The sequence below is a fragment of the Dasypus novemcinctus genome, chromosome 25, assembly GCF_030445035.2.
Source record: "Dasypus novemcinctus isolate mDasNov1 chromosome 25, mDasNov1.1.hap2, whole genome shotgun sequence".
Lineage (NCBI taxonomy): Eukaryota > Metazoa > Chordata > Mammalia > Cingulata > Dasypodidae > Dasypus > Dasypus novemcinctus.
The window spans coordinates 8,121,618-8,193,706 of record NC_080697.1 but is presented as its reverse complement, the minus strand read 5'-3'; the positions used below and the strand labels follow the sequence as shown (position 1 = coordinate 8,193,706).

General features: G+C 41.9%; 1 protein-coding gene and 1 non-coding gene across 2 annotated transcripts; one reads left to right on the top strand and one right to left on the bottom strand.

Moving 5' to 3' along the window:
- Nucleotides 1-18,707: 18,707 nt before the first annotated feature.
- On the bottom strand, nt 18,708-18,780 carry TRNAD-GUC (transfer RNA aspartic acid (anticodon GUC)). The gene has a single exon. It is a non-coding gene; the product is annotated as a tRNA-Asp (tRNA).
- Nucleotides 18,781-62,164: 43,384 nt separating this feature from the next.
- On the top strand, nt 62,165-63,626 carry LOC101443652 (F-actin-capping protein subunit alpha-1-like). The gene is given in 1 exon segment (XM_012525398.3): nt 62,165-63,626. A coding segment is annotated over 1 exon segment (861 nt). The 5' UTR covers nt 62,165-62,169; the 3' UTR covers nt 63,031-63,626.
- Nucleotides 63,627-72,089: the final 8,463 nt, after the last annotated feature.

The window sequence follows — 72,089 nt, the reverse complement described above, 5'->3', positions numbered from 1 at the left end:
GGCCTCAAAGAGGTTCACATTAGGGAGACCACAGAATGCCCTGTGCTGTGCAATGAAGGACAAGGCCATTCCCATGCCGTTTACTTACGTAATGACTTCATTACACAGGTAATATATCTCACTTTTAAAGTAGAATCGAAATTCAAAATTAAGTATTTATTTCAGAGAGAACAAATCCTCCATGACGTTTCCAACATAATCACCATACTGAAGCAGGTTAGATAGGGAATCAGTAGATGGATCTGGAACCTGGCAGAACAACTGCCGCCATTAATACGTGTCCTATGGTTCTCCCAAGATGGCTGCTGGAAAGACCTCAGAAAAACACCCATTCTGGATGAGATGTCCTCCAGAAGCCAGGAGAAGCCCCAGATAGTCTCCATTCCCTTATCATTGGGCCCTCCAGGGGACGTGATGGGTGGGGTAATCAACCAAAGCAGGAAACAGCTGTGACTCCCCCCTGCCCTTAGCAAAGGGGCAGAACAATTAATGGTTTAAAGGCAAGCAGCAGGAAAGCAACCAGGAAAGTCCCTGGGCTTGCTCCTGCCCTGTTCCTGCCCTCTGCACCCTGTTCTTGCTGTTTTTCCCCTGCCATGATGGCCACACAAGTAAAACCTGGGCATTTATCATCTATCATGTGGGATTGCAATCTGTAAATCGGCCTTCTTTATCACTTTACAGCCCCTTCCTCACTCTGGGACCCAGGATCTGTTATTTTCTCTTCCCTCCCTACCTTAATAATTCACTGGCCCTATCAGCATGGCTTGCTCTTGAAAATCACTTCTTGCAGTTTAGCCAAGAACCAAGAAAAACATCCGGTAGCGTATTTTAGCGCTGCCCTCTGGGAGGATATTGGCGAGTGAAACCAAGGCCGACAGCCTGTCCGAGGCTCTCTTCTGGTTCTCCATTTTAAAAAGGTTTGCTTACGAGCCCCCACAGGATGTTATCCCAGGAGGGGGGCCCTGGGCACAATCTCTCTCTGCATCCGTGCCACCTGCCCAGGCTTGTTAGGAGGTTGGTGGCACAGGGCAGGGGTCCAAAGCAGGGCCCTGCCAAGGCAGGGGTTCCCAGGCAGAGCTCCAGGGCTGTGAATCTGGTTTTTCGAGACTTTTCAGCAGCTGTCAGCTTTGCCCTGGGGCCTGGCAGCCATTTTCTTCTCCCACCCTCTACCCTGGGTGGCAGCAGCAAAGACGGAGAGCAGGGGGCCTGCGCCTCCCCACGGGTCCACGCCTGGGCCCCCTTCCCAAGGGCCATACCCGGCTACCCGGTCAGGGCCAGGGTGGATGGCAGTGGCTGGCAAGGCCAAAGCAGGTGCCATGGGGGTTCCCTTCCCCAGAGGGGGTCACACATCGGGACACCCATAACCTTTGCCCACGATTCACCTTCCTACTTCCTACTACTGAATTTCTCATTGCAAGTTTGTGTTAAATGCTTGGGAAGAGGTGACATTGGATTGGGAAAAGTGGACATGGTGGACGATGGGTATGGGGAAAGGCAGGAAGAGATGAGAGGTGGAGGCGTCTTTGGGACATGGAGCTGCCCTGGATGGTGCTTCAGAGGTAATCACCGGACATTGTAAATCCTCACAGGGCCCACTGGATGGAATGGAGGAGAGTATGGGCCATGATGTGGACCATTGTCTATGAGGTACAGAGGTGCCCAAAGATGTACTTACCAAATCCAATGGATGTGTCATGATGATGGGAACGAGTGTTGTTGGGGGGGGGAGAGAGGGGGTGGGGGGGTGGGGTTGAATGGGACCTCACATATATATTTTTAATGTAATATTATTACAAAGTCAATAAAAAAAATAATAGCACCTACCATAAAAAAAAAGAAAAAGAATAAAAAGGAAAAAAATAAAAAAAAAATGCTTGGGAATACTTAAAAATTGTAAAACCAAAAATGCCTTTGCCAGTGAGGAAGTGATTGGCTCAGGGCCCCAAGAGCTGTCAGCTAGAACAATTGATCTGTTCTCGCTTGATGACCTTTAATGGCTGGTCCAACCAGGAAACCCCTGGATGGTGAAATCATAAAACCAGGACTGCTTTCTAAACCTCTGGAAGAATAGGAGAAGAGGGTTTTTGCCCCTTCTCCAAGAAGGAGCAATCTCCAGCTTGGCAGCTTCAGAAAGCTATTCGACCCCAGAATCTGTTTGGTCTGTCTCCCAAGTCCAGAACAACCCAGAAAAGCCCAACGGCAAGGGCTCTATGATTCCCAGGGTGGCGGGAATCCGAGAAAACCAAACATCCCCTGTTATAATAAAACCATTTTGCTCTAATAAAATTATAATTTTAAATCAATGCTTTCCTGGATTTCATGAGTCATTCCAGTGAATTCTCTAACCTGAATTTGTAGGCAATTGGTCAAAAGTGTGAGTGGCCTGGGGAGCTTAAGATTCTGACATTTTCATTTTGAAAATAACACTTAATTCCCTGCTTCATATAGGTCCTTTTGAGGAAATCCTGGTTATATCACTGCCTGGGGACACACAGGGGGGGGTGGTCAAGAGGCCAGAATTTGCACGGACACTTAGCCAGTGCTTTCTGCTGCACCGATGTGTCTCCAAGAGTGGGCTGAGGACCATCATCATCAGAAACACTTGGGAAACTGGTTAAACACACACATGTCCAAACCCATGCAAGATTCTCAAAACTGGAGCTTCTGATGGTGGAACCAGGAATCTTTTTAAACAATTTCAGCATGCGATTCTGATTCACAGTTACCTATGAGGGCTGCTGCTCTTCAGCATGGCTCGTAAATAACATCTGAAAAGCAAGGACACGTGTGCCAGTGCATGGATGGAGCCATCCACAAGAAACATTTACCAAAATTTGTATGTACCATTGGCTTGATGCTAGCCAGAATCATGCAATCCACACTGCCTTTTGCTTGGACCAGGAAAACTGCCGGCTGCCTCTCGGTCCCAATGCTCAGTAGGTCCTGCAGAGCTAGAGTTTTCTTGCGAGAGGCTGCTTCTCCATTCATTCTGGAACAGAATCAGTGCCTGGGGGTGATGAGCCCTGCCTGGTTCTTTGTACTTATTGAAGCCCCTTTGCCAAACCAGCACTCAGGAATAGAGCAGCATGTGACTTCTCTGGGAGAAGTAAACTCCTCCAAGACTGCCACCCCACCACATGGCTCTGCCTCTCATCCCCAGCCCAGCCCACCCAACATGTCACACGCCCCCTTCTCAGACATACCTGAAGTGGCTGCAGGGTGAGTGATGGGCTGGGGAGGGCAGGTAAGAGTCAGTGTGAGGTCCCCAGCAATGACACCTGATGGAGATCCACATAAGTTTACGTTGCCTTGGGTGAGGACGTGAGTAGTGGGAAGAAAGAGAAGTGGCCAGACTTGAGATGGGCCGGAAATGTGCTGTTTTCCTGGGGAACATCAGTGTTTCCCACGACTAAAAGTGGAACATACAGGAGAGAAAGATGGAAAGGATGCTTCTTGAATCCTGCCATTCAGGCCCAGTAGAGGGATGAAGGAACCTCAGCAGCAAGAAGCTGGAGGTGAATGTTGACATTTTTATGGGCTGGGGAAGGAGTCACCATTGATGGAAACACATGCAATTGCCAAGTAAAGAAGCTTCAGAGAGATGGTCAGTAAAGTGTCCTCCAAAAAGTTCACAAAAACTTGCTGAGAATGCTTTCTCTTGTGAAAGTGAGAAACATCTTGAAACCTGAGAGCTCACAATCTTCTTTTGCCTCACCACTCCTCCCTATACGCTACCCCTCTGAAAGAGGTTCTGAAGCTGTTAAGATGGAACGGTGGAAAAGTAGAGAAGCACAAGGTAGAGAACTTGAGAAAGACAAAGCCTCACTTTCGTCATGCAAGTTGTAGACTTGAAGCAAGTCTTAAAAGAGAGAATGAGAGAGGAGTGAGCATGAAGTCCTATTCAGGGTTTTCATTGTTGCACAGGCTCAGGCATCCTCATTTCTGAATTAAGACTTGAGGATAACTGGAGTGACTTGAACCAAGAGTAAGGAGGAAGCCATGGGACCTGCAGAGGCTACACCCAAGGTCAGGAAATGGTTACCAGCTCCTATTGTGTGAAATGTAAAGGAATTTTCAGAGACAAAATTAAGGGATTTAGATTTTTATTCACACTATAAAAGGAATCTTTTTGAAGGTGTAAAATAAGAGAGTTATATGAAAAAATATTTTAAAAAGATGGTGTATGGAGAATATACCATGGGAGGTGATGATGGAAGCTCAACCAGGCTGCTGGTACACTAACCTAGTTAAATAATTTGGCACCTCTAAAAAGGAGTTATGGCTGTGGAGATGGTAAGAATTTATCAAGTTTGATAGACGTATTTGATTACTGATGGCTGGAATATGGAATAGGAAAGAAAGAGAAGAACCATGGATGAATCCAGATACAGAACCTGATCAATTGAGTAGCTGCTGGGGCTGTTTGTTTTGATGAAGATAAAGGTGAGCAGCACAGGAAAGAAGGAGCGGATCAAGAGCTCAGATTGAAACTCATTAAGTTTATGATGTCTTGTTAGACATCTAAGTGAAGAAGCCAAATGTGAAGTTGGGTATGAGTCAGAGGTCAAAACTAGAGCAAAAGATTGGGTTACTTTACCTTACAGATATTACTTAAAGTCACAGAACTCGATGACAGTAGACAGGATATAGAAGGAAAAGAGTTAGGCAAGGAGTAGAAGCAAAGAACAGAGGCCAGCGAGGTAGGGGAAGAACCAAGGAAATCTGTCATCACAGAAGCCTGGAGAAGGAAGGGATCTGCTCCATCAGCTGCTACTGAGAGTCAGAGTAGGAAGAGAACAATATATCTTCCACTACGGGCTATGGCTTTGGCAAGACACAGGTCATCCATGACCTTGAAAAATAAATTTTAGGGCAAGGGGGGGACCAGATGGCATCTGAGTGAGTGCACCTTATAATCTCTCTTGCAAAGAAGCAGCTGAGTAGGGTTGGAATCCTGCTGGACCAGGCTGTTTCAGGTGTTTGCAGGGCAGATATCTGGACATCGATTTAGTGGGATGGTGACAGAGAAGATTCTTGTAAAAGGTAGAATTTGGGGTCTCTTTCACGGAGATCGGGGCTGCGCATGCGACACTTCCCCCTGGGTTTGGCAGCCTGGCAGCGGCAATTCCTGAGGCTTTGCTGCACTGGGGAGTTCCCAAGCCCTGAGCGGGCTATTCAGGGACTTGTAAGGTGGGAGGTGTCTGGAAGTCAATTTGGTGAGACAGTGACGGAGGAGATTCTTGCGAGATGTGGGATTTTGGGTTTCTGACACAGATCAGAGAGTCCAGATAGAGTCCCTCCCCCTAGGGTGGCGGCCCATCTGCGGTGGTCCCTGACTGCTTGTAGTAGAGCAGCACCCCCAGCAGGCTGGTTCGGGGGCTTGCAGGGCGGGAGGTGTCTGGAAGTTGATTTGGTGAGACCGTGACAGAGGAGATCCTTGCAAGACGTGGAATTTTGGATTTCTGACACAGAGGTCAGATCTTCTGGCTAGAGTCCCGCCCCCTGGGGCTGGTGGCCCATCTATGGTGGTCGGGAATTGTTTGTAGTACAGCAGAGAAACCAGCAGCCTGTTTTGGGGGCTTGCAGGGTGGGAGGTGTCCTGAAGTCGATTTGGTGAGACAGTGACAGAAGAGACTCTTGTGCAAGGTGAAATTGTGGGTTTCTGACACAGAGGTCAGACTTTGTGTGTGTGACCCCTCCCCCTAGGGTGGGCACCCAGCTGCGGGGATCCCTGAAGGCCGTGTTGCACTGTGGTGCTCCCAGGCTCCCTGTAAACCTGATGCGTGGTACCCAGGTCTGTGTCCCCTAAACCCTGGTGGCCCACACTCCAGAGACTCACACCTCTTGAGTCTACAAAATCACAGACTTTCCATCCCTGAATCTACCACACCCTGAGGTCCATCTGAAGTCCTTGATTGTCCTAGCCCTCGGAGTTTGTGGGGTTTTTTTTTTCTTTTTCTCTTTTCTCTTTTTTTTTTATTGTCTTGGTTGCTAATATTGCATTAGCTCCTGGTCTTTTATCCCAGTGTATCCCACAAGGTCCTTTTTCATTTATTGAGGCTTTTTTTTTCCTTCTTTTCTTTTTCTTGCTTGTTTCCCTCCCTTTTCTTTGCCCACCCCCTTTTTTTCTCTTTTTTTTTCTTCTCTCTCCTTTTCTTCTTATTTTATTTTATTTTATTTAAACAATAGGTGCTGCAGGGAACACCTCACATTTGCTGTGTTTCCTCATCCTCCATCTCCTCGTTTCTGTGTAAAATGACTTTGGCCACTTACACTATTCCCTTTCCCCCACATCTTGCTATCCTCCATCATCTACTGTCTCTCTTACATTCCACCTCCCTTTCTTTGGTCCCCAAATTGTCTAACTTTTAATTTCTAATACCTTTGTTCTGTTTTCTGTCTTTTATCCACTCTTGATATTATTGTATTTCTTTTCTCTTTACCTCTCTCATGAAAACATTGACTTTTAATTCATACTATATTCCTCCCCATATTCAGCTGACTATCTCATTATAGGTACTCTACTTACTGCTATAACTCTACACAATTTATATGAGTCTAATATCCATTCTCCCAGATCACACATTGTTTCTCTTTAACATTTATTACCGATACTACTTTAGGCATTTTCTATTCTTACACAATTTCCTTTTCCTGGACCTAATATTTTCCTTCAAAGTGAACTTAGCCAGCAACAAGAAATTAGAGTGAGAAGAACAAAGTGAAAAAGAGAAAACATAACACTTACACAAGAACAACAACTAATTAATCCCCAAAACTAGACAAAAAAGCTAAGGAACTGATTAAACCCATCAAGATAAAAGGATGACCAGACAGCAACAAAAACTACAAACCAAACCAATAATCAGGAAAACATGGCTGAATCCAATGAACAAACTAAAAACCAGGAAGGGGAGCAGAACATCGGACAAGTAATTAAAGATCTCAGAACATATATTAGAGACCAACTTAATGAAGTAAAGGAAGAGTTTAACAGTATGAAGAAAAGAATTGGAGAAGAAATTGCAGACATATTCAAAAAGATAACAGATATGATGAAAATGAAAACCACAGTTCAAGAAATCAAAAAAACACTCTCACCAAATAACAGCAGATTAGAAGAAGCAGAGGAGAGAATTAGCAACGTGGAAGACAGTACATCTGAAATCAAACAGATAGTAGAATTGATCGATAAAAAGATAGAAAAAATCCAGCTAGGACTTAGGGACCTGAATGACAATGCAAAATGCACAAACATACATATTATAGGCATCCCAAAAGGAAAAGAGAAGGGAAAGGGGACAGAAAGGGTGTTGCAGGAAATTATGGCTGAAAACTTCCCAAATCTACTGAGAGAGATGGATGTACATGTCCAGGAAGCACAACACACTCCAAACATCATAAACCCCAACAGGTCCACCCCAAGACATATACTTGTCAAATTATCCAATGCTCAAGACAAAGAGAAAATTCCAAAAGCAGCAAGAGAAAAGAAAACCATCACATACAAGGTAGGCTCCATAACATTAAGTGCTGATTTCTCATCTGAAACCATGGAGGAAAAAAGGCAGTGGTATGATATAGTCAAGGTACTAAAAGAAAAATATTTCCAACCAAGAATACTCTACCCAGCTAAACTAGCATTCAAAAATGATGAAGAGGTCAAAATATTCATAGATAAACAGAAATTGAAAGAGTATACCAACAAGAACCCTGCCCTTCAAGAAATACTAAAGGGAATCCTGCAGGAAGAAAGGAGAAAACAGGAGAAGGCAGAGTTGGAGGAGAGTGTAAGAGCAACAAAAAAGACAAAAAGAGATGGAAAAAAAACAAACAAAATATGACAAACACAAGTCCAATCAAAATATGGCTAACATAAAGAATTCCTTGAATTCTTGACTGAATGTCAATGGATTAAACTCACCTATCAAAAGATTCAGACTGGGACATTGGATAAGGAAATATGACCCATCTACATGCTGTCTACAAGAAACACATCCTAGAACCAGGGATTCATGGAGGCTGAAAGTGAATGGTTGGAAAACAATCTTAAAAGCAAACAGTAATCAAAAAAAGGCAGGAGTAGCTATATTAATATCAGACAAAAAAGACTTTAAATGTGAAAAAATTGTAAGACAGAAAGAAGGATACTGCATATTAGTGAAAGAGACAATCTCTCAAGAAGAACAAACAATCATAAATATTTATGCACCTAACAAGGGTGCCTCGAAGTATGTGAGGCAAACACTGGAAAAACTAAGTGAAAGAATAGATGCCTCTACAATTAAAGTGGGAGATTTTAATACACCACTATCAACTTTGGACAGAACATCTCAAAAAAGAATCACTAAAGAAACAAAATATTTGAACAGTGTATTAGAGGAGCTGGATATAATACACAAATAGAGATCATTACACTTGAATACAGCAGGATATACATTTTTCTCAAGTGCACATGGATCATTCTCCAAGATAGACCATATGCTAGGCCACAAAGAAAGGCTCATGAATTCAGAAAGATAGAAATCATACAAAATAATATATCTGACCACAGTGGAGTGAAGCTGGAAATCCAAGGGCCAAACGCCCAGATTTCACACCAAGATATGGAAATAAACAGCACACTCTTAGAAAAAAAGTGGGTCAAAGAGGAAATCTCAAAAGAAATTAATAACTACCTTTAACTAACAATAATGATGACACAACATACCAAAACTTATGGGATGCAGCAAAAGCAGTACTGAGAGGGAAATTTATATGCATAAGTTCATACATCAAAAAAAAAGAAAGAGCAAAAATTGAAGAACTAACTGTATATTTGGAGGAATTAGTAAAAAAACAACAAAGTAACCCCACAGGGAGAAGAAAGAAAGAAAGAACAAAGATAAGAGCAGGTCTAAATGAAATAGAAAATAAGAAAGCACTTGAAAAGATAAACAAGACCAAGAGCTGGTTCTTGGAGAAGATCAATAAAATTCACAAAACCTCAGTGAGACTAACAAAGAAAAAAAGAGAGAAGAGGCAAATACACAAAATAAGAAATGAGAAAGGAGATACCACCATTGACACCACAGAAATAAAGATTACCATAAGAGGGTACTTTGAAAAACTATATTCCAACAAAAATGACAATTCAGAGGAAATGGACAAATTCCTACAAACACATAAGCAGCCTACATTGACAAAAGAAGAAATTGATGTTATCAACAAACCAATCACAAGTAAAGAGATAGAATCAGTCATCAAAAACATCCCAAATAAGAAGAGCCCAGGGTCACAACTTCACAGGTAAATTCTACAAAACATTCCAAAAAGAACTAACACCATTCCTGCTGAAACTCTTCCAAATAATCAAAACAGAAGGAACATTACCGAACTCATCTATGATACCAACATTACCCTAGTAACAAAGCCAAATAAAGACACCACAAGAAAGGAAAATTACAGAACAATTTCTCTAATGAACCTAGACACAAAATTCCTCAACAAAATACTTGCTAACCATATTCAACAATACATTAAACGAATTATACACCATGACCATGTGGGATTAATTCCGGATATGCAAGGATGATTCAACATAGGAAAATCAATCAATGTAATACACCATATGAACAGATTGAAGGAAAAAAATCACATGATTATATCTATAATGCAGAAAAACTATTTGACAAAATACAGCACCCTTTCTTGATAAAAACACTCCAAAAGATTGGAATACAAGGAAATTTTCTGAACATGATAAAGGGTATATATGAAAAATCCCAACCAACATTGTTTACAATGGTGAAGTCCTAAAATCTTTCCCTCTAAGGTCAAGAACAAGACAAGGAGGCCCACTCTCTCCCCTTCTATTTAACATTGTCTTAGAAGGACTTGCTCGAGCACTGAGGCAAGAACCCAGATATAAAAGGCATTCAAATTGGAAAGGAAGAAGGCAAAATTTCACTATTTGCAGATGACATGATCCTATACATAGAAAACCCTGAGTGGTCTACAAAAAACCTTCTAGAACTCATAAATGAGTTTAGTAAAGTCTCAGGTTATGAGATCAATGTGCAAAAATCAGTAGCATTTCTGTACACCAATAATGAGCAAGCTCAGGAGGAAATCAAGAAACAAATACCATTTACAATAGGCAATAAAAAATCAAACACCCAGGAATAAATTTAACTAAAGATGTAAAAAACTAATACACAGAGAACTACACAATATTGTTCAAGGAAATCAAAGAAGACCTAAATAAGTGGAAGAATATTCCCTGTTCATGGATAGGAAGACAAATATTATTAAGATGTCTATCCTACCAAAACTGATCTACACATTCAATGCAATCCCAATAAAAATCAACACAGTATTCTTTAAGGAATTAGAAAAACTAACTATGAAATTTATTTGGAATGGAAAGAAGCTCCGAATAGCCAGAGACATATTGAAAAAGAAAAATGAAATTGGAGGAATCACACTACCTGACTTCAAAACATACTACAAAGCTACAGTAGTGAAAACAGCATGGTATTGGCATAAGGAGAGACACACAGACCAATGGAACTCTCAGAGAATTGAGAGTTCTGATGTAGATCCTCATATATGTACAGTCATATAATATTCGATAAAGCCACCAAACCCTCTCAACGGGGAGAGAATGGCCTATTCAACAAATGGTGTCTGGAAAATTTGATACCCATATGTAAAAGAATGAAAGAAGATTACCATCTCACACCTTATACAAAAATCAACTCAAGATGGATCAAAGACCTAAATATAAGAGCCAAGACCATAAAGACTTTGGAAAGCAGTATAGGGAGGCATACACAGGACCTTGTAGTAGGAAATGTCTTCATGAACTTCACACCAAAAGCACGAGCAGCAAAGAACAAATAGATAAGTGGAACTTCCTCAAAATTAAAGCCTTCTGCACCTCAAAGGAGTTTGTCAAAAAAGTGAAAAGGGAGCCTACACAACGGGAGAAAATAGTTAGTAACCATATTTAGGATAGGAGACTTATAACTTGCACATATAAAGAACTCCTTTATCGTGAAAATAAAAAGATAAACAACCCATTTAAAAAATGGGAAAAAGATTTAAACAGACACTTCTCCAAAGAAGAAATACAAATGGCTATAAAGCACATGGAAAAATGCACCAAATCTCTAGCTATCAGGGAAAGGCAAATCAAAACTATAATGAGATACCATCTTACTCCCATAACATTGACAGCTATGAAAAAAACAGAAGACTACACATCCTGGAGAGATGTGGAGGAATGGGAATACTCATCCACTGCTAGTGGGAATGCAGAAGGATCCAACCATTCTGGAGGACAGTTTGGCAGTTTCTCAAAAAACTACCCATAGATTTGCCATATGACCCAGCAATTCTACTGCTGGGTATATACCCAGCAGAACTGAAAACAAGGACACAAACCGATATATGCACACCAATGTTCATAGTAGCATTGTTCACTATCGCCAAAAGTTGGAATCAACCCAAATGCCCATCAGCCGATGAATGGATAAATAAAATGTGGTATATACATACAATGGAATACTACTCGGCTTTAAGAACAAATACACTACAAACACACGTGATAACATGGATGAATCTTGAGAACCTTATGTTGAGTGAAGCAACACAGGCATTGAAGGACAAATACTACATGACCTCAATGATATGAAATAAGCAAGCTGCCTCAGAGAGCTAGAGACTGGATGATAGACTTACAGGAAGTCAGGGGGTAGAGGAAGGATGTAAGCTGACATCTACATGGGTGAAATCTATGATAAGCTGGAGGTAAGTATGTGTACAAGGAAGGGATAAAATGGGGGGAATAGGGTAACCTTTGGGTGGGGCTTTGTGGGCTTGAGGGGGGCTAGGGATGGGAGGATGGGTAATATTGCCCAAGAAATAGGGGGTAGGGTGGGGCAACATACGAACATAGGAGATTGTCAGGTGTTCGTTGAGACTATAATGCTGAGAAAAACTTTTCAAAAATATAATAAGAAAAATTACCTGTTTAAAATACTCGAAGGGGATAATCTGATGCAGGACAGACTACTAGGGAATATGTGAATGCTCATTTTGCCAGAGTAGGTTATATCATTGGGTAGAGACCCATATAAAGAGAGTGAAGGTATACCCACATCCTGGGGAGGACTGATGCCATCAAATAGAGGGAACTGTATCTCTCAAGAGAAACAGTGGCTCCCAGGGCATTAGGGCAGTGAGTATGTAAAGCCCTCAACACTGTTGCAAGTATCTCTGAACATAGCTCTTCAAGAAAGGAAGATTGACTGTCACTGTGGGCCCTAAAGGAAGGGGGACATAGGTATTGAATCCATGGAACCAATGTAACTGTGTGGGCAATAGAAGTGTTTCACAAGACTATGTAAGGATGGATATAAGACATGTAAAATTACATCAAAAAGATATACGGGCTGATAGGCTAAAATGTAAATCATAATGTAAAATGTAAGATAATTAAAAATTTAGAAAATTGTATAGTCTAAAATATAAACCACAATTTAAACACAAATATTACCTTGTTTGAAAGCTATTGTCTCAATATCTGTACATGAGTTTCAGTAAATATTGTATGAATATGTTAAAAGATTATGGCTGTGGAAGGGAAAAGGTTTTATGTTGGATAAGTGGGAGTACTGCATATTGTATATATGAAATACTGTGATCTAAACTCTTGTAAAGATAAACTTAATAATTAGAAAAAAGGAAAGAAAAAGATAGGATGTAGAATTTTTCCAAATTAATTTGTATTCTATATCTAACCTTTAAACTCATCGCTATATTCCATTTTACTATTAAGGGAACTTGGCAATATATTGGGCTTCACTGTTCAGAAAGTTTTGAATCACAGAGAGGTTCATCAATGGGAGCAGAGGAATACTGGTGTGGGATGTTATTGACAGGGGACACATGGTTGGCAGGGACTTCTACAGGGCATATATGCAGGGTACATAAAAATGTTTCAATATTTTCATAGTGGAAACAATTAAAAACAACAACTGAGGGAGTACTGAGTTCCTAGCTAGGGGAGCTCTATCACAGTCCCTAAAGGAACAGCAACAATCCCCCAAGTGCAACAGCAAAGACCAAAGAAGAATGAAAATCCAACAATGAGCCCCTGATATTAATGACTATGCTTGTGAGCCTGTACACCTGAAATAAGAACAAGGCCTAGAGCAGCAGTGTGCCTAAGAGTTACCTCCTGAGAGCCTCCGTGTTGCTCAAATGTGGCCAGTCTCGAAGCCAAACTCAGCATGTAAATGCATTGCCATCCCCCCAGTGTGGGACATGACTCCCAGGGATGAGCCTCCCTGGTGCCGAGGGATTACTACCAAGTACCAGCTGATGATGTAACTAGAAAATGACCTTGAATAGAAGGCTCAACTCGGACCAGCAGAATATCTCTGTATACATATAATAAAAGGAGTTAAAAATGGTGTTTGACCTAAATCAAGGGGGAAATGGAAAGGACAAATGAGTTTATATGGCTATGAGTCTCTAAAAAAGAGTCTGGAGGTTGTCAGAAGGATTGCCCTTATGCACACCTGAACAGAGTCCCAGAGACATATAAAGTAGATACAACCACAGGTGTTGGTTCTTCTGAGGGCTACAGAGACCCACAGGTTTTATGGTCATGGCAGATGGAGTGCAGTGCCATGTCTGTTGGCCCTTCTTTGGAGTTGATGTTTATGTGTGATGGAGCTGGACTCAGATGTGATCTCTTTTCATAAGCCTTTCCTGTTACTTTACCAGAATTGTAGTTGGTGCTGGGATTAATATATTCCCAGGGAATCTGAATCTATGGACTGACCATATGAGAACCAGGTCCTGAGCCTCAACAGACTTCAGCTCCCACACTCTGGTTTATTGGACTTACCCCACTCAGCTAACATGGAGTTGGAGAAGGTCAACCACCACACCATGGAGCCAAGAGTGCCTACAACTGAAAGCAGGAGGATTGCATCCAACATCCATGTGTAATCTAAGATATAGATAGAGATGTGGAATGGACACAACCAATCTAAGGTCCACAGGATGGAGGGATAGAATATGGATTAGAGTGGACCTACTAATATTCTATTAATGAACTATTGTGATTAGTAATCGAAGAAAATGTGGCATTGGTGTGGAGAAAGTGGCCATGGTGGCTGCTGGGTGTGGGGAATGGGAGAAAGAAATGAGATGTGGAGGAGGTTTTGGGACTTGGAGTTGCCCTGGGTGGTCCTGCAGGGACAATTACCAGACATTGTAGGTCCTCCTATGGCCCACTGGATATGGGAGTGGGAGAGTATGGACTATGATGTGGACCATTGATCATGAGGTGCAGCGATGCTCAGAGATGTATTCAACAAATGCAATAAATGTCTCATGATGATGGAGGAGAATCTTGCTATGGGAGGGGAGTAGTGGGGTGAGGGGGGCGTCAGGGATATATGGTGACCTCATATTTTTTTTATGTAATATTTAAAAAATGAATAAAGACAATAAAATAAATAATATAATTTTAGTGGAAGGATAGGAAAAAAAGAATGAATGGAAAGAGTTAATGATGGAATCACAAGGGAGAAAACAAAGAGTAAGCCTAGAGAACTCTTGAGAAGTTTCGTTGGAAATGAGACTAAAGGAGAGCTTTTTAAAACTATTTTTACAGAAGCTTTAGATTACATAAAAGTTACAGCAATAATATAGGAGGAGAATTACTCAGCCATACGGGTGCTGGTGCAAAGTACCAGAAATCTGTTGGCTTTTATAAAAGCTGTTTATTTGCAGGTAGAAGCTTACAGTTACAAGGCCCTGAAGAATCCAACTGAAGGTCACCAAAGCCTGTTGCCACGTGTTGAAGCAAGAGCTCTGCCTGGTGTCTCCTTACTTCTTCCTCTTAAGGCTCCATGGGCCCAGCTTCTTCCCATCTCAGCTGTAGGCTGGCACAGGACTCGTTCCTTTCCATGCCTTCTCAGCGGCTATGATGCTCTGTTCTCTTCAACTGCAAACTCTCAGGCAAATGGCTCACCTCTCCCCAGGCTTTAGATGATTGAGCCTTCTCATTTCTGTCACATGACAAAGTTCTCTCCTCTGAACTCTATGGAGTTCTCTCTCTCTTCCCGTGTGCTTTTTGAGGGGGTGTCTCCTGATAGCAGCCCACAAAGGAGTGGGGACTCAATCTGTGTCATACCTTTCTGACATGGTCGAATCAAAACCTTAATCTGAACAGGTAATTTAATCAAAACATGTCAGTTGATGGTAATACATTCAAAGGGTAACACACCCAGAAGAACAGATTAGTGTAAAAATATAGCCTCTCTTTTTGGGACTCATAAATTATCTCAAACTGCCACACCATCCCTTACTGGAAAGGCTCTAGATTTACACTTTTTCCTAAGGTGATACAGTAATGGTTCCCTTCATTTTGGAGAGAATAGTTTCATTATTCCAATATACCATTTCTGGGCTATTTATATCGCCTCTGAATATTAATTACAAACCAGTCAATTCTCTTTCGACTGAAATCTTTCTCAAAGTATCTATCAAAAGTGATATTTTAGTGGAGTGGGTAGAGCTCAGGGATTGAGTGCCTGCTTTGTGTATATGAGGTCCAAGTTTCAATCCCTGGTACCTCCTTTAAAAAAAAAAAAAAAGCAGTGTTTTAGTTTGCTGGGCTGCCAAAACACAACAGACTAAAATGGGTTGGCTTTTACAATGGAGATTTGTTAGATTGTAAGCTTACAGTTTTGAGGCTGAGAAAAATGTCTAAATCAAGGCCTCACCAGCTGATGCTTTCTCCCTGAAGGCCAGCGGCTGGACTCCTCTGTCATAGGGTAAAGCACATGGAGATGTCTACCAGTCTCTTCCTTCTCTTCCAGTTTTCGTTGCTTTCAGCTTCTGGTTTCCTCTCTCTCTTTGCTCCTGTGGCTTTCTCTCTCACCTGCTGTGGGTTTCTCTGTGTGTCTTTCTCCATATTCATCCTCTTCATAAAGTATTCCCATAAGAGGGTTAAGACCAACCCTGGGTCATGCCCTACTGAAATACCCTAATCAAAAGAAGGTTTCATGGGCAATAGGTTCTCATCCACAGGGAGGAATTCTTCCTAAAGATATGATTCTTACTATAAATTCTAGAATCCTTGGGTGTGGCCATGAAGGTGAAATATGCTGAGAAGGAACTTCCACCTAGCAGGGGGTATAGCTCAAGGGTAGAGCACTTGACTGTATGTCCAGAGGTTCCTGGTTCAAATCTGGGTGCCCCCTGCTGGGTTTTTGGTTTTGTCCTTGACCTAGTATTTTACAAACTAGAAATGTCCTTAACTACTACTCTTCCTCAGACTGTTGATTTTTTTCAACTGAATTCTCTCTCCTGGCATATTGAGAAATAGTAGATTGAACAATTAGACCCAATTCTTCACCCTATACTGTAACCACACTTTTTGCCAAGTGTCTTTTCAGTTTCTTCCCCAGAGGTGGGTGTCCTTTCCACCAAGCAGCTTAAAACAAATAGTTCATGCATTTCACATTTTACCTTGAAATATCCTTCCCCAACTCTATCATCTCAGGTATCTTTTCTTCCTCCCAGATTATCATGGACCACTATTGTTCCACACTATCTTCCCTGCTGACTAGAACAGATTCCTTCCCACCCAACACTTCATCAAGAAGACATTGCCATCTATCTCAGGCTTTTCTTACAGCAGGAGCCCCTTCTCAATATCAATTTTTGTATTTCCATGTTTTTCTTGCAATGATGTTGTGCCGGAGTCTTAATCAGTGACCCGAGGGTATCGTGAATGAAAGAAAGAGAAAAGGGGGAAGGAAACAAGGAGAAAGAGCGAGAGAGAAAAAGAATGAGAGAGCTGGGATCAGGGGATCTGCAAGTAGAGACTCATCAGACAACTTTATATTGATTACAAGGGGCTCTTGTATACCACAGTGTATGTGTCTACAAGCAGGCCCACAGCAGCCTACGTGCCATTAAGCATAAACATTAGTATTAACATAGTGTATGTGACTTCAAGGAGCAACACGAATTAACCATCAACATTACCTATAGTCTAAAGAATTTTCTTTTTTAAAAAATCTTATCTCAAGGTACAAAGTCTAAGTGTTCTATACATTACAAAAGGTATGAGCTCATCTTTTCCTTCAGCCTTTAACAGCTTCAGCCCATTTGGGGGGAACTCCCAAATCATTGCATTCCTTAGGTTGCAAGCCTAGTCATGGAGACAGCACATCTCTCCTTGAGAGGCCACTGTGCCTAAGTTTCCAACAATATTACATATCATGATACCCCAAAAGTCTGTGGAACACAACAATCAGCATTTAGTCTAATGTTCATGGTTCCACAAATTGAGAGACAAGAGGTAACCTAGGCTGGGACTGGCTCTGTGACTCTGCTTCAAGGTGCAGGTCTAGCTAACCTTGGCTCTTCATCTGAGTTTGGCCCACTGTTGGACCATGTGTATTCTTTCTGGGTCCCAGGCTGCAAGGACAGCCTTTGACTGGAAGAGGGCATCTCATGCAAATAGTGGAAGTACCTGAGGGCAAGCACAACTTTGCAGGCTGATTTCCAGCCCCTGCTTGCATCACATCTACTAAGGTCCCATTGACCAAAGCAAGTACGGTGTGCCAGTTATTGGGTTATTGACTTGGTTAACTCAGTTCCATATTCACCCTTCCATACCTGCACTGTGGTAAGGGACTGAATTCCTTAAGGATCTCTCCTTTACAGTGAGCACAATATTGACATACGAACCCTTGTCAGTAAACGGTTCTGGAGAAATACCGCAGGAGGAAGGGGTCTTCAATTCCTAGTTCTTACTGCATATTTTTGCTTTTTTACCTGGCTCCTGCTGCACTCTTGGTCAGTGGTGCAAATATGTGTACCCCATGTGGGAGGCTACAGAATGGAGTACTCAGGCAACCTCAAAGCCCTGGCCAGGCTGTTGACCAACTTCCTGTCCCCATCCCCACCCCAAATGTGGACATTGGGGGTGCTCCAAGTCTCACACCTACAGCTGTGTCCCTACACCCAATCTGTGCAGCCTACTGGCATCCACTTGCTTCAGTCCAGAGGTTGGTTTCCCATGCCCCACCCCACCACATGTGGGCACTGCATGCTCCAGGTGTCACACTTGTAAGGGGCTCATCTCCACCCCAGAGAGCTGCTTCCCTCTGGGGACTATGACCAGCTCTGGTTGGAGCAACTCAGTGAGTGGGCTGCAATAACACTTAATTCAATGAGATCTGAACCCCAACCTTGGGGAGGGATCCCGTGCCTAAATTTGTCCATGCTTAGGTACTCTCCCTCACCAGGGCAGCCTGTAGAATTTCCGTTACATCTTTATAGTTACTCTCCTTTCATAACTTAATAATTCTTTATAGTAAATGCCCCCTGTTTAAATTGCTGTGTGGTCTTCTTCTCCCACTTTGTCCAAACTGATAGATATGGTCAAATTCAGAGTAAATTGGTGGAAAGGACACCCACCTCTAGGGAAGAAAAGAAAAGGCACTTGGCAAAAGGTGTGTTTACAGTACAGGGTGAAGAATTGGGGCTAATAGTTCAATCTACTAGATCTTAATATGCCAGGACAAAACTCAGTTGGAAAAAAATCAACAGTCTGAGAAAGAGTAGTAGTTAAGGACATTTCCAGTTTGTAAAATACGAGGTCAAGAAAAAAGAAACAAAAACCCAGCAGGGGGCACCCGGATTTGAACCAAGAACCTCTTGACAGACAGTCAAGTGCTCTACCCCCTGAGCTATACCCCCTGCTAGGTGGGGGTCCCTTCTCAGCACATTTCATCTTCATGACCACACCCAAGGATTCTAGAATTTACAGTACATTCTGTTCATTCTTAGGCAGCCCACAGGAACTGACAGACCCACAAACAGGCAAAACTGCCACAAATTGACCCTCTTTTGACCTTCAGTTCACCCTTCATTGCCCCAGAGACCCCTCACTTGGCAAATGAGCACTTTCCACCCTACAGCCATAACATGGACTCCAGTACCTAGTGGCAGGGAGGCACCAGGTTTCAGAATAAGGGCTCAGAGCCAGAACCTCCCTGCCTCCGTCCTTCCTTCCTCCTCCTGTCCCCGTTGACCCATCCTCAGCACTCTCATTCTTCCCCGTCCTCACTCCTGCCTTCCTCTCATGTCTCATCACTTCTGCTCTTCTTCCCTCTTCCTCTGGGCTAGTCTGTGTATTGGGTAGTGTCTTCAGGGATTGTCTGAACCCAGGGGAGACAGAGCTTTGGAGAGTCTTCCACCCCTAAATCCTTCAGGCAGGCCCCTGAAGACACTCGTAGCCTGCCTAATAGGGCCAAAGCCCAGAATCAGAGAGCCCATGGCCTAGTTAGGGAGCTCACCTTGCCCCTACCCACAGCAGGAGATGGATTCTCCTGGATGTACCCCTTTTCCTTGGCAAGCATCCAGTCACTCAGTGAGGGCACTCACCAGTCCTCCCTACAAACCAGCAGGCCCTAAAGGTGACACGGATTTACAGAAAGGGCAGGAAAGGGATGCCACCAGGCCGCAAAGAGTTTCACATTATGGAGACCACAGAATGCCCTGTGCTGTGCAATGAAGGACAAGGCCATTCCCATGCCGTCTACTTACATATTGACTTTATTACACAGGTAATGTATCTCACTTTTAAAGTAGAATCGAAATTTAAAATTAAGTATTTATTTCAGGGAGAACAAATCCTCCATGACGTTTCCGACATAATCACCCTACTGAAGCAGGTTAGATAGGGAATCAGTAGATGGATCTGGAACCTGGCAGAACAACTGCCGCCATTAATGCATGTCCTACGGTACCCCCAAGATGGCTGCTGGAAAGAACCTCACAAAAACTCCATTCTGGATGAGATGTCCTCCAGAAGCCAGGAGAAGCCCCACATAGTCTCCAGTCCCTTATCATTGGGCCCTCCAAGGGAACTGATGGGTGGGGTAATCAATCAAAGCAGGAAGCAGCTGGGACTCCCCCCTGCCCTTAGCAATAGGCAGAACAATTAATGGTTTAAAGGCAAGCAGCAGGAAAGCAACCGGGAAAGTCCCTGGGCTTGCTCCTGCCCTGTTCTGCCCTCTGCACCCTGCTCTCACCAGGTTTTTACCCTGCCATGATGGCCACACAAGTAAAACCTGGACATTTATCATCTATCATGGGGGATTATAATCTGTATATCGGCCCTCTTTATCACTCTTCAGCCCCTTCCTCGCTCTGGGACCAAGGAGCTGTTATTTTCTCTTCCCTCCCTACCTTAATAAATAACTGGCCCTATCAGCATGGCTTGCTCTTGAAATTCACTTCTTGCAGTTTAGCCAAGAACCAAGAAAAAATCCGGCAACGTACTTTGGCGCTGCCCTCTGGGAGGATATTGGTGAGTGAAACCAAGGCCGACAGCCTTCCGAGGCCTGCTTCTGGTTCTCCATTTTAAAAAGGTTTGCCTACGAGCCCCCACAGGATGTTATCCCAGGAGGGGCCCCAGGGCACAGACCTCTCTGCACACGTGCCAAGTGCCCAGGCTTGTTAGGAGGTTGGTGGCACAGGGCAGGGGCCCAATGCAGGGCCCTGCAGGGCAGGGGTTCCCCAGCAGAGCTCCAGGGCTGTGAATCTGGTTTTTCAAGCCATTTTAGCACCCTCAGCTTTGCCATGGGGCCTGGGAGCCATTGTCTTCTCCCACCCTCTACCCTGGGCGGCAGCGGCCAAGAAGGAGAGCACGGGGCCTGCGTCTCCCCACGGGTCCACGCCTGGGCCCCCTTCCCATTGGCCATACCGGCTACCCGGTCAGGGCCAGGGTGGACGGCAGCAGCGGGCAAGGCCAAAGCAGGTGCCATGGGGGTTCCCTTCCCCAAGGGGGTCACACATCGGGACACCCATAACCTTCGCCCACGATTCACCTTCCTACTTCCTACTACTGAATTTCTCATTGCAGGTTTGTGTTAAAATGCTTGGGAATACTTAAAAATTGTAAAACCAAAGATGCCTTTGCCAGTGAGGAAGTGATTGGCTCAGGGCCCCAAGATCTGTCAGCTAGAACAATTGATCTGTTCTCGCTTGATGGTCTTTAATGGCTGGTCTAACCAGGAAACCCCTGGATGGTGAAGGCATAAAACCAGGACTGCTTTCTAAACCTCTGCAAGAATAGGAAGAAGAGGGTTTTTGCCCCTTCTCCAAGAAGGCGCAATCTCTGTCTTGGCGGCTTCAGAAAGCTATTTGACCCCAGAATCTGTTTGGTCTGTCTCCCAAGTCCAGAACAACCCCAGAAAAGCCCAACGGCAAGGGCTCTATGATTCCCAGGGTGGTGGGAATCCGAGAACAACCAAACGTCCCCTGCTATATAAAACGTTTCTGTTCTTATAAAATTATAATCTTAAATCAATGCTTTCCTGGGTTTTATGAGTCATTCCAGTGAATTCTCTAACCTGAATTTGTAGACAGTTGGTCAAAAGTGTGAGTGGCCTGGGGAGCCCCTGAACCTGTGGCTGATGCCTGCAGGGCCCTCCAGCAAGGATTGTCCTTCACCCGCAGAGCCTGGCTTGGCTCTGGGTGGAGTCAGCATTGTGTTGCCGGAGGTACCTGAAGTCACCTGCAGCATCCCAGGTAGAAGGAGGCTTCCGCTGAGGGAGAAGTGAGCCTGGGATTGCCCCAAAGTGAAACTGAGGCCCAGAACAAGTCATTTCTCTCCAATCCAGGCCAGGTGAGCAGAACGTCCTCCATCCTCTCTGTCAAGGAAGGACAGGAGACAAGTGAGGGGATGGAGAGCAGGGCAGACAAGGACAAAGGCAGCACACAGTGCTGGGAACCTGCCCGGCCTCTCCCACCAGCACAGCCTTGTGGCCAGGGCGACACCTGTCCAGCGAGGAAGCCATCACTCCTTCTCTGTGACAATTCCTGCCCGTGCCCCCAGCCCAGCAGCTCTCATCTCTGTTCCATGCCCAGGTCTGCCCTGGGCTGCCCCTGACTGCACCAGCACAAACAAGCTCCTGCCAAACATCAATCCTGTATACTTTCCACAGCTGTGAATTCCCGAGCAGTGACGTTCAAAGTCACAATTATTTCCAATTCCCTCTAAGTTCTGATATGGTGGAAAGGGAGCTGAGTCAGGATTCTGGTCCAGGCCAGTGGCTGCGCAACAAAATACAAGTCATCTACCATCTCTCAGCTTTAATTTCCACTTTGGAAAACAGGAAAATTAATAATAAATGCCTTACCTTCAGGTGTTCTTATAAGGCTCAATGAGAGAGCACATGCAAAATGTTCAACAGTGTCTAGCACACACTAAGAGTTTTTGCTTGGTGACATAATGTGTTTTTCCCTGCCTCATAAAGGAGACAGCTTTGATTCTGAAAACACTCTACCTTCCAAACTCTTACACTTATAGCTCCATCACAAGTTTACCCGAAGATTATACTTAAGATTCTGACATTTTCATTTTGAAAAATAACATTTTATTCCCTGCTTCAAATAGGTCCTTTTGAGGAAATCCTGGTTAAATCACTGCCTAGGGACACACAGGGGGAGCGATCAAGAGGCCAGAATTTGAACGGACTCTTAGCAAGTGCTTTCTGCTGCACCGATGTGTCTCCAAGTGTGGGCTGAGGACCATTGTCATCAGAATCACTTGGGAAGCTGGTTAAACATGTACATGTCCAAACACACTCAAGATTCTCAAAACTGGAGCTTCTGATGGTGGACCCAGGAATCTTTTTAAACAATTTCAGCATGCAACTCTGATGCACGGTTACATACGAGGGCTCCTGCTCTGCAGCACACCTTGTAAATAACATCTGAAAAGCAAGGACACGTTAGTCAGTGCATGGATGGAGCTATCCACGAGAAACTTTTACCAACATTTGTATGTACCATTGGCTTGATGCTGGCCAAATCATGCAATACACACTGCCTTTGGCTCTCCATTCATTGTGGAACAGAATCAGTGCCTGGGGGTGATGAGCCCTGCCTGGCTCTTTGTACTTATTGAAGCCCCTTTGCCAAACCAGCACTCAGGAATAGAGCAGCATGTGACTTCTCTGGGAAGAGTAAGCTCCTCCAAGACTGCCACGCCACTACATGGCTCTGCCTCTCATCCCCAGCCCAGCCCACCCAGCATGCCACACTCCCCCTTCTCTGACATGTATGAAGTCTGGCTGCAGGGTGGGTGATGGGCTGGGGAGGGCAGCTAAGAGTGGGTGTGAGGTCCCCAACAATGACACCTGATGGAGATCCAGATGAGTTTATGTTGCCTTGGGTGAGGCCATGAGTAGTGGGAAGAAAGAGAAGTGGCCAGAATTGAGAAGGGCTGGAAATGTGCTGTTTTCCTGGGGAACATCAGTGTTTCCCATGACTCAAAGTTGACCATATAGGAGAGAAAGATGTAAAGGACCCATCTTGAATCCTGCCCTTCTGGCCCAGTAGAGGGATGAAGGGATGCCAGCAGCAAGAAGCCGGACGTGAATGTTGACATTTTTATGGGCTGAGGAAGGAGTCACCATTGATGGAAATAGAGATGCAACTGCCAAGTAAAGAAGCTTCAGAGAGATGGTCAGTAACGTGACCTCCAAAAAGTTCACAAAAACTTGCTGAGAATGCTTTCTCTTGTGAGAAAGTGAGAAAAAAAATCTTGAAACCTGAGAGCTCACAATTTTCTTTTGCCTCGCCACTCCTCCTTACATGCTGCCCCTCTGAAAGAGGTTCTGAAGCTGTTAAGATGGAACAGTGGAAAAGAAGAGAAGCACAAGTTAGAGAACTTGAGAAAGACAAAGCCTCACTTTTGCCATTCAGGTTGTAGACTTGAAGCAAGTCTTAAAAGAGAGAATGAGAGAGGAGTGAGCATTAAGTCCTGTTCAGGGTTTTCATTATTGCACAGGCTCAGGCATCCTCATTTCTGAGTTAAGACTTGAGGATAACTGGAGTGACTTGAACCAAGGGTAACGAGGAAGCCATGGGACCTGCAGAGTCTACACCCAAGGACAGGAAACGATTACCAGTTCCTATTGTGTGAAATGTAAAGGAATTTTCAAAAACAAAATTAAGGGATTTAGATTTTTATTCACACTGTCAAAGGAATCCTTTGGAAGGTATAAAGCAGGAGAGTTTCATGAAAAAAAAGATATTTTAAAAAGATTCTGGATGGACAATTTACCATGGGAGGGTACAATGGAAGCTCAACCAGTCTGCTGGTACAGTAACCTAGTTAAGGAATTTGGCACCTTTAAAAAGGAGTTATGGCTGTGGAGATGGTAAGAATTTACCAAGTTTCATAGACGTATTTGATTACTGACGGCTGGAATATGGAATAGGAAAGAAAGAGAAGAACCATCGATGAATCCAGATACGGAACCTGATCAATTGAGTAGCTGGTGGGGCCGTTTGTTTTGATGAAGATAAGGGTGAGCAGCACAGGAAAGAAGGAGCGGATCAAGAGCTCAGATTTAAACTCATTAAGTTTAAGATGTCTTGTTAGACATCCAAGTGAAGAAGCCAGATGTGAAGTTGGGCATGAGTCAGAGGTCAAAGCTAGAGTTAAAGATTTGGTTTCTTTACCTTACAGATATTATTTAAAGTCACACAATTAGATGACAGTAAATAGGATATGGAAAGAAAAGAGTTAGGCAAGGAGTAGTAGCAAAGAACAGAGGCCGGTGAGGTAGGGGGAAACCAAGGAAATATGTCATCACAGAAGCCTGGAGAAGGGAGGGATCTGCTCCATCAGCTTCTCCTTAGAGTCAGAGTTGGAAAAGGATGATATACCTTCCACCACTGGCTTTGGCTTTGGCAAGACACAGGTCACCCATGACCTTGAGAAATATAATTTTAGGGGGAGGGGGGCAAGATGGCGTCTGAGAGAGTGCACCTTATAATCTCCCCTGCAAAGAACTGGCTGAGTAGGGTTGGAATCCTGCTGGACCAGGCTGTTTTGGGTGTTTGCAGGGCAGGAGGTGTCTGGACGTCAATTCAGTGGGACGGTGACAGAGAAGATTCTTGTAAAAGGTAGAATTTTGGGTCTCTTTCACGGAGATCGGGGCTGTGCGTGGGACACTTCCCCTGGGCCTGGCAGCCCGGCGGTGGCGATTCCTGGAGGCTTTGCTGCACTGGGGAGTTCCCAAGCCCTGAGCGGACTATTCGGGGCTGTGGGGTGGGGGGTGTCTGGAAGTTGATTTGGTGAGACAGTGATGAAGCAGATTCTTGCGAGACGTGGAATTTTGGGTTTCTGACATGGAGGTCAGAGCTTCTGGGTAGAGCCCCTCCCCCTAGGGCTAGCAGCACAGCTGTGGTGGTCCCTGAATTGTTTGTAGTACAGTGGCGCCCCCAGCAGGCTGTTTCGGGGGCTTGCAGGGCGGGAGGTGTCTCGAAGTCGATTTGGTAAGACAGTGACAGAAGAGACTCTTGTGAGAGGTGGAATTTTGGGTTTCTGACACAGAGGTCAGACTTTGCGGATGTGACCCCTCCCCCTAGGGTGGGCACCCAGCTGCGGGGATCCCTGAAGGCTATTTTGCACTGCAGTGCTCCCTGGCTCCCTGTTAACTGGATGTGTGGTACCCAGGTGTGTGTCCCCTAAACCCTGGTGGCCCACACTCCAGAGACTCCCACCTCTTGAGTCTGCAATATCACAGGCTTTCCATCCCTGAGTCCACCACGCCCTGAGATCCATCTGAGGTCCTTGATTGTGCTAGCCCTCAGTGTTTGTCGGGTTTTTTTTCTTTTTTTCTTTTTTCTTTTTTTTTAAATGTCTTGGTTGCTAATATTGCATTATCTCCTGGTCTTTTCTCCAATAGTATCCCCCAAGGTCCTTTTTCATTTACTTAGGTTTTTTTTTCTTCTTTTCTTTTTCTTGCTTGTTTCCCTCCCTTTTCTTTGCCCATCCCCCTTTTTTTCTTCTCTTTTATTCTTTTCTCTCTTTTTCTTCTTATTTTATTTTATTTTATTTATACAATAGGTGCTGCAGGGAGCGCCTCACATTTGCTGTGTTTCCTCATCCTCCACCTCCTTGTTTCTGTGTAAATTGATTTTGACCACCTACACTATCCCCTTTCCCCCACATATTGATATCCTCCATCATCTACAGTCTTTCTTACATTCTACCTCCCTTTCTTTGGTCCCCAAATTGCCTAACATTTAATTTCTAATACCTTTGTTCTGTTTTCTGTCTTTTATCCACTCTTGATATTATTGTCTTTCTTTTCTCTTTCCCTCTCTCATGAAAACACTGGCTTTTTAATTCATACTATATTCCTCCCCATATTCAGTTGACTATCTCATTATAGGTACTCTACTTACTGCTATAACTCTACACAACTTATATGAGTCTAATATCCATTCTGCCAGATCTCACATTGTTTCTCTGTTAACATGTATTACCAATACTACTTTACACATTTTCTTTTCCTACAAAATTTCCTTTCCCTGGCCCTAATATTTTCCTTCAAAGTGAACTTAGCCAGCAACAAGAAATTAGAGTAAGAAGAACAAAGCAAAAAAGAGAAGACATAACATTTATGCAAGAACAACAACTAATTAATCCCCAAGACTAGACAAAAAAGCTAAGGAACTGATTAAACCTGTCAAGATAAAATGATGACCAGACAGCAACAAAAAACTACACACCAAACCAATAATCAGGAAAACATGGCTGAATCCAATGAACAAACTAAAAACCAGGAAGGGGAGCAGAACATTGGACAAGTAATTAAAGATCTCAAAACATGTATTAGAGACAAACTTAATGAAGGAAAGGAAGAGTTCAACAATATGAAGAAAACACTTGGAGAGGAAATTGCAGACATACGCAAAAAGATAACAGATATGATGGGAATGAACACCACAGTTCAAAAAATCAAAAATACACTCTCAGCAAATAGCAGTAGATTAGAAGATGCAGAGGAGAGAATTAGCGACATGGAAGACAGTACATCAGAAATCAAACAGATAGTAGAATTGATCGATAAAAAGATAGAAAAAATCCAGCTAGGACATAGAGACATGAATGACAATGCAAAACGCACAAACATACTTATTATATGCATCCCAGAAGGAAAAGAGAAGAGGAAGGGGACAGAAGGGGTGTTGCAGAAATAATGGCTGCAAACTTCCCAAATATAATGAGAGAGACAGATGTACATGTCTAGGAAGCACAACGCACCCAAAACATCATAAAACCCAACAGCCCCACCCCAAGACATATACTTGTCCAATTATCCAATGCTCAAGACAAAGAGAAAATTCTAAAAGCAGCAAGAGAAAAGAAAACCATCACATACAAGGGAGGCTCCATAACATTAAGTGCTGATTTCTCATCTGAAACCATGGAGGAAAGAAGGCAGTGGTATGATATAGTCAAGGTACTAAAAGAAAAAAATTTCCAACCAAGAATATTCTACCCCGCTAACCTAGCATTCAAAAATGATGGAGATTCAAAATATGAACAGATAAACAGAAATTGAAAGACTATGCCAACAAGAAACCTCCCCTTCAAGAAATACTAAAGGGAATCCTGCAGGAAGAAAGGAAAAAATGGGAGAGGGAGAGTTGGAGGAGAGTGTAAGAGCAACAAAAGGGACTAAAAGAGAAGGAAAAAAACAAACAAAATATGACAAACACAATTCCAATCAAAATATGGCTAACATAAATAATTCCTTGAAAGTAATAACACTGAATGTCAATGGATTAAACTCACCTATCAAAAGATTCAGACTGGGACATTGGATAAGGAAATATGATCCATCTATATGCTGTCTATAAGAAACACATCTTACACCCAGGGATTCATGGAAGCTGAAAGTGAATGGTTGGAAAATATTCTTACAAGCAAACAACAACCAAGAAAAGGCAGGAGTAACTATATTAATATCAGACAAAATAGAGTTTAAATGCAAAAAAATTATGAGGGACAAAAAAGGGCACTAAATATTAATGAAAGGGACAATCTCTCAAGAAGAATGAACAATCATAAATATTTATGCTCCTAACAAAGGTGCCTCCAAAAATGTGAGGAAAACACTGGAAAAACTAAGTGAAAGAATAGATGCATCTACAATTAAAGTGGGAGATTTTAATACACCACTATCAACTTTGGACAGAATATCTCAAAAGAGAATCACTAAAGAAAAAAAATATTTGAACAGTATATTAGAGGAGCTGGATCTAATAGACATATATAGATCATTACATCCGAATACAGCAGGATATACATTTTTCTCAAGTGCACATGGATCATTCTCCAAGATAGACCATATGCTACACCGCAAAGAAAGGCTCAATGAATTCAGAAAGATCAAAATCATACAAAATCTTATCTCTGACCACAGTGGAGTGAAGCTGGAAATCTGCAAGGGCCAGAGGCCCAGATTTCACACCAAGATATGGAAATTAAACAGCACATTCTTAGAAAAACAGTGGGTCAAAGAGGAAATCTCAAAAGAAATTAATAACTACCTTGAAACTAATGATAATGATGACACAACATACCAAAACATGGGATGCAGCAAAAGCAGTACTGAGAGGGAAATTTATAGACATAAATTCATACATTAAAAAAGAAGAAAGAGCAAAAATTGAAAAACTAACTGCACATTTGGAGGAATTAGTAAAAAACAACAAAGTAACCCCACAGGAAGAAGAAAGAAAGAACAAAGATAAGAGCTGAACTAAATGAAATAGAAAATAAGAAAGCACTTGAAAAGATAAACAAGACCAAGAGCTGGTTCTTGGAGAAGATCAATAAAATTGACAAACCCAGAGCAAGACTAACAAAGAAAAAAAGAGAGAAAATGCAAATACACAAAATAAGAAATGAGAACGGAGATATCACCACTGACCCCACAGATATAAGACTACCATAAGAGGATAATTTGAAAAACAATAGTCCAAAAAAAATGATAATTCAGAGGAAATGGACAAATCCCTAGAAACACATAAGCAGCCTATATTGACAAAAGAAGAAATTGATGATCTCAACAAACCAATCACAAGTAAAGAGACAGAATCTGTCATCAAAAACCTCTGAACTAAGAAGAGCCCAGGACCAGAAGGCTTCACGGGTGAATTCTAAAAAACATTCTGGAATGAACTAACACCAATTCTGCTGAAATTCTTCCAAAAAATCAAAAGAGAAGGAACATTACTGAACTCATTCTATGTAGCCAACATTACCCTAGTAACAAAGCCAAATAAAGACACCACAAGAAAGGAAAATTACAGAACAATTTCTCTAATGAACCTAGATGCAAAAATCCTCAAAAAAATACTTGCTAACCGTATTCAACAACACATTAAATGAATTATACACCATGACCAAGTGGGATTCATTCCAGCTATGCAAGGATGGTTCAACATAAGAAAATCAATCAATGTTAATACACCATATAAACAGATTGAAGAAAAAAAATCACATAATTATATTTATAGATGCAGAAAAAGCCTTTGAAAAAATACAGCACCTTTCTTGATAAAAACACTGCAAAATATTGGAATAAAAGGAAATTTTCTGAACATGATAAAGAGTATATATGAAAAACCCACAGCCAACATTGTTTACAATGGTGAAATCCTAAAATCTTTCCCTCTAAGATCAGGAACAAGACAAGGGTGCCCACTCTCTCCCCTTCTATTTAACATTGTCTTAGAAGGACTTGCTCGAGCACTGAGGCAAGAATCACATATAAAAGTCATTCAAATTAGAAAGGAAGAAGTCAAAATTTCACTATCTGCTGATGACATGCTCCTATACATAGAAAACCCTGAGAGGTCTGCAACAAAGCTTCTAGAACTCATAAATGAGTTTAGTAAAGTCGCAGGTTATAAGATCAATGTGCAAAAATCAGTAGCATTTCTCTACACCAATAATGAGCAAACTCAGGAGGAAATCAAGAAACAAATACCATTTACAATAGTCAATAAAAAAATCAAATACCCAGGAATAAATTTAACGGAAGATGTAAAAAACTTATACACAGAGAACTACACAAGGTTGTTCAAGGATATCAAAGAAGACCTAAATAAATGGAAGAATATTCCCTGTTCATGGATAGGAAGACTAAATATTATTAAGATGTCTATCCTACCAAAACTGATCTACACATTCAATGCAATCCCAATAAATATCAATACAGCATTCTTGAAGGAACTAGAAAAACTAACTATGAAATTTATTTGGAACAGAAAGAAGCCTCGAATAGCCAAAGACATATTGAAAAATGAAATTGGAGGAATCACATTACCTGAATTCAATACATACTACAAACCTACAGTAGTGAAAACAGCATGGTATTGGCATAAAGAGAGACATACAGACCAATGAGACCGAATTGAGAGTACTGATAGAGATCCCCATATATATATATATATATATATATATATATATATAGTTATATAATATTTGATAAAGCCAGGAAACCCTCTCAACTGGGAGAGAATGGCCTATTCAACAAATGGTGCCTGGAGAACTGGATATCCATATGTAAAAGAGTGAAAGAGGATTACCATCTCAAATCTTATACAAAAATCAACTCAAGATGAATCAAAGACCTAAATATAAGACACAACACCATAAAGACTTTGGAAAGCAGTGTAGGGAAGCATATACAAGACCTTGTAATAGGAAATGGATTCATGAACTTCACACCAAAAGCACTAGCAGCAAAAGAACAAATAGATAAATGGGACTTCCTCAAAATTAAAGCCTTCTGCACCTCAAAGGACTATGTCAAGAAAGTGAAAAGGGAGCCTGCACAACTGGAGAAAATAGTTGGAAATCATATTTAGGATAGGAGACTCAAAACATGTATATATAAAGAACTCCTATATCTTGAAAATAAAAAGATAAACAACCCATTTTAAAAAATGGGAAAAAGATTTAAATAGACACTTCTCCAAAGAAGAAATACAAATGGCTAAAAAGCACATGGAAAAATGCTCCAAATCTCTAACTATCAGGGAAATGAAAATCAAAACTACAATGAGATACCATCTTACTCCCATAAGATTGGCAGCTATGAAAAAAAAAACAGAAGACTACAAATCCTGGAGAGGATGTGGAGGAATGGGAACACTCATCTACTGCTGGTGGGAATGCAGAAGGATCCAAGCATTCTGGAGGACAGTTTGGTGGTTTCTCAAAAAACTAACCATAGATTTGCCATATGACCCAGCAATTCCCACTGCTGGGTATATACCCAGCAAACTGAAAACAAGGACACAAACCGATATATGCACACCAATGTTCACAGCAGCATTGTTCACTATTGCCAAAAGTTGGAATCAACTCAAATGCCCATCAACAGATGAATGGATTAAAAAAATGTGGTATATACATACAATGGAATGCTACTCATCTTTAAGAATGAATACACTACAGACACACGTGATAACATGGATGAATCTTGAAAACCTTCTGTTGAGTGAAGCAACCCAGGCATTGAAGGACAAATACTACATGACCTCAATGATATGAAATAAGTAAACCGACCTGCCTCAGAGAGCTAGAGACTGGATGATAGGCTTACAGGAAGTCGGGGGGTAGAGGAAGGATGTAAGCTGACATGTACATGGGTGATATCTATGATAACCTGGAGATAAGTATGTGTACAAGGAAGGGATAAAATGTGGGCATAGGGTTACCTTTGGGTGGGGCTTTGTGGGCTTGAGAGGGGCTAGGGATGGGAGGATGGGCAATATTGCCCAAGAAATTGGGGGTAGGGTGGGGCAACATACGAACATAGGAGATTGTCAGGTGTTCGTTGAGAGTATAATGTTGAGAAAACCTTTTCAAAGATATAATAAGGAAAGTTGCCTGTTTAAATACTCGAAGGGGATAATCTGATGCAGGAAAGACTCCTAGGGCATATGGGAATGCTCATTTTGCCAGAGTGGGTTATATCATTGGGTAGAGACCCATATAAAGAGAGTGAAGGTATACCCATATCCTGGGGAGGACTGATGCAATCAAATGGAGGGAACTGTATCTCTTAAGAGAAATGTTGGCTCCCAGGGTATTAGGGTAGTTGAGCATGTCAAGCCCTCAACACTGTTGCAAGTATCTCTGAACATAGCTCTTCAAGGTGTGAAGATTGACTCTCACTGTGGACCCTAAGGGGAGGAGGAAATAGGCATTGAATCGATGGAACCAATATACCTGTGTGTGCAATAGAAGAGTTTCACAAGAGTACGCAAGGATGGATATAAGATATGTAAAATTACACCAAAAATACATAGGGGCTGATAGGATAAAATGTAAATCATAACGTAAAATATAAAATAACTAAAAATTAGAAAATTGTATAGTCTAAAATACAAACCACAATGTAAACACAAATGTTACCTTGTTTGTAAGGGATTGTCTCAATATCTGTACATCAGTTTCAGTAAATGTGGTATGAATATGTTAAAAGATTGTTGCTGTGGAAGGGAAAAGGTTTTATGTTGGATATGTGGGAGTACTGTATATTGTATTTTGAATTACTGTGATCTAAAACTCTTGTGAAGATAAACAATAATTAGAAAAAAGAAAAGAAAAAAGATAGGATGTAGGATTTTTCCAAATTAATATGTATTCTATATCTAACCTTTAAATTCATCGCTATATTCCATTTTACTATTAAGGGAACCTGGAAATATATTTGGCTTCACTTTTCAGGAAGTTTTGGATCACAGAGAGGATCATCAATGGCAGTGGAGGAATACTGGTGTGGGATGTTATTGACAGGGGACACATGGTTGCCAGGGAGTTCTACAGGTCATATATCCAGGGTACATAAATATGTTTGGATATTTTCATAGTGGAAACAATTAAAAAAACAACTGAGGGAGTGCTGAGTTCCTAGGCAGGGGAGCTCTATCACAGTTCCTAAAGTAACAGGAACAATCCCCAAAGTGCAACGGCAAAGATCAAAAAAGAATGAAGGTCCAACAATGAGCCCCTGATACTAATGACTATGTTTGTGAGCCTGTACACCTGAAATAAGAACAAGGCCTAGAGCAGCAGTGTGCCTAAGAGTTACCTCCTGAGAGCCTCCATGTTGCTCAAATGTGGCCAGTCTTGAAACCAAACTCAGCATGTAAATGTGTTACCTTCCCCCCAGCATGGGGCATGACTCCCGGGGATGAGCCTCCCTGGCACCAAGGGAATTCTACCAAGTACCAGCTGATGATGTAACTAGAAAATGACCTTGAATAAAAGGTTCAACTCAGACCAGCAGAATATCTTTGTCTACATATAATAACAGGAGTTAAAAATGCTTTTTGACCTAAATCAAAGGGGAAATGGAAAGGACAAATGAGTTTATATGGCTATGAGTCTCTAAAAAAGAGCCGGGAGGGGATCAGAGGGGTTGCCCTTATGCACATTTGAGCTAAGACCCGGAGACAGATAAAGTAGATACAACTGGGAAACGGACGTGGCCCAGTGGTTAGGGCGTCCGTCTACCACATGGGAGGTCTGCGGTTCGGATCCTGGGCCTCTTTGACCCATGTGGGGCTGGCCCATGTGCAGTGCTGATGAGCGCAGGGGGTGCCGCGCCACACTGGGGTGTCCCCTGCATGGGGGAGCCCCACGCACAGGGAGTGCGCCCGTGGGGAGAACTGCCCAGCACGGGGGAGGGTGCAGCCTGCCCAGGAATGGCGCCGCCCACACTTCCCGAGGCACTGACAACAACAGAAGCGGACAAAGAAACAAGACACAGCGAATGGACACAGAGAACAGACAGCCGGGGTGGGAGGGGGGGAATTAAATAAATAAATAACTCTTTAAAAAAAAAAAAAGTAGATACAACTCCAGGTATTGGTTCTTCTGAGGGTTACAGAGACCCATAGGTTTTACGGTCATAGCAGATGGACTTCAGTGCCATATCAGTTGGCCCTTCTTTGGAGTTTGTGTTTCTGTATGATGGAGCTGGACTCAGATGTGATCTCTTTTCACAAGCCTTTCCTGTTACTTTACCAGAATTGTAGTTGGTGCTGGGGTTTAATATATACCCAGGGGACCTGAATCTCTGGACTGACCATGTGATAGCCAGGCCCTGAGACTCAACAGATTTCAGCTCCTACACTTTGGTTTATTGGACTTACACCACTCAGCTAACATGGAGTTGAAGAAGGTCAACCACCACACCATGGAGCCAAGAGTGCCTACAACTGAAAGCAGGAGAATTGCATCCAGCATCCATGGGGAATCTAAGCCCCCTCTTGACATAGATGTGGAATGGACACAACCAATCCAAGGTCCACAGGAGGGAGGAATAGAATATGGATTAGAGTGGACCTACTGATATTCTATTCATGGACTATTGTGATTAGTAATCAAAGAAAATGTGGCATTGGTGTGGAGAAAGTTGCCATGGTGGCTGCTGGGTGTGGGGAATGGGAGGAAGAGATGAGATGTTGAGGTGTTCTCGGGACTTACAGTTGTCCTCGGTGGTGCTGCAGGGACAATGACCAGACATTGTAGGTCCTCCCATGGCCCACTGGATGGAACATAGAAGAGTGTGGGCTATGATGTGGACCATTGACCATGAAGTGCAGCAATGCTCAGAGATGTATTCATCAAATGCAATGAATGTCTCATGATGATGGAGGAGAATGTTGCTATGGGAGGAGTAATGGGGAGAGGGGGGTGGGGGGTATATGGGGACCTCATTTTTTTTAATGTAATATTTAAAAAATGAATAAAGACAATAAATTTGAGATAGAGCAAAGATATTAACATTAAAATATTAAACCACAAAAGTACCAGAAGGAACTATGGGAGATGGTTTTATAAACTTAGTAATAGAAAGCCCTTTCTATGAAAGCCCTTTCTATGAACTCTTAAAATCCATAAAAATGATAAAATTTAATTTTGTGAAAATAAAAACTCCAGATTTTCAAAACACCATAAACAAACACATATGACAAAACTGGAAAAATATTTGAAATACATTATGGTAAAGGACTACATTTTTTAATGTATAAAATATTCAATAAATCAATGAAGCAAAAGACCATGGGCCAATAGTAATTGAGAAAATCTCTTTGAAAAGGAAAAAAAAAATCACTCACATGTATGAAAACCACTCATAATATGAAAAAGAAAAGCATAAAACCATAATAACATACTATTTTTTCCATTATATTAAATTGGCAAAGTTGAAAAATTTGATAACACAAAGCCAATAAGATGTAGGAATTCATGCATTTCTGTTGGGAAAGTAAATTGATGTAAATTTTTGGAGGGTAATTTGGCAATAGCTATCTAAGAATGAAATTCATATATGCTTTGAATCTGCTATATATTTTCTATGTACTGATCCTATAGTATACTGACACAAGTGCAAAGTGAATATATGCAGAGATAGACATGACAGCATTACTTATCCAAGAAAAGTATTGAAGTGACCCAAACGTCCTTTAAGAGAGTATTGGTTAAACGAAATATGGTTTAAGAGACTAGTAAGAGCTAACTTTTTTGAGTGCTTTTTATATGACTCAACAGGCACTTTATATATATAACCTAGTTAAATTCCCACAGCAAATATATGAGATGGGAACCATTATTATCCTCATTTTACCAAAGAGGAATCTGAGACACAGAGAGTCCAACAACTGGATGCTAATAAACAGTAGCTAGGACTCAAAGAGTCATGCGTAGGGGTTGACATGTTCTTATCTACTAGGATATGGTCTTCCTTGTAAATTTGGATTTCTAGGCAGGGGTAAAAAATAGGACACTTTGTACTTACGGTACTGATATATATAATATATATTTTATGAGTAAATTGCAAGGTATAATATGGTGTAGTATGCTACCATTTTTATGGAAAGAAAAGAATGTATTTGTAAATGTTTATAAATACATGGTTCATCTGAACAAATAAAAAAATTAGTGCTAGTATTTGCATCAGGGGAGGGTAAGTGAGTGTCTTGGGAAACAGGAGGGAGGTGCACTATTTATGTATAACATTTTGTTTATTTTGAATTTTGTGCTATTTATATAACTATTTATTAAAAAGGAGAAATATAATAACAATTAAAAATAATAATAATAAATGCCTTACCTTCAGGTGTTCTTATACAGCTCGACGAGCGAGCACATGCAAAATGCTCCACTGTGTTGAGCACATGCTAAGAGCTTTTGCTTGGTGACATAATGTGTTTTTCCCTGCCTCATAAAGGAAAGAGCTTTGATTCTGTAAACACTCTACCTTCCAAACTCTTACACTTATATCTCCATCAGGAGTTTAGCCTGAAGATTACACGTAAGATTCTGACATGTTCATTTTGAAAAATAACATTAAATTCCCTGCTTCAAATAGGTCCTTTTGAGGAAATCCTGGTTAAATCACTGCCTGGGGACACACGGTGGGGTGGTCAAGAGGCCAGAATTTGCACGGACACTTAGCCAGTGCTTCCTGCTGCACCGATGTGTCTCCAAATGTGGGCTGAGGACCATCGTCATCAGAATCACTCGGGAAGCTGGTCAAACATATGCATGTCCAAACCCATTCAGGATTCTCAAAACTGGAGCTTCTGATGGTGGACCCAGGAATCTTTTTAAACAATTTCAGCATGCGATTCTGATGCACGGTTACATATGAGGGCTGCTGCTCTGCAGCACGGCTCATAAATAACATCTGAAAAGCAAGGACTTCTGTGCCAGTGCATAGATGGAGCCATCCATGAGAAACTTTTACCAAAAATTGTATGTACCATTGGCTTGATGCTAGCCAGAATCATGCAATACACACTGCCTTGTGCTTGGACCAAGGAAACTGCCGGCTGCCTCTCGGTCCCAATGCTCAGTAGGTCCTGCAGAGCTAGAGTTTCTGGCGAGAGGCTGGCTCTCCATTTATTCTGGAACAGAATCAGTGCCTGAGGGTGATGAGCCCTGCCTGCTCTTTGTACTTATTGAAGCCCCTTTGCCAAACCAGCATTCAGGAATAGAGCAGCATGTGACTTCTCTGGGAGAAGCAAGCTCCTCCAAGACAGCCACCCCACCACATGGCTCTGCCTCTCATCCCCAGCCCAGCCCACCCAGCATGCCACACTCCCCCTTCTCTGACATGCGTGAAGTCTGGCTGCAGGGTGGGTGATGGGCTGGGGAGGGAAGGCAAGAGTGGGAGTGAAGTCCCTAACAATGACACCCAATGGAGATACAGATGAGTTTTCGTTGCCTTGGGTGAGGGTGTGAGTAGTGGGAAGAAAGAGAAGTGACCAGACTTGAGATGGGCTGGAAAATTGCTGTTTTCCTGGGGAACATCAGCGTTTCCCATGACTAAAAGTGGAACATACAGGAGAGAAAGATGGAAAGGACCCATCTTGAGTCCTGCTCTTCAGGCCCAGTAGAGGGATGAAGGGACTCCAGCAGCAAGAAACTGGAGGTGAATGTTGACATTTTTATGGGCTGGGGAAGGAGTCACCATTGATGGAAACACATGCAATTGCCAAGTAAAGAAGCTTCAGAGAGATGGTCAGTAAAGTGACCTCCAAAAGGTTCACAAAAACTTGCTGAGAATGCTTCCTCTTCTGAGAAAGTGAGAAAGAAACATCTTGAAACCTGAGAGCTCACAATTTTCTTTTGCCTCGCCACTCCTCCTTACATGCTGCCCCTCTGAAAGAGGTTCTGAAGCTGTTAAGATGGAACAGTGGAAAAGAAGAGAAGCACAAGTTAGAGAACTTGAGAAAGACAAAGCCTCACTTTCGCCATGCAGGTTGTAGACTTGAAGCAAGTCTTAAAAGAGAGAATGAGAGAGGAGTGAGCATTAAGTCCTGTTCAGGGTTTTCATTATTGCGCAGGCTCAGGCATCCTCATTTCTGAATTAAGACTTGAGGATAACTGGAGTGACTTGAACCAAGGGTAAGGAGGAAGCTGTGGGAACTGCAGAGTCTACACCCAAGGACAGGAAATGGTTACCAGCTCCTCTTGTGTGAAATGTAAAGGAATTCTGAGAGACAAAATTAAGGGATTTAGATTTTTATTCACACTATAAAAGGAATCCTTTGGAAGGTGTAAACAGGAGAGTTATATGAAAAAAAGATACTTTAAAAAGATGGTGTATGGAGAATACACCATGAGAGGTGACAATGGAAGCTCAACCAGGGTGCTGGTACACTAAATTAGTTAAAGAATTTGGCACCTTTAAAAAGGAGTTATGGCTGTGGAGATGGTAAGAATTTACCAAGTTTAACAGACATATTTGATTACTGATGGCTAGAATATGGAATAGGAAAGAAAGAGAAGAACCATGGATGAATCCAGACACCAAATCTGATAAACTGAGTAGCTGGCGGGGCCGTTTGTTTTGATGAAGGTAAGGGTGAGCAGCACAGGAAAGAAGTTGCAGATCAAGAGCTCAGATTTAAACTCATTAAGTTTAAGATGTCTTGTTAGACATCTAAGTGAAGAAGCCAGATGTGAAGTTTTGTATGAGTCAGAGGTCAGAGCTGGAGCTAAAGATTTGGTTGCTTTACCTTACAGATATTATTTAAAGTCACAGAACTGGATGACAGTAGACAGGATATGGAAGGAAAAGAGTTAGGCAAGGAGTAGTAGCAAAGAACAGAGGCCAGCGAGGTAGGGGGAGAACCAAGGAAATCTGTCATCACAGAAGCCTGGAGAAGGGAGGGATCTGCTGCATCAGCTACTACTGAGAGTCAGAGTTGGAAGAGGACGATATATCTTCCACCACTGGCTTTGGCTCTGGCAAGACACAGGACATCCATGACCTTGAAAAATATAATTTTAGGGTGAGGGGGGGGCAAGATGGCATCTGAGTGAGTGCACCTTACAAACTCTCCTGCAAAGAAGCAGCTGAGGTAGGTTGGAATCCTGCTGGACCAGGCTGTTTCAGGTGTTTGCAGGGCAGGAGATGTCTGGACATTGATTTAGTGGGACGGTGACAGAGAAGATTCTTGTAAAAGGTAGAATTTGGGGTCTCTTTCACAGAGATTGGGGCTGTGCATTGGAAACTTCCCCCTGGGGCTGGCGGCCCAGCGGTGGTGATTCCTGGAGGCTTTGCTGCACTGGGGAGTTCCCAAGCCCTGAGCAGGCTATTCGGGGAATTGCAGGGTGGGAGGTGTCTAGAAGTCGATTCAATGAGACAGTGACAGAGGAGACTCTTGCAAGACATGGAATTTTGGGTTTCTGACACAGAGATCAGAGCTTCCAGCTAGAGCCCCTCTCCCTAGGGCTGGCGGCCCATCTGTGGTGGTCCCTGAACTGCATGTACTACAGCAGCACCTCCAGCAGGCTGTTTCGGGGGGCTTGCAGGGCTGGAGGTGTCTGGAAGTCGATTTGGTGAGACCGTGACAGAGGAGATTCTTGCAAGACATGGAATTTTGGGTTTCTGACACAGATGTCAGAGCTTCCCGCTAGAGTCCCTCCCCCTGGGGCTGGCAGCCCATCTGCCGTGGTCCCTGAATTGTTTGTAGTACAGCAGAGCCCCCAGCAGCCTGTTTTGGGGGCTTGCAGGGCGGGAGGTGTCCTGAAGTCGATTTGATGAGACAGTGACAGAAGAGAGTTTTGTGCGAGGTGCAATTTTGTTTTTCTGACACAGAGGTCAGACTTTGCGGGCATGACCATCCCCCTAGGGCAGGCACCCAGCTGCAAGGACCCCTGAAGGCTGTGTTGCTCTGTGATGCTACAAGGGTCCCTGTTAACCAGATGTGTGGTACCCAGGTCTGTGTCCCCTAAACCCTGGTGGCCCACATTCCAGAGACTCATACCCCTTGAGTCTGCAATATCACAGACTTTCCATCCCTTAATCCACCACACCCTGAGGTCCATCTGAGGTCCTTGATTGTTCTAGCCTTCGGTGCTTGTGGGTTTTTTTTTTTTCTTTCTTTCTCTTTTTTCTCTTTTTTTTATTATATTGGTTGCTAGTATTGTATTACCTCCTGGTCTTTTCTCCCATTGTATCCCCCAAGGTCCTTTTTCATTTATTTACGTTTTATTTTTCTTCTTTTCTTTTTCTTGCTTGTTTCCCTCCCTTTTCTTTGCCCACCCCCCTTTTTCTTCTCTTCTTTTTCTTCTCTCTCTTTTTCTTCTTATTTTATTTTATTTATTTATACAATAGGTGCTGCAGGGAGCGCCTCACATTGGCTGTGATTCCTCATCCTCCATCACCTTGTTTCTGTGTGAACTGATTTTGGACACCTACAGTATCCCCTTTCTCCCACATCTTGCTATCCTCCATCATCTACTGTCTCTCTTACATTCCACCTCCCTTTCTTTGGTCCCCAAATTGCCTAACTTTTAATTTCTAATACCTTTGTTCTGTTTTCTGTCTTTTATCTGCTCTTGATATTATTGTCTTTCTTTTCTCTTTCCCTCTCTCATGAAAACACTGGCTTTTTAATTCATACTATATTCCTCCCCACATTCAGCTGACTCTCTCATTATAGGTACTCTACTTACTGCTATAATTCTACACAATTTATATGAGTCTAATATCGATTCTCCCAGATCTCACACTGTATCTCTGTTAATATTTATTACCAACACTACTTTACGTATTTTCTTTCCTACAAAATTTCCTTTCCCTGGCCCTAATATTTTCCTTCAAAGTGAACTTAGCCAGCAACAAGAAATTAGAGTAAGAAAAACAAAGTGAAAAAGAGAAGACATAACACTTACACAAGAACAATAACTAATTAATCCCCAAGACTAGACAAAAAAGCTAAGGAACTGATTAAACCCATCAAGATAAAAGGATGACCAGACAGCAACAAAAAACTACAAACCAAACCAATAATCAGGAAAACATGGCTGATTCCAATGAACAAACTAAAATCCAGGAAGGGGAGCAGAACATTGGACAAGTAATTAAAGATCTCAAAACATATATGAGAGACCAACTTAATGAAGTAAAGGAAGAGATTAACAATATGAAGAAAACACTTGGAGAAGAAATTGCAGACATATGTGAAATGATAACAGATATCATGGGGATGAACATCACAGTTCAAGAAATCAAAAGTACACTCTCAGCGAATTGCAACAGATTAGAAGAGGCAGAGGAGAGAATTAGCGATGTGGAAGACAGTACATCTGAAATCAAACAGATAGTAGAATTGATCGATAAAAAGATAGAAAAAAATCCAGCTAGGACTTAGGGATCTGAATGACAATGAAAAATGCACAAACATATGTATTACAGGCATCCCAGAAGGAGGAGAGAAGGGAAAGGGGGCAGAAGGGGTGTTGCAGGAAATAATGGCTGAAAACTTCTGAAATCTACTGAGAGAGATGGATGTACATGTCCAGGAAGCACAACACACCCCAAACATCATAAACCCCAACAGGCCCACCCCAAGACATATACTTTTCCAATTATCCAATGCTCAAGACAAAGAGAAAATTCCAAAAGCAGCAAGAGAAAAGAAAACCACTACATACAAGGGAGGCTCCATAAGATTAAGTGCTAATTTCTCATCTGAAACCATGGAGTCAAGAAGGCAGTGGTATGATATAGTCAAGGGACTAAAAGAAAAAAATTTCCAAAGATTCTACCCAGCTAAACTAGCATTCAATAATGATAGAGAGGTCAAAATATGAACAGATAAACAGAAATTGAAAGAATATGCCAACAAGAACCCTGTCCTTCAAGAAATACTAAAGGGAGTCCTGCAGGAAGAAAGGAAAAAACAGGAGAGACAGAGTTGAAAGAGAGTGTAATAGCAACAAAAGAGACAAAAAAGAGAAGGAAAAAACTGAACAAAATATGAAAAAACACAAGTTCAATCAAAATATGGCTAACATAAATAATTCCTAGAAAGTAATAACACTGAATGTCAATGGATTAAATTCACCTATCAGATGATTCAGACTGGGACATTGGATAAGGAAATATGACCCATCTACATGCTGTCTACAAGAAACACATCTTAGACTCAGGGATTCATGGAGGCTGAAAGTCAATGGTTAGAAAACAATCTTACAAGCAAACAATAACCAAAAAAAGGCAGGAGTAGCTATATTAATATCAGACAAAATAGACTTTAAATGTGAAACAATTGTGAGAGACAAAGAAGGATAGTACATATTAGTGAAAGGGACAAACTCTCAAAAGAATGAACAATCATAAATATTTATGCTCCTAATAAGGGTGCCTCGAAGTACGTGAGGCAAACACTGGAAAAACTAAGTGAAAGAATACATGCCTCTACAATTATAGTGGGAGATTTTAATACACCACTATCAACTTTGAACAGAACATCTCAAAAAAGAATCACTAAAGAAACCAAATATTTGAACAGTATATTAGAGGAGCTGGATGTAATAGACATTTACAGATCATTACACCCAAATACAGCAGGATATACATTTTTCTCAAGTGCACATGGATCATTCTCCAAGATAGACCATATGCTATGCCACAAAGAAAGGCTCAATGAATTCAGAAAGATCAAAATCATACAAAATAATATCTGTGTCCACAGTGGAATGAAGATCTGCAAGGGCCAGAGGCCCAGATTTCACACCAAGATATGGAAATTAAACAGCACACTCTTAGAAAAAAAGTGGGTCAAGGAGGAAATCTCAAAAGAAATTAATAATGACCTTGAAACTAATGATAATGATGACACAACATACCAAAACTTATGAGATGCAGCAAAAGCAGTACTGAGAGGGAAATTTATAGACATAAATACATACATCAAAAAAGAAGAAAGAGCAAAAATTGAAAACTAACTGCATATTTGGAGAAATTAGTAAAAAAAACAACAAAATAACCCCACAGAAAGAACAAAGAAAGAAAGAACAAAGAGAAGAGCAGAACTAAATGAAATAGAAAATAAGAAAGCACTTGAAAAGATAAACAACACCAAGAGCTGGTTCTTGGAGAAGATCAATAAAATTGACAAACCCAGAGCGAGACTAACAAAAAAATAGAGAAGATGCAAATACACAAAATAAGAAATGAGAAAGGAGATATCACCATTGATACCACAGAAATAAAGACTAACATAAAAGGGTACTTTGAAAAACTATATTCCAACAAAAATGACAATTCAGAGGAAATGGACAAATTCCTACAAACACATAAGCAGCCTACATTGACAAAAGAAGAAATTGATGATCTCAACAAAACAATCACAAGTAAAGAGATAGAATCAGTCATCAAAAACCTCCCAAGGGAAATGGACTTTGGCCCAGTGGTTAGGGCGTCCGTCTACCACATGGGAGGTCCGCGGTTCAAACCCCGGAACCCCGGACCTCCTTGACCCGTGTGGAGCTGGCCATGCGCAGTGCTGATGCGCGCAAGGAGTGCCGTGCCACGCAAGGGTGTCCCCCGCGTGGGGGAGCCCCACGCGCAAGGAGTGCGCCCGTGAGGAAAGCCGCCCAGCATGAAAAGAAAGAGCAGCCTGCCGAGGAATGGCGCCGCCCACACTTCCCGTGCCGCTGACGACAACAGAAGCGGACAAAGAGACAAGACGCAGCAAACAGACACCAAGAACAGACAACCAGGGGAGGGGGGGAAATTAAATAAATAAATAAATCTTTAAAAAAAAAAAAAAAAAAAAAAAACCTCCCAAATAAGAAGAGCCCAGGGCCACAGCTTCACAGGTACTACAAAACATTCTGGAAACAACTAACACCATTCCTGCTGAAACTCTTCCAAAAAATCAAAACAGAAGGAACATTACCTAACTCATTCTATGATGCCAACATTACCCTAGTAACAAAGCGAAATAAAGGCACCACAAGAAAGGAAAATTACAGACCAATTTCTCTAATGAACCTAGATGCAAAAATCCTCAACAAAATACTTGCTAACCATATTCTATAACATATTAAACGAATTATACACCATGACCGTGTGGGATTCATTCCGGATATGCAAGGATGGTTCAACATAAGAAAATCAATCAATGTAATACACCATATGAACAGATTGAAGGAAAAAAATCACATGATTATATCTATAATGCAGAAAAACCATTTGACAAAATACAGCACACTTTCTTGATAAAAACACTCCAATGAATTGGAATACAAGGAAATTTTCAGAACATGATAAAGGGTATATATGAAAAATCCACAACCAACATTTCTTACAATGGTGAAGTCCTAAAATCTTTCCCTCTAAGATCAAGAACAAGACAAGGAGGCCCACTCTCTCCCCTTCTATTTAACATTGTCTTAGAAGGACTTGCTCGAGCACTGAGGCAAGAACCCAGATATAAAAGTCATTCAAATTGGAAAGGAAGAAGTCAAAATTTCACTATTTGCAGATGACATGATCCTATACATAGAAAACCCTGAGAGATCTACAAAAAAGCTTCTAGAACTTATAAATGAGTTCAGTAAAGTCTCAGGTTATGAGATCAATGTGCAAAAATCAGTAGCATTTCTGTACACCAATAATGAGCAAGCTCAGGAGGAAATCAAGAAACAAATGCCATTTACAATAGTCAATAAAAAAATCAAATACCCAGGAATAAATTTAACTGAAGATGTAAAAAACTTATAAACAGAGAACTACACAAGATTGTTCAAGGAAATCAAAGAAGACCTAAATAAATGGAAGAATATTCCCTGTTCATGGATAGGAAGACTAAATATTATTAAGATGTCTATCCTACCAAAATTGATCAACACATTCAATGCAATCCCAATAAAAATCAACACAGCATTCTTTAAGGAACTAGAAAAACTAACTATGAAATTTATTTGGAATGCAAAGAAGCCCCGAATAGCCAGAGACATATTGAAAAAGAAAAATGAAATTGGAAGAATCCCACTACCTGACTTGAAAACATACTACACAGCGACAGTATTGAAAACAGCATGGTATTGGCATAAGGAGAGACACACAGACCAATGGAACTCTCAGAGAATTGAGAGTTCTGATATAGATCCTCATATATATATAGTCATACAATATTCGACAAAGCCACCAAATCTTCTCAATGGGGTGAGAATGGCCTATTCAACAAATGGTGCCTGTTGAACTGGATATCTATATGTAAACGAATGAAAGTAGATTACCATCTCACACCTTATACAAAAATCAACTCCAGATGGATCAAAGATCTAAATATAAGAGCCAAGACCATAAAGACTTTGGAAAGCAGTGTAGGCAAGCATATACAAGACCTTGTAATAGTAAATGGCTTCATGAACTTCACACCAAAAGCATGAGCAGCAAAAGAACAAATAGATAAATGGGACTTCCTCAAAATTAAAGCCTTCTGCACCTCAAAGGACTTTGTCAATAAAGTGAAAAGGGAGCCTACACAACGGGAGAAAATATTTGGTAACCATATTTAGGATAGGAGACTTATAACTGGCACATATAAAGAACTCCTATATCATGACAATAAAAAGATAAACAACCCATTTTAAAACATGGGAAAAAGATTTAAACAGACACTTCTCCAAAGAAGAAATACAAATGGCTATAAAGCACATGGAAAAATGCACCAAATCTCTAGCTATCAGGGAAAGGCAAATCAAAACTACAATGAGATACCATCCTACTCCCATAAGATTGGCAGCTATGAAAAAAACAGAAGACTACAAATGCTGGAGAGGATGTGGAGGAATGGGAACACTCATCCACTGCTGGTGGGAATGCAGAAGGATCCAAGCTTTCTGGAAGACAGTTTGGTGGTTTCTCAAAAAACTAACCATAGATTTGCCATATGACCCAGCAATTGCACTGCTGGGTATATACCCAACATAACTGAAAACAAGGACACAAACTGACATATGCACACTAATGTTCATAGCAGCATTGTTCGCTATCGCCTAAAGTTGGAATCAACCCAAATGCCCATCAACCGATGAATGGATAAATAAAATGTGGTATATACATACAATGCAATACTACTCGGCTTCAAAAACAAATACACTACAAACACATGTGATAGCATGGATGAATCTTGAGAACCTTATGTTGAGTGAAGCAACCCAGGCATTGAAGGACAAATACTACCTGACCTCAATGATATGAAATAAGCAAGCTGCCTCAGAGAGCTAGAGACTAGATGATAGGCTTACAGGAAGTCGGGGGGTAGAGGAAGGATGTAAGCTGACATCTACATGGGTGAAATCTATGATAAGCTGGAGGTTAAGTATGTGTACAAGGAAGGGATAAAATGGGGGCATAGGGTAACCTTTGGGTGGGGCTTTGTGGGCTTGAAGGGGGCTAGGAATGGGAGGATGGGTAATACTGCCCAAGAAATTGGGGGTAGGGTGGGGCAACATACGAACATAGGAGATTGTCAGGTGTTCATTGAGAGTATAATGCTGAGAAAAACTTTTCAAAAATATAATAAGGAAAGTTACCTGTTTAAGATACTCAAAGGGGATAATCTGACACAGGACAGACTCCTAGGGAATATGTGAATGCTCATTTTGCCAGAGTAGGTTATATCATTGGGTAGAGAACTGTATAAAGAGAGTGAAGGTATACCCACATCCTGGGGAGGACTGATGCCATCAAATAGAGGGAACTGTATCTCTCAAGAGAAATGCTGGCTCCCAGGGCATTAGGGTAGTGAGTATGTCAAGCCCTCAACACTGTTGCAAGTATCTCTGAACATAGCTCTTCAAGAAAGGAAGATTGACTGTCACTGTGGGCCCTAAGGGTGGGGGGTCATAGGTATGGAATTAATGGAACCAATGTAACTGTGTGGGCAATAGAAGTGTTTCACAAGACTATGCAAGGATGGATATAAGACATGTAAAATTACACCAAAAATATATAGGGGCTGATAGGCTAAAAGGTAAATCATAATGTAAAATGTAAAATAAATAAAAATTTAGAAAATTGTATAGTCTAAAATATAAACCACAATTTAAACACAAAGGTTACCTTGTTTGAAAGCTAGTGTCTCAATATCTGTACATCAGTTTCAGTAAATATGGTATGAATATGTTAAAAGATTATGGCTGTGGAAGGGAAAAGGTTTTATGTTGGATAAGTGGGAGTACTGCATTTTGTATATATGAATTACTGTGATCTAAAACTCTTGTAAAGATAAACTTAATAATTAGGAAAAAGAAAAGAAAAAGACAGGATGTAGAATTTTTCCAAATTAATATGTATTCTATATCTAACCTTTAAACTCATCATTATATTCCATTTTACTATTAAGGGAACTTGGCAATATATTGGGCTTCACTTTTCAGGAAGTTTTGAGTCAATGGCAGCAGAGGAATACTGGTATGGGATGTTACTGACAGGGGACACATGGTGGGCAGGGAATTCTACAGGGCATATATCCAGGGTACATAAAAATGTTTGGATATTTTCATAGTGGAAACAATTAAAAACAACAACTGAGGGAGTACTGAGTTCCTAGCCAGGGGAGCTCTATCACAGTCCCTAAAGGAACAGCAACAATCCCCCAAGTGCAACAGCAAAGACCAAAGAAGAATGAAAATCCAACAATGAGCCCCTGATATTAATGACTATGCTTGTGAGCCTGTACACCTGAAATAAGAACAAGGCCTAGAGCAGCAGTGTGCCTAAGAGTTACCTCCTGAGAGCCTCCGTGTTGCTCAAATGTGGCCAGTCTCGAAGCCAAATTGAGCATGTAAATGCATTGCCATCCCCCCAGTGTGGGACATGACTCCCAGGGATGAGCCTCCCTGGTGCCGAGGGATTACTACCAAGTACCAGCTGATGATGTAACTAGAAAATGACCTTGAATAGAAGGTTCAGCTTGGACCAGCAGAATATCTCTGTCTACATATAATAACAGGAGTTAAAAATGCTTTTTGACCTAAATCAAGGGGGAAATGGAAAGGACAAATGAGTTTATATGGCTATCAGTCTCTGAAAAAGAGTCTGGAGGTTGTCAGAAGGATTGCCCTTATGAACACCTGAACAGAGTCCCAGAGACAGATAAAGTAGATACAACCCCAGGTGTTGGTTCTTTGGAGGGCTACAGAGACCCACAGGTTTTATGGTCATGGCAGATGGAGTTCAGTGCCAAATCTGTTGGCCCTTCTTTGGAGTTGATGTTTATGTGTGATGGAGCTGGACTCAGAATGTGACCTCTTTTCACAAGCCTTTCCTGTTACTTTACCAGAATTGTAGTTGGTACTGGAGTTTAATATATACCCAGGGGATCTGAATCTCTGGACTGACCATATGATAGCCAGGCCCTGAGCCTCAACAGACTCAGTTCCCACACTCTGTTTTATTGGACTTACCCCACTCAGCTAACATGGAGTTGAAGAAGGTCAACCACCACACCATGGAGCCAAGAGTGCCTACAACTGAAAGCAGGAGGATTCCATCCAGCATCCATGTGTAATCTAAGATATAGATATAGCTGTGGAATGGACACAACCAATCTAAGGTCCACAGGATGGAGGGATAGAATATGGATTAGAATGGACTTACTGATATTTTATTCATTAACTATTGTGATTAGTAATTGAAGAAAATGTAGCATTGGTGTGGAGAAAGTTGCCATGGTGGCTGCTGGGTGTGGGGAACGGGAGGAAGAGATGAGATGTACAGGAGTTTTTGGGACTTGGATTTGTCCTCGGTGGTGCTGCAGGGACAATTACCAGACATTGTAGGTCCTCCTAAGGCCCACTGGATGGAACGTGGGAGAGTGTGGGCTATGATGTGGACCATTGACCATGAGGTGCAGGATGCTCAGAGATATATTCACCAAATGCAATGAATGTCTCATGATGGTGGAGGAGAATTTTGCTATGGGGGGGAGTGGGAGGGTGAGGGAGGTGGGGGATATATGGGGACCTCATATTTTTAAATGTAATATTTAAAAATGAATAAATAAATAAATGAATAAATAAAAAATAAATAAAATATAATTTTAGTGGAAGGCTAGGAACAAAAGAATGAATGGAAAGAGTTAATGATGGAATCACAAGGGAGAAAACAAAGAGTAAGCCTAGAGAACACTTTAGAAGTTTTGTTGGAAATAAGACTAAAGGAGAGCTTTTTAAAACTATTTTTAAAGAAGCTTTAGATTACATGAAAGTTACAGCAATTATATAGGAGGAGAATTACTCAGCCATACGGGTGTTTGTGCAAAATACCAGAAATCTGTTGGCTCTTATAAAAGCTGTTTATTTGCTGGTAGAAGCTTACAGTTACAAGGCCCTGAAGAATCCACTTGAAGGTCACCAAAGTCTGTTGCCACGTGTTGAAGCAAGAGCTCTGCCTGGTCTCTCCTTCCTTCTTCCTCTTAAGGCTCCATGGGCCCAGCTTCTTCCCATCTCAGCTGTAGGCTGGCACAGGACTCGTTCCTTTCCATGCCTTCTCAGCTGCTATGCTGCTCTGTTCTCTTCAACTGCAAACTCTCAGGCAAATGGCTCTCCTCTCCCCAGGCTTTAGCTGATTGAGCCTTCTCATTTCTGTCACATGACAAAGTTCTCTCCTCTGAACTCCATGGAGGTCTCTCTCTCTTCCCGTGTACTTTTTGAGGGGGTGTCTCCTGATAGCAGCCCACTAAGGGGTGGGGACTCAATCAGAGTCATGCCTTTCTGACATGGTCGAATCAAAACCTTAATCTGAACAGGTAATTTAATCAAAACATGTCAGTTGATGCTAATTCATTCAAAGGGTAACACACCCAGAGGCATAGATTAGTGTAAAAATATAGCCTCTCTTTTTGGGATTCATAAATAATCTCAAACTGCCACACCATCTCTGACTGGAAAGGCTCTAGATTTACACTTTTTCCTAAGGTGATACAGTAATGGTCTCCCTTCATTTTGGAGAGAACAATTTCATTATTCCGACTATACCATTTCTGGGCTATTTATATCGCCTCTGAATTCTAATTACAAACCAGCCAATTCTCTTTAGACTGAAATCTTTCTTGAAGTATCTATCAAAAGTGGTGTTTTAGTGGAGTGGGTAGAGCTCAGTGATTGAGTGCCTGCTTTGTGTATATGAGGTTCAAGTTTCAATCCCTGGTACCTCCGTTAAAAAAAAAAAAAAAAGCAGTGTTTTAGTTTGCTGGGCTACCAACACACAACAGACTAAAATGGGTTGGCTTTTACAATGGAGATTTATTAGATTGTAAGCTTACAGTTTTGAGGCTGAGAAAAATGTCTAAATCAAGGCCTCACCGGCTGATGCTTTCTCCCTGAAGGCCAGCTGCTGGACTCCTCTGTCATAGGGTAAGGCACATGGAGGTGTCTACCAGTCTCTCCCTTCTCTTCCAGTTTTCATTGCTTTCAGCTTCTGGTCCTCTCTCTCTTTGCTCCTGTGGCCTTCTCTCTCACCTGCTGTGGATTTCTCTGTGTGTCTTTCTCCATATTCATCCTATTCATAAAGTATTCCCGTAAGAGGGTTAAGACCAACCCTGGGTCATGCCCTACTGAAATACCCTAATCAAAGAAGGTTTCATGGGCAATAGGTTCTCATCCACAGGGAGGAATTCTTCCTAAGGATATGATTCTTACTATAAATTCTAGAATCCTTGGGTGTGGTCATGAAGGTGAAATATGCTGAGAAGGAACTTCTACCTAGCAGGGGGTATAGCTCAAGGGTAGAGCACTTGACTGTATGTCAAGAGGTTCCTGGTTCAAATCTGGGTGCCCCCTGCTGGGTTTTTGGTTTTGTCCTTGACCTAGTATTTTACAAACTAGAAATGTCCTTAACCACTACTCTTCCTCAGACTGTTGATTTTTTCAACTAATTCTCTCTCCTGGCATATTGAGATACAGTAGATTGAACAATTAGACCCAATTCTTCACCCTATACTGTAACCACACCTTTTGCCAAGTGTCTTTTCAGTTTCTTCCCCAGAGGTGGGTGTCCTTTCCACCAAGCAGCCTATAACAAATAGCTCATGCATTTTCACATTTTACCTTGAAATATCCTTCCCCAACTCTATAATCTCAGGTATCTCTTCTTCCTTCCATATTATCATGGGCCACTATTGTTCCACACTCTCTTCCCTGCTGACGAGAACAGATTCCTTCCCACCCAACACTTCATCAGGAAGATATTGCCATCTATCTCAGGCTTTCCTTACAGCAGGTGCCCCTTCTCCATATCAATTTTTGTATTTCCATGTTTTTCTTGCAGTGATATTGCATATCATGCTGCCCCAAAAGTCTGTGGCACACAACAATCACCATTTAGTCTAATGTTCATGGTTCTGCAAATTGAGAGACAAGAGCCAGCCTAGGCTGGGATTGGCTCTGTGACTCTGCTTCAAGGTGCAGGTCTGGCTAACCTTGCCTCCTCATGTGAGTTTGGCCCACTGGTGGACCATGGGTATTCTTTCTGGGCCACAGGCTGCAAGGGCAGCCTTTGACTGGAAGAGCGCATCTCATGCAAATAGTGGAAGTACATGAGGGCAAGCACAACCTTGCAGGCTGATTTCCAGGGCCTGCTTGCATCACATCTACTAAGGTCCCATTGACCAAAGCAAGTCATGGTGTGCCAGTTATTGGGTTATTCACTTAGTTAACCCAGCTTCAAATTCACCCTTCCATACCTGCACTGTGGTAATGGAGTGAATTCCTTAAAGATTTCTAATTTACAGTGAGCAAAATATTAACATACGAACCCTTGTCAGTAAACAGTGCTGGGGAAATACCGCAGGAGAAAGGGGTCTTCAATTCCTAGTTCTTACTGCATATTTTTGCTTTTTTAACTGGCTCCTGCTGCACTGTTGATCAGTGGTGCAAATATGTGTACCCCATGTGGGAGGCTAGAGAATGGAGTCCCCAGGCAACCTCAAAGACATGGCCAGGCTGCTGACCAACTTCCTGTCCACATCCCCACCCCAAATGTGGACATTGGGGGTGCTCCAAGTCTCACACCTACAGCTGTGTCCCTCACCCTCTATGTGCAGCCTACTGGTATCCGCTTGCTTCTGGTCCAGAGGTCGGTTTCCCATGCCCACCCCACCACATGTGGGCACTGCCTGCTCCAGGTGTCACACTTACAAGGGGTTCATCTCCACCCCAGAGAGCTGCTTCCCTCTGGGGACTGTGACCAGCTCTGGTTGGGACAATTCAGTGAGTGGGCTGCAATAACACCTTCTTCAGTGAGATATGAACCCCAACCTTGGGGAGGGATTGCCTGCCTAAATTTGTACTTGCTTAGGTACTCTCCCTCACCAGGGCATCCTGTAGAATTTTCCTTACATCTTTATAGTTACTCTCCTTTCATAACTTAATAATTCTTTATAGTAAATGCCCCCTGTTTAAATTGCTGTGTGGTCTTCATCTCCCATTTTGTCCAAACTGATAGATACGGTCAAGTTCAGAGTAAATTGGTGGAAAGGACACCCACCTCTAGGAAGAAACTGAAAAGTCACTTGGCAAAATGCGTGTTTACAGTACAGGGTGAAGAATTGGGGGTAATAGTTCAATCTACTAGATCTCTATATGCCACGATGAAACTCAGATGAAAAAACAATCAACAGTCTGAGAAAGAATAGTAGTTAAGGACATTTCTAGTTTGTAAAATACGAGGTCAAAAAAAAAAAAAACACAAAAAGCCAGCAGGAGGCACCTGGATTTGAACCAAGAACCTCTTGACAGACAGTCAAGTGCTCTACCCCCTGAGCTATAACCCCTGCTAGGTGGGGGTCCCTTCTCAGCACATTTCACCTTCATGACCACACCCAAGGATTCTAGAATTTACAGTACATTCTGTTCATTCTTAGGCAGCCCCCAGTAACTGAAGACCCACAAACAGGCAAAACTGCCACAAATTGACCCTCTTTTGACCTTCAATTCACCCTTCATTGCCCCAGAGACCCCTCACTTGGCAAATGGGCACTTTCCACCCTACATCCTATGACATGGATGGACTCCAGTACCTAGTGGCAGGGATGCACCAGGTTTCAGAATAAGGGCTCTGAGGCAGAATCTCCCTGCATCCGTCCGTCCTTCCTCCTCCTGTCCCTGTTGACCCATCCTCAGTGCTCTCATTCTTCCCCATCCTCACACCTGCCTTCCTCTCACGTCTCACAACTTCTGCTCTTCTTCCCTCTTTCTCTGGTCTAGTCTGTGTCTTGGGTAGTGTCTTCGGGGTTTCACTGAACCCAGGGGAGACAGAGCTTTGGGGAGTCTTCCACCCCTAAATCCTTCAGGCAAGCCCCTGAAGACACTCGTAGCCTGCCTCATAGGGCCATAGCCCAGAACCAGAGAGCCCATGGCCTAGTTAGGGAGCTCACCTTGCCCCTACCCACAGCAGGAGATGGATTCTCCTGACTATGCCCATTTTCCTTGGCAAGCATCCAGTCACACAGTGAGGGCACTCACCAGTCCTCCCTACAAACCAGCAGGCCCTAAAGGTGACAAGGATTTACAGAAAGGACAGGAAAGGGATGCCACTGGGTCTCAACATAATCACCCTACTGAAGCAAGTTAGATAGGGAATCAGTAGATGGATCTGGAACCTGGTAGAACAACTGCCGCCATTAATACGTGTCCTACGGTACCCCCAAGATGGCTGCTGGAAGAACCTCACAAAAACTTCCATTCTGGATGAGATGTCCTCCAGAAGCCAGGAGAAGCCCCACAGTCTCCAGTCCCTTATCATTGGGCCCTACAGGGGAACTGATGGGTGGGGTAATCAACCAAAGCAGGAAACAGCTGGGACTGCCCCCTGCCCTTAGCAAAGGGGCAGAACAGTTAATGGTTTAAAAGGCAAGCAGCAGGAAAGCAACCGGGAAAGTCCCTGGGCTTGCTCCTGCCCTGTTCCTGCCCTCTGCACCCTGTTCTCGCTGTTTTTCCCCTGCCATGATGGTCACACAAGTAAAACCTGGGCATTTATCATCTATCATGGGGGATTGTAATCTGTAAATCAGCCCTCTTTATCACTCTTCAGCCCCTTCCTCACTCTGGGACCAAGGATCTGTTATTTTCTCTTCCCTCCTTACCTTAATAAATCACTGGCCCTATCAGCATGGCTTGCTCTTGAAATTCACTTCTTGCAATTTAGCCAAGAACGAAGAAAAACATCCGGCAGCGTATTTTGGCGCTGCCCTCCGGGAGGTTACTGGGGAGTGAAACCACGGCCGACAGCCTGTCTGAGGCCTGCTTCTGGTGCTCCATTTTAAAAAGGTTTGCTTACGAGCCCGCACAAGATGTTATCCCAGGAGGGGGGCCCTGGGCACAGACTCTCTTTGCATCTGTGCCACCTGCCCAGGCTTGTTAGGAGGTTGCGGGCACAGGGCAGGGGCCCAAAGCAGGGCCCTGCCAAGGCAGGGGTTCCCCAGCAGAGCTCCAGGGCTGTGGATCTGGCTTTTCGAGGCTTTGTAGCAGCCATCAGCTTTGCCCTGGGACCTGGCAGCCATTGTCTTCTCCCACCCTCTACCTTGGGTGTCAGCGGCAAAGACGGAGAGCAGGGGGCCTGCGCCTCCCCGCAGGTCCACGCCTGGACCCCCTTCCCATCAGCCATACCCGGCTACCCGGTAAAGGGCCAGGGTGGATGGCAGTGGCTGGCAAGGCCAAAGCAGGTGCCATCGGGGTTCCCTTCTCCAGAGGGGGTCACAGATCGGGACATCCATAACCTTTGCCCACAATTCACATTCCTACCTCCTACTACTGAATTTCTCATTGCAGGTTTGTGTTAAAATGCTTGGGAATACTTAAAAACTGTAAAATCAAAAATGCCTTTGCTAGTGAGGAAGTGATTGGCTCAGGGCCCCAAGACCTGACAGCTAGAACAACTGATCTGTTCTCGCTTGATGGTCTTTAATGGCTGGTCTAACCAGGAAACCCCTGGATAGTGAAGGCATAAAACCAGGACTGCTTTCTAAACCTCTGTAAGAATAGGATGAAGAGGGTTTTTGCCCCTTCTCCAAGAGGAGCAATCTTCGGCTTGGCAGCTTCAGAAAGCTATTCGACCCCAAAATATGTTTGGTCTGTCTCCCAAGTTCAGAACAACCCAGAAAAGCCCAACGGCAAGGGCTCTATGATTCCCAGGGTGGCAGGAATCCGAGAACAACCAAACGTCCCCTGCTATAATAAAACCATTTTGCTCTAATAAAATTATAATTTTAAATCAATGCTTTCCTGGATTTCATGAGTCATTCCAGTGAATTCTCTAACCTGAATTTGTAGGCAGTTGGTCAAAAGTGTGAGTGGCCTGGGGAGCTTAAGATTCTGACATTTTCATTTTGAAAATAACACTTAATTCCCTGCTTCATAGAGGTCCTTTTGAGGAAATCCTGGTTATATCACTGCCAGGGGACACACGGGGGGGCGGTCAAGAGGCCAGAATTTGCACGGACACTTAGCCAGTGCTTTCTGCTGCACCGATGTGTCTCCCAGTGTGGGCTGAAGACCATCATCATCAGAATCACTTGGGAAGCTGGTTAAACATGCACATGTCCAAACCCATGCAGGATTCTCAAAACTGGAGCTTCTGATGTTGGACCCAGAAATTTTTTTAAACAATTTCAGCATGCGATTCTGATGCACGATTACAAATGAGGGCTGCTGCTCTGCAGCATGGCTCGTAAATAACATCTGAAAAGCAAGGACTTCTGTGCCAGTGTATGGATGGAGCCATCCACGAGAAATTTTACCAAAATTTGTATGTACCTTTGGCTTGATGCTAGCCAGAATCATGCAATCTACACTGCCTTGTGCTTGACCAGGGAAAATGCCCGCTGCCTCTCAGTCCCAATGCTCAGTAGGTTCCCGCAGAGCTAGAGTTTTCTGGTGAGAGGCTGGCTCTCCATTCATTCTGGAACAGAATCAGTGCCTGAGGGTGATGAGCCCTGCCTGGCTCTTTGTACTTATTGAAGCCCCTTTGCCGAACCAGCATTCAGGAATAGAGCAGCATGTGACTTCTCTGGGAGAAGCAAGCTCCTCCAAGACTGCCACCCAACCACATGACTCTGCCTCTCATCCCCAGCCCAGCCTACCCAGCATGCCACACGCCCCCTTCTCTGACATACCTGAAGTGGCTGCAGGGTGGGTGATGGGCTAGGGAGGGCAGGCAAGAGTGGGTGTGAGGTCCCCAGCAATGACACCTGATGGAGATCCAGATGAGTTTACGTTGCCTTGGGTGAGGACGTGAGTAGTGGGAAGGAAGAGAAGTGGCCAGACTTGAGATGGGCTGGAAATGTGCTGTTTTCCTGGGGAACATCAGTGTTTCCCATGACTAAAAGTGGACCATATAGGAGAGAAAAATGGAAAGGAACTATCTTGAGTCTGCCCCTTCAGGCCCAGTAGAGGGATGAAGGGACTCCAGCAGCAAGAAGCTGGAGGTGAATGTTGACATTTGTATGGGCTGAGGAAGGAGTCACCATTGACGGAAACAGATGCAATTGCCAAGTAAAGAAGCTTCAGAGAGATGGTCAGTAAAGTGACCTCCAAAAAGTTCACAAAAACTTGCTGAGAATGCTTTCTCTTGTGAGAAAGTGAGAAAGAAACATCTTGAAACCTGAAAGCTCACAATTTTCTTTTGCCTCACCACTCCTCCCTATACACTGCCCCTCCGAAAGAGGTTCTGAAGCTGTTAAGATGGAACGGTGGAAAAGAAGAAAAGTACAAGGTAGAGAACTTGAGAAAGACAAAGTCTCACTTTCGCCATGCAGGTCGTAGACTTGAAGCAAGTCTTAAAAGAGAGAATGAGAGAGGAGTGAGCATTAAGTCCTGTTCAGGGTTTTCATTGTTGCACAGGCTCAGGCATCCTCATTTCTGAATTAAGACTTGAGGATAACTGGAGTGACTTGAACCAAGGGTAAGGAGGAAGCCATGGGACCTGCAGAGTCTACACCCAAGGACAGGAAACGGTTACCAGCTCCTATTGTGTGCAATGTAAAGGAATTTTCAGAGACAAAATTAAGGGATTTAGATTTTTATTCACACTGTAAAAGGAATCCTTTGGAAAGTGTAAGGCAGGAGAATTTTATGAAAAAAAAGATATTTTAAAAAGATTGTGGATGGAGAATTTACCATGGGAGGGTACAATGGAAGCTCAACGAGTCTGCTGGTACAGTAACCTAGTTAAGGAATTTGGCACCTTTAAAAAGAGTTATGGCTGTGGAGATGGTAAGAATTTACGAAATTTGATAGACATATTTGATTACTGATGGCTGTAATATGGAGTAGGAAAGAAAGAGAAGAACCATGGATGAATCCAGATACAGAACCTGATCAACTGAGTAGCTGGTGGGGCCATTTGTTTTGATGAAGATAAAGATGAGCAGTACAGGAAAGAAGGAGTGGATCAAGATCTCCGATTGAAACTCATTAAGTTTACGATGTCTTGTTAGACATCTAAGTGAAGAAGCCAGATGTGAAGTTTTGTATGAGTCAGAGGTCAGAGCTGGAGCTAAAGATTTGGTTGCTTTACCTTACAGATATTATTTAAAGTCACAGAACTGGATGACAGTAGACAGGATATGGAAGGAAAAGAGTTAGGCAAGGAGTAGTAGCAAAGAACAGAGGCCAGCGAGGTAGGGGGAGAACCAAGGAAATCTGTCATCACAGAAGCCTGGAGAAGGGAGGGATCTGCTGCATCAGCTACTACTGAGAGTCAGAGTTGGAAGAGGACGATATATCTTCCACCACTGGCTTTGGCTCTGGCAAGACACAGGACATCCATGACCTTGAAAAATATAATTTTAGGGCGAGGGGGGGGCAAGATGGCATCTGAGTGAGTGCACCTTATAATCTCTCCTGCAAAGAAGCAGCTGAGTAGGGTTGGAATCCTGCTGGACCAGGCTGTTTCAGGTGTTTGCAGGGCAGGAGGTGTCTGGATGTCAATTTAGTGGGACGGTGACAGAGAAGATTCTTGTAAAATGAAGAATTTTGGGTCTCTTTCACGGAGATCAGGGCTGTGCACGGGATGCTTCCCCCTGGGCCTGGTGGCCCGGTGGCGGCAATCCTGGAGGCATTGCTGCACTGGGGAGTTCCCAAGCCCTGAGCTGGCTATTCGGGGCCTTGCAGGGTGGGAGGTGTCTGGAAGTTGATTTGGTGAGACAGTGACGGAGGAGATTCTTGCGAGATGTGGAATTTTGGGTTTCTGACACAGATCAGAGATTCCGGCTAGAGCCCCTCCCCCTAGGGCTAGCGGCCCATCTGTGGTGGTCCCTGAACTGCTTGTAGTACAGCGGCACCCCCAGCAGGGCTTTTCAGGGGCTTGCAGGGCAGGAGGTGTCTCGAAGTCAATTTGGTGACACAGTGACGGAGGAGATTCTTGTGAGACATGGAATTTTGAATTTTTGTCAGGGAGGTCAGAGCTTCCGACTGGAGTCCCTCCCCCTAGGGCTGGTGGCCCATCTGCAGTGGTTCCTGAATTGTTTGTAGTGCACCGGCACCCCCAGCAGGCTGTTTCAAGGGCTTGCAGGGTGGGAAGTGTCCTGAAGTCGATTTGGTGAGACAGTGACAGTATAAGCTCTTGTGAGAGGTGGAATTTTGGGTTTCTGACACAGAGGTCAGACTTTGCAGCTGTGACCCCACCCCATAGGACGGGCGTCCAGCTGCGGGGATCCCTGAAGGCTGCATTTGCGCTGTGGTGCTCCCAGGCTCCCTGTTAACCGGATGCGTGCTACCCAGGTCTGTGTCCCCTAAACCCTGGTGGCCCACACTCCAGAGAATCACACTTCTTGAATCTGCAATATCACAGACTTTCCATCCTTGAATCCACCATGCCCTGTGGTCCATCTGAAGTCCTTGATTGTGCTAGCACTCAGCGATTGTGGGGGTTTTTTTTCTTTTTCTCTTTTTTCTTTTTTTTTTTTTTTATTGTCTTGGTTGCTAATCTTGCATTATCTCCTGGTCTTTTCTCCCATTGTATATCCCCCAAGGTCCTTTTTCATTTTTTTTAGGTTTTTTTTCTTCTTTTCTTTTTCTTAATTGTTTCCCTCCCTTTTCTTTGCTTACCCCCCCTTTTTCATCTCTTTTTTTTTTCTTTTCTGTCTTTTTCTTCTTATTTTATTTTATTTATTTATACAATAGGTACTGCAGGGAGCGCTTCACATTTGCTGTGGTTCCTCATCCTCCATCTACTTGTTTCTGTGTGAACTGATTTTGTCCACCTACACTATCCCCTCTCCCCACATCTTGCTATCCTCCATCATCTACTGTCTCTCTTACATTCCACCTCCCTATCTTTGGTACCCAAATTGTCTAAATTTTAATTTCTAATACCTTTGTTCTGTTTTCTGTCTTTTATCTGCTCTTGATATTATTGTCTTTCCTTTCTCTTTCCCTCTCTCATGAAAACACTGGCTTTTTAATTCATACTATATTCCTCCCCACATTCAGTTGACTATCTCAATATAGGTACTCTACTTACTGCTATAACTCTACACAACTTATATGAGTCTAATATCCATTCCGCAAGATCTCACATTGTTTATCTGTTAACATTTATTACCGATACTACTTTACGCATTTTCTATTCTTACGCAATTTCCTTTCCCTGGCCCTAATATTTTCCTTCAAAGTGAACTTAGCCAGCAACAAGAAATTAGAGTAAGAAGAACCAAGTGAAAAAGAGAAGACATAACACTTACGCAAGAACAACAACTAATTAATCCCCAAGACTAGACAAAAAAGCTAAGGAACTGATTAAACCCGTCAAGATAAAATGATGACCAGACAGCAACAAAAAACTACAAACCAAACCAATAAACAGGAAAACATGGCTGAATCCAATGAACAAACTAAAAACCAAAAAGAGGAGCAGAACATTGGACAAGTCATTAGAGATCTCAAAACATATATTAGAGACCAACTTAATGAAGTAAAGGAAGAGATTAACAATATGAAGAAAACACTTGGAGAGGAAATTGCAGACATATGCAGAAAGATAACAGATATGATGGGAATGAACACCACAGTTCAAGAAAACAAAAATACACTCACAGCAAATAGCAGCAGATTGGAAGAGGTAGAGGAGAGAATTAGTGATGTGGAAGACAGTACATCTGAAATCAAACAGATAGTAGAAGTGATCTATAAAAAGATAGAAAAAAATACAGCTAGGAAAAGGGACATGAATGACAATGCAAAATGCACAAACATACATATTATAGGCATCCCAGAAAGAGAAGAGAAGGGAAAGGGGACAGAAGGGGTGTTGCAGGAAATAATGGCTGAAAACATCCCAAATCGACTGAGAGATATGGATGTACATGTCCAGGAAGCACAATGCACCCCAAACATCATAAACCCCAACAGGCCCACCCCAAGACATATACTTGTCAAATTATCCAATGCTCAAGACAAAGAGAAAATTCTAAAAGCAAGAGAAAAGAAAACCATCACATACAAGGGAGGCCCCATAACAATAAGTGCTGATTTCTCATCTGAAACCATGGAGGAAAGAAGGCAGTGGTATGATATAGTCAAGGTACTAAAAGAAAAAAATTTCCAACCAAGAATACTCTACCCAGCTAAACTAGAAATCAAAATGATGGAGAGTTCAAAGTATTCACAGATAAACAGAAATTGAAAGAGTATGCCAACAAGAACCCTGCCCTTCAAGAAATTTTAAAGGGAGTCTGCAGGAAGAAAGGAAAAAACAGGAGAGGCAGAGTTGGAGGATAGTGTAAGAGCAACAAAAAAGACAAAAAGAGAAGGAAAAGGACAAACAAAATATGACAAACACAAGTCCAATCAAAATATGGCTAACATAAAGAATTCCTTGAAAGTAATAACACTGAATGTCAATGGATTAAACTCACCTATCAAAAGATTCAGACTGGGACATTGGATAACGAAATATGAACCATCTATATGCTCTCTACAAGAAACACATCTGAGACCCAGGGATACATGGAGACTGAAAGTGAATGGCTGGAAAACAATCTTACAAGCAAACAATAACCAAAAAAAGGCAGGGCTAGCTATATTAATATCAGACAAAATAGACTTTAAGTGTGAAACAATTGTGAGAGACAAAGAAGAGTACTACATATTAGTGAAAGTGACAATCTCTCAAGAAGAATGAACAATCATAAATATTTATGCTCCTAACAAGGGCACCTCCAAACATGTGAGGCAAACACTGGAAAAACTAAGTGAAAGAATAGATGCCTCTACAATTATAGTGGGAGATTTTAATACATCACTATCAACTTTGGGCAGAACATCTCAAAAGAGAATCACTAAAGAAACAAAATTTTTGAATAGTATATTAGAGGAGCTGGATCTAATAGACATATACAGATCATTACATCCGAATACAGCAGGATATACATTTTTCTCAAGTGCACATGGATCATTCTCCAGGATAGACCATATGCTACGCCACAAAGAAAGGCTCAATGAATTCAGAAAGATCGAAATCATACAAAATAATATCTCTGACCACAGTGGAGTGAAGCTGGAAAACTGCAAGGGCCAGAAGGCCAGATTTCACACCAAGATATGGAAAATAAACAGCACACTCTTAGAAAAACAGTGGGTCAAAGAGGAAATCTCAAAAGAAATTAATAACTACCTTGAAACTAATGATAATGATGACACAACATACCAAAACTTTTGGGATGCAGCAAAAGCAGTACTGAGAGGAAAATTTGTAGCCATAAATTCATACATCAAAAAAGAAGAAAGAGCAAAAATTGAAAAACTAACTGCACATTTGGAGGAATTAGTAAAAAAACAACAAAGTAACCCCACAGGAAGGAGAAAGAAAGAAATAACTAAGATAAGAGCAGGAATAAATGAAATAGAAAATAAGAAAGCACTTAAAAAGATAAACAAAACCAAGAGCTGGTTCTTGGAGAAGATCAATAAAATTGACAAACTTTAGGGACTAACAAAGAAAAAAGAGAGAAGATGCAAATACACAAAATAAGATATGAGAAAGGAGATATCACCACTGACCCCACAGAAATAAAGACTATCATAAGAGGATACTTTGAAAAACTATATTCCAACAAAAATGACAATTCAGAGGAAATGGACAAATTCCTAGAAATACATAAACAGCCTATATTGATGAAAGAAGAAATTGATGGTCTCAACAAACCAATCACAAGTAAAGAGATAGAATCAGTCATCAAAAACCTCCCAACTAAGAAGAGCCCAGGGCCAGATGGCTTCACAGGTGAATTCTACAAAACATTCCAGAAAGAACTAACACCAATCCTGCTGAAACTCTTCCAAAAAATCGAAACAGAAGGAACATTACCAAACTCATTCTATGATGCCAACATTACCCTAGTAACAAAGCCAAATAAAGACACCACAAGAAAGGAAAATTACAGAACAATTTCTCTAATAAACCTAGACACAGGCAGCCCAAGATGGCCGACTTTGAGGATCGGGTGTCGGATGAGGAGAAGGTGCGCATAGCTGCCAAATTCATCACTCATGCACCCCCAGGGGAATTTAATGAAGTGTTTAGTGATGTCTGGCTACTACTTAATAATGACAATCTTCTCAGGGAAGGGGCAGCACATGCATTTGCCCAATATAACATGGATCAATTCACACCTGTGAAGATAGAAGGATATGATGATCAGGTCTTAATTACAGAACATGGTGACCTGGGTAATAGCAGATTTTTAGATCCAAGAAACAAAATTTCCTTTATGTTTGATCACTTATGGAAAGAAGCAAGTGACCCCCAGCCAGAGGAAGTAGATGGAGGACTGAAGTCTTGGAGAGAATCCTGTGACAGTGCTTTAAGGGCCTATGTGAAAGATCATTATTCCAATGGCTTCTGTACTGTTTACTCTAAAACTATAGATGGGCAACAGACAATTATCGCATGTATTGAAAGCCACCAGTTTCAGCCTAAAAACTTCTGGAATGGTCGTTGGAGATCAGAGTGAAAGTTCACCATTACACCACCTACAGCCCAGGTGGTTGGAGTGCTTAAGATTCAGGTTCACTATTATGAAGATGGCAATGTTCAGTTGGTTAGTCATAAAGATGTACAGGATTCAATATCTGTTTCGAATGAAGTCCAAACTGCCAAGGAGTTTATTAAAATCATAGAGCATGCAGAAAATGAGTATCAGACAGCAATTAGTGAAAACTATCAAACAATGTCAGACACCACATTCAAGGCCTTGCGCCGGCAGCTTCCAGTTACCCGCACCAAAATCGACTGGAACAAGATACTCAGCTACAAGATTGGCAAAGAGATGCAGAATGCTTAAAGGCTGAATGTAGAATTCTTCAGTACGAGGGGGAGAAAAGGATTCATTCAACATATGGTCATATGATAAATAGGTGGTTTATACACAAGAGTGATATTTTGCTAGGGTTTTCAAAGTCAACCGGTTTTCTAGCCTCATGGAATACTGCTGAACCTCTAGCATTGTTTTCATTCATTTGTGTTCTTTGCCTTGTAATTTTCTGTTCCGCTATATTTACTTGTAAATCTTTTTTTTTTTTTTTTTCTGCCACATTTAATGTTGGAGAGAGCTCTATTCAGGAATCATTTTACTGTTTAGAAATTTCCCCAGCCATGAAGCCCTGTTACTGATACAGACAGGTAATATGTTCAATACTTTTTAACCCATCCTGCAAAGCACTTCTGGTACTTCATTGTTTTTACTGATTCACCAACAGCTAAAGAGGCTGTCTTACAGACTATAGCTAAATGGAAGACACATTCATCCAACTGCTTTGATTATCACTTAGAGCATCTCATAACTGTAGTTTTCAAAATTTTGGATTGGGACTTTCAGGTTCTTTTTCGGGTGCAAAGGAAGTTTTCTGGAAATTCCATTACCAGCTTCTCTGGGGAAGTTGTTTTTATTTATTTATTTTTTTTTTTTTTATTGACTTTGTAATAATATTACATTAAAAATATATATGTGAGGTCCCATTCAACCCCACCCCCCCACCCCCCCTCTCCCCCCCCCAACAACACTCGTTCCCATCATCCTGACACATCCATTGGATTTGGTAAGTACATCTTTGGGCACCTCTGCACCTCATATACATTGGTTCACATCATGGCCCATACTCTCCTCTATTCCATCATGTAGGCCCTGTGAGGATTTACAATGTCTGGTGATTACCTCTGAAGCACCATCCAGGGCAGCTCCATGTCCCGAAGACGCCTCCACCTCTCATCTCTTCCTGCCTTTCCCCATACCCTTTGTCCATTATGTCCACTTTTCCCAATCCAATGCCACCTCTTCTATGTGGACACTGGATTGGTTGTGTCCATTGCACCTTTATATCAAGAGGAGGCTCAGATTCCACCTGGATGCTGGATGCAATCCTCCCATTTTCAGTTGTAATCACTCTAGGCTCCATGGTGTGGTGGTTGTCCTTCTTCAACTCCATCTTAGCTGAGTGTGGTAAGTCCAATAGATCAGATTGTAGGTGCTGGAGTCTGTTGAGGCTCAGGACCTGGCTATCACATTGTCAGTCCAGAGATTCAAATCCCCTAAATATATCTTAAACCCCAACATTAACTGCACCTCCAGCACATTAGCATGAAAGTCTTATGAAGGGAGATCCCATCTGAGTCCAGATTCATCACACATAAACACCATTTCCAAAGAGGGGCCATCTGCCCTGGTAGTTAACCCCATCGGCCATGACCATAACTCCCATGGGTCTCTTTAGCCCTCAAAGGAACCAATATCTGGGGGTTGTATCTGCTTTATCTGTCTCTCTGACTCTGCTCAGTTGTGCATGAGGGCAAACCTTCTGCCAGCCTCCAGACTCTTTTTTAGAAACTCGTAGCCATATAAACTCATTTCTCCTTTCCATTTCCCCCTTACTTTAGGTCAAACAGCATTTTAAAGTCATGGTATTTTATGTAGACATGGATATTCTGCTGATCCGCATTGAACCTTCCGTATAAGGTCATTTTCCAGTTGCATCATCAGTTGGTAGTTGATAGTGGTCCCTCGTTGCCAGGGAGGCTCATCCCCGGGTGTCATGTCCCACGCTGGGGGGAAGGCATTGCATTTACATGCTGAGTTTGGCTTCGAGACTGGCCACATTTGAGTAACATGAAGGCTGACAGAAGGAAATTCCCAGGCACAAAGTTGCTCTAGGCCTTGTTATTATTTTGGGTTTATCAGCTCACAAGCATAGTCATTAGTATCAGGGGCTCACTGTTGAACCCTCACTCCCTCCCGGTCCCCACCACTGTACCTGGGAGACTGTCGCTGCTCCCCTAGGGACCACGACAGAGCACCACTGGCCAGGAACCCAGTACCCCCCCTACTGTGGTTTTTAATTGTTGCCACTATGAGTATATCCAAACATTACCATGCACCCTGGACATATGTTCTGTACAGCTCCCTGTCAGTCATATATCACCTGTCATTGGTATCCCATACCAGTATCCCTCCATTGCCATTGTTGAAACACTCTGTGATCCAGAACTCCCCGAAATTTGAAGCCCAATATAATGTCATGGTCCCTTACTAGGGAATGGCATATAGCGATGAGTTTAAAGGATAGATAAAGAACTTGGATAAAGTTAGATAAAGAACTTAGATAAAGAATGTTGACTTGAAAAAATTCCACATCCTATTTTTTTCTTTTTCCCCCCCCCCCCCCTAATTATTCAGCTTTTCTTCACAGGAGTCCTAGACCACAGCAATGTATATATATAATATACAGCACTCCCACACATCCACCAGAAAACCTTTTCCCTTCCACAGTGATACTCTTACGCCCTATTCATATCATATTTACTTAAAGTGATGTACAGAGTCTGAGACATTAGCTTTCTAACAAGGTGACATCTGTGTTTACATTATGGTGCATACTTTAGGATACACAGTTCTTTACATTTTTAGTTATCCTATGTTTTACATTATGGTTTACATTATCAGTCTGTCATCTCCTATATGTTATGGTGTAATATTACATGTTTTATATCCATCCTTGTGTACTCTCAAGAAACTCCTCTCTTACCCCCCATTTACTTTGGTTCCACACATTTAACGTCCATTTTCCCTTCCACCTTGGTGCCCTCAGTGATAGCCAACCTCCGTTTCCTGAGGAGCCACTTCCAGAGATAGATGGAATAGTGTTCAGGGCCTAACTTGCTCAACTGCCCCAATGCCCTGGGAGCCACCCTTTCTCTCGAGGGATACAGTTCCCTCTATTGGATGGCATTAGTCCTCCCCAGGATGTGGGTCCACCCCCACTCTCACTACTTGGGTTTCTACCCCATGGTGTCACCCACTCTGGCAGAATGAGCATTTAGACATTCCCCAGGAGCCCGTCCTGCATCAGACCCTCCCCTCCGAGCATTCTAAACAGGTAACCCTCTTTATTATATTTTGATATGATTTTCTCGGCATTTTACTCTCCACCAACACCTGACCCTCTCCTGGTTCGTATGCTACCCCTCCCTCCCCCCACTTTTGGGCAACGTTACCCACCCGTCCCTCCCCAGCCACCCTCAAACCCGCAAAGCCCCAAGCAAAGGCAACCCCTTGCCCCCCTTTTATCTCTTCTTTGTGTTCATACTTACCACCATCTCGTCTTAAATTCCACCCCTGCAGACATCGGCTCATATCCTTCCTCCACCCTCCGATTTCCTGCAAGCCTATCGTTCAGTCTCTTGCTATCTAGGGCAGCTTGTTTATTTCATATCATTAAGGTCATGTAGTATTTGTCCTTCAATGTCTGGGTTGCTTCACTCAACATAAGGTTCTCAAGATTCATCCATGTTATCACATGTGTTTGTAGTGTGTTTGTTCTTACAGCCGAGTAGTATTCCATTGTGTGTATATACCACATTTTATTGATCCACTCGTCTGTTGATGGGCATTTGGGTTGATTCCAACTTTTGGCAATAGTGAACAATGCTGCTATGAACATTGGTGTACATATATTGGTTTGTGTTCTTGTTTTCAGTTCTGCTGGGTATATTCCCAGCAGTGGTATTGCTGGGTCATATGGCAAATCTATGGCTAGTTTTTTGAGAAACCGCCATACTGTTCTCCAGAATGGTTGGATCCTTCTGCATTCCCACCAGCAGTGGATGAGTGTTCCCCTTCCTTCACATCCTCTCCAGCACTTGTATTCTTCTGTTTTTTTCATAGCTGCCAATCTTATGGGTGTAAGATGGTATCTCATTGTGGTTTTGATTTGCATTTCCCTGATAGCTAGAGATTTGGAACATTTTTTCATGTGCTTTCTTGCCATTTGTATTTCTTCTTCGGAGAAGTGTCTGTTTAAGTCTTTTTCCCATTTTTTAAATGGATTGTTTATCTTTTTATTTTCAAGATGTAGGAGTTCTTTATATATGCAAGTTATAAGTTTCTTATCAGATATATGATTGCCAAATATTTTCTCCCACTGTGTGGGCTCCCTTTTTACTTTCTTGACAAACTCCTTTGAGGTGCAGAAGGCTTTAATTTTGAGGAAGTCCCATTTATCTATTAGTTCTTTTGCTGCTCGTGCTTTTGGTGAGATATTCATAAATCCATTACCTATTACAAGGTCCTGTAGATGTTTCCCTACACTGCTTTCTAAGGTTTTTATGGTCTTGGCTCTTATATTTAGGTCTTTGATCCATCTTGAGTTGATCTTTGTATAAGGTGTGAGATGGTAATCCTCTTTCATTCTTCTACATATGGCTATCCAGTTCTCCAGACACCATTTGTTGAATAGGCCACTCTCTCCCAGTTGAGAGGGTTTGGTGGCTTTATCGAATATTATGTGGTTGTATATGTGAGGTTCTATATCAGAGCTTTCAATTCGATTCCATTGGTCTATATGTCTCTCCTTATGCCAATACCATGCTGTTTTCACCACCGTAGCTTTATAGTATGTTTTGAAGTCAGGTAGTGTGATTCCTCCAATTTCGTTTTTCTTTTTCAGTATGTCTTTGGCTATTCGGGGTCTCTTTCCTTTCCAAATAAATTTCATAGTTAGTTTTTCTAGTTCCTTAAAGAAGGCTGCATTGATTTTTATTGGGATTGCATTGAATGTGTAGATCAATTTTGGTAGGATAGACATCTTAATAATGTTCAGTCTTCCTATCCATGAACAAGGAATAGTCTTCCATTTATTTAGGTCTTCTTTGATTTCCTTGAACAATCTTGTATAGTTCTCAGTGTATAAGTTCTTTACCTCTTTAGTTAAATTTATTCCTAAGTATTTGATTTTTTTATTTACTATTGTGAATGGTATTTGTTTCTTGATTTCCTCCTGATCTTGCTCATTATTGGTGTACAGAAATGCTACTGATTTTTGTGCATTGATCTTATAACCTGCGACTTTACTAAACTCATTTATGAGTTCTAGAATCTTTGTTGTAGATCTCTCAGGGTTTTCTATGTATAGGATCATGTCATCTGCAAATAATGAAATTTTGACTTCTTCCTTTCCAATTTGAATGCCTTTTATTTCTGGTTCTTGCCTCAGTGCTCGAGCAAGTACTTCTAAGACAATGTTAAATAGGAGCGGCGACAGTGGGCATCCTTGTCTTGTTCCTGAGTTTAGAGGGAAGGAGTCTAGGATTTCTCCATTGTAAACAATATTGGCTTTAGGTTTTTCATATATACTCTTTATCATGTTCAAAAAATTTCCTTGTATTCCAATCATTTGGAGTGTTTTTATCAAGAAAGGGTGCTGTATTTTGTCAAATGCTTTTTCTGCATCAATAGATATAATCATGTGATTTTTTTCCTTCAATCTGTTTATATGGTGTATTACGTTGATTGATTTTCTTATGTTGAACCATCCTTGCATACCTGGGATGAATCCCACTTGGTCGTGGTGTATAATTCGTTTAATGTGTTGTTGAATACGATTAGCAAGTATTTTGTTAAGTATTTTTGCGTCTAGGTTCATTAGAGAAATTGGTCTGTAATTTTCCTTTCTTGTGATGTCTTTGTTTGGCTTTGGTACTAGGGTAATGTTGGCATCATAGAAGGAGTTGGGTAATGTTCTTTCTGTTTCGATGGTTTGGAATAGTTTCAGCAGGATTGGTGTCAGTTCTTTCCGGAATGTTTTATAGAATTCACCTGTGAAGCCATCTGGCCCTGGGCTCTTCTTAGTTGGGAGATTTTTAATAACTGATTCTATCTCTCTGCTTGTGATTGGTTTGTTAAGATCATCAATTTCTTCTTTTGTCAATATGGGCTGTTTATGTGTTTCTAGGAATTTGTCCATTTCCTCTAGATTGTCATTTTTGTTGGAATATAGTTTTTCAAAATATCCTCTTATGATAGTCTTTATTTCTGTGGGGTCAGTGGTGATATCGCCTTTCTCATTTCTTATTTTGTGTATTTGCATCTTCTCTCTTTTTTTCTTTGTTAGTGTTGCTAAAGGTTTGTCAATTTTGTTAATCTTCTCAAAAAACCAGCTCTTGGTCTTGTTTATCTGTTCAAGTGCTTTCTTATTTTCTATTTCATTTAGTTCTGCTCTTATCTTTGTTATTTCCTTCCTTCTTCTTCCTGTTGGGTTACTTTGTTGTTGTTTTTCTAATTCCTTCAAATGTGCAGTTAGTTCTTCAATTTTTGCTCTTTCTTCTTTTTTGATATATGAATTTATGGCTATAAACTTCCCTCTCAGTACTGCTTTTGCTGCATCCCATAAATTTTGGTATGTTGTGTTATCATTATCATTTGTTTCAAGGTAGTCATTGATTTCTTTTGAGATTTCCTCTTTGACCCACTGTTTTTCTAAGAGTGTGTTGTTTAATTTCCAAATCGTGGTGTGAAATCTGGGCTTCTTTCCCTTGCAAATCTCCAGCTTGACTCCACTGTGGTCAGAGATAATGTTTTGTATGATTTCAATCTTTCTGAATTCGTTCAGCCTTTCTTTGTGGCCTAGCATATGATCTATCTTGGAGAATGATCCATGTGCGCTTGAGAAAAATGTATATCCTGCTGTGTTTGGGTGTAGCGATCTATATATGTCTATTAGATCGAGCTCCTCTAATATACTATTCAGATGTTTTGTTTCTTTGGTGATTCTCTTTTGAGATGTTCTGTCCAGAGTTGATAGTGGTGTATTAAAATCCCCCACTATAATTGTAGATGTATCTATTCTTTCACTTAGTTTTTCCAGCGTTTGCCTGACGTATTTAGAGGCACCCTTGTTAGGGGCATAGATATTTATGATTGTTCGATCTTTTTGACAGATTTTCCCTTTGACTAAAATGTAGTATCCTTCTTTGTCTCTCACAATTGTTTCACATTTAAAGTCTATTTTGTCTGATATTAATATAGCTACTCCTGCCTTTTTTTGGTTATTGTTAGCTTGTATGATTGTTTTCCAGCCTTTCACTTTCAATCTCCATGCGTCTCTGGGTCTAAGATGTGTCTCTTGTAGACAGCATATGGATGGGTCATATTTCCTTATCCAGTGTCCCAGTCTGAATCTTTTGATAGGTGAGTTTAATCCATTGACATTCAGTGTTATTACTATCAAGGAATTATTTGTGTTAGCCATATTTTGATTGGATTTGTGTTTGTCATATTTTGTTTGTATATTTTTTTTTGTCTTTTTTGTTGTTGTTGTTGGTCTTATACTCTCCTCCAACTTTGCCTTTCCTGTTTTTTCCTTTCTTCCTGCAGAACTCCCTTTAGAATTTCTTGAAGGGGAGGTTTCTTGTTGGTATACTCTTTCAGTTTCTGTTTGTCTGCGAATATTTTGAACTCTCCATCATGTTTGAATGCTAGTTTAGCTGGATAGAGTATTCTTGGTTGGAAATTTTTTTCCTTTAGTACCTTGACTATATCATACCACTGTCTTCTTGCCTCCATGGTTTCAGAAGAGAAATCAGCACTTAATCTAATTGAGCTTCCCTTGTATGTGATGGTTTTCTTTTCTCTTGCTGCTTTTAGGATTTTCTCTTTGTCTTGAGCATTGGATAATTTGACAAGTATATGTCTTGGGGTGGGCCTGTTGGGGTTTATGACTTGTGGAGTGCGCTGTGCTTCTTGGATATGTACATCTGTCTCTTTCAGTAGATTTGGGAAGTTTTCAGCCATTATTTCCTGCAACACTCTTTCTGACCCCTTTCCCTTCTCTTCACCTTCTGGAATGCCTATAATACGTATGTTTGAGCGTTTTGCATTGTCATTCAGGTCCCTAAATCCTAATTGGATTTTTTCTATCTTCTTATTGACCCCTTCTACTATCTGTTTGATTTCTGATGTACTGTCTTCCACATCACTTATTCTCTGCTCTGTCTCTTCTAGTCTGCTGATATTTGCTGCAAGTGTATTTTTGATTTCTTGAACTGTGGTGTTCATTCCCATCATATCTGTTATGTTTTTGCGTATGTCTGCAATTTCCCCTCCAAGTGATGTCTTCATGTTGTTAACCTCTTTCATTACTGCATCAAATTTGTCGGTGATAAATGTTCTGAGATCTTTCATTGCTTGTGCCAAGTTTTGCTCCCCTTCGTGATTATTGGTTTGTTGATTGGATTCAGCCATGTTTTCCTGATTATTGGTTTGGTTCGTAGATTTTTGTTGCTTTCTGGTCATCTCTTTATTTTGACGAATTTAATCAGTTCCTTAGCTTCTTTGTCTGCTCTTGGAGGTTAATTAGTTGTTATTTTTGCACAGGTGTTATATCTTCTCTTTGTCACTTTTTTCTTCTTATTCTAGTTACTTGTTGTTGGTTAAGTTCACTTTAGAGGAAAGTATTAGTGTTGGGGAAAGGCAATTGTGTAAGCAAGGGAAAAGTGTAAAGTTGTATTGGTGATGTATGTTAATAAAGCAGGAATATGAGATCTGGAAGGATGGAGGTTAGATTCATGTAGATTGTATAGAGTTATAGCTGTAGGTAGAGTACCTTTTATGAAGTTGATGACTGAATTTGGGAGGAATATGGTATGAACTACACAGCTATTGTTTTCATGAGAGAGGGAAAAAGAAAAGAAAGGTAATAGTTTCAAGAGTGGATAATAGACAGAAAACAGAACAAAGGTATTAGAAATTAAGAGTTAGACACTTTGTGGATCAAAGAACGGGAGGTGGGGGGTGGAATATAGGAGAGACAGTAGATGATAGTGGATATCAAGATGCAGGGGAAGGGGGATAGTGTAGGTAGCCTAAATCAGTTCACACAGAAATGAGGCAGTGGAGGATGGGAAAACCCAGCAAATGTGAGGTGTTCCCTGTAGCACCTATTGTATACTTGAATTAAAGTAAAAATAAGTGGAAGATGAGGGACAAGAGGGAAAGAGAAAACCGAAAAAAAAAAAAAAAAACAAACTATAATAAAGAAAAAAGAAAGGCAAGAAGAAAGGAAGAAAGAAAAAGAG